At 39.2% G+C, this 72,089-nt stretch overlaps 1 protein-coding gene across 7 annotated transcripts; it reads left to right on the top strand.

The window, feature by feature from the left end:
- The first annotated feature begins 13,081 nt into the window (after window positions 1–13,081).
- On the top strand, window positions 13,082–40,654 carry Vstm2a (V-set and transmembrane domain containing 2A). Of its 7 annotated transcripts, none has more exon segments than NM_001432990.1 (5): window positions 13,082–13,442; window positions 15,236–15,402; window positions 16,661–16,711; window positions 18,157–18,493; window positions 38,153–40,654. In NM_001432990.1, coding segments are annotated over 5 exon segments (681 nt in total). In that variant the 5' UTR covers window positions 13,082–13,363; the 3' UTR covers window positions 38,200–40,654.
- The last annotated feature ends 31,435 nt before the right edge of the window (window positions 40,655–72,089 follow it).

Consider the following 72,089-nt stretch of genomic DNA (forward strand, 5'->3'; position numbering starts at 1 on the left):
CTTATGTAGAAAGGGGCTCCTGATTTCATTGAGTTAGTTTTGTATCCAGCCACTTTGCTAAAGACATTTATCAGTTGAAGGAGTTCTCTGGTGGAATGTTTGGGGCCACTTATGTATACTATCACATCATCTGCAAATAGCAGTTCTTTGACTTCTTTTCCAATTTATATCCACTTCATCTCGTTTAGTGTAGCTAGAACTTCAAATACTATATTGAAGAGATATGGGTAGAGTGGATAGACATGTCCCAGATTTTAGTGAAAATTCTTTTAAGTTTCTCTCCATTTAATTTCATGTTGGTTATTGGCTTTCTGTATATTACCTTTATTGTGTTTAGGTATCCCCCTTGTATTCCAGCTGTTTCCAAGAGTTTTATCATGAAGGGGTGTTGGATTTTGTCAAATGATTTTTTTTAGCATCTAATGAAATAGTCATGTGTTGTTTTTTTTCAGTTTATTTACATGGTGAATTATGTTGATGTATGTTGAATCACTCCTGCATCCCTGAAATGAAGCCTAGTTGATCATGGTGGATGATGTCTTTGATGTATTTTTGGATTTGGTTTTCGAGTATTTTATTGAGTCTTTTTGCATTAATGTTCATAGTGGAAACTGGTCTGTAATCCTCTTTCTTTGTTGAGACTTTGTATGATTTAGGTATCAGGGTGACTCTGGCCTCATAGAATATGTTTAGCAGAGTTCCTTCTGCATCTATTTTGTGAAACAATTTGAGGAGTATTGGCATTAGCACTTCTTTGAAAGTCTGCTTAAATTCTCCACTAAAACCATCTGGCCCAGGGTTTTTAACTTTCATTCTTTCTTTTGGGAGGTTTTTAATGACTGTATCTATTTCATTGGGATTATAGTACTATATAGATGGTTTAATGTGACCTTGATTTAGCTTTGATAATTTGTATGTGTCTATGAAATCATTCATTTTATTTAGATTTTAAAATTTTGTGTACTTTCAGCTTTTGAAGCAAAATCTAATCATTCTTTGAATTTCCTCAGTGTCCGTTGTTACATCATCATTTTCATTTCTAATTTTGTTTACTTGGGTACTGTCTTTCTCATTTTAGTTAGTTTGGCTAAGGATTTGTCTATCTTGATTTTCTCAAAGAACCAGCATTAATAGTTTCATTAATTCTTTGTCTTATTCTCTTTGTCTCTGATTGATTTCAGCACTGAGGTTATTTCCCACTGTCTACTCCTCCTTTGTGAGTTTACTTCATTTTTTCTCTTTAGCCTTCAGGTGTAGTTTTAATTCATTAGTATGAGAATTCATCAATTTATTTATGAGGGCATTTAGTGCTACGAATTTTCCTCTTAGCGCTGCTTTCATAGTGTCCCATAAGTTTAGTTATGAAGTACCCTCATTTTCATTGAATTCTAGAAAGTCTTTAATTTCCTTCTTTATTTTTTCCCTGATCCAATTGTCATTAAGTAGAGTTCTATACAGTTTCTATGAATATGTGGTCTTTCTGTTGTTTCTGTTGTTGAAGTCCATAGAGATACGATATAATGCATGGGGTTATTTCGATCTTCTTCTATCTCTTGATTTGTGGCTGATTATATGATCAATTTTGGAAAAAGATTAAAGGAGGAGCTGAGAAGGTGTAGTTGGATAAATTGTTTTATAGATATCTTAGGTCACTTGAAGCATGGCCTCTGTTAGTTTTATTATTTCTGTTTATTTCTGTATTGATGATCTATCCTGTGGTGAGAGTGGGATGTTAAGGTATATGGGGGGGGGTGATGTATTATGTAAGCATTGGTAATGTTTCTTTAATGCATGCAGGTGTCCTTGCATTTGAGGCATAGATGTCCAGAATTGAAATGTCCTATTGGTGAATTTTTCTTTGGATGAGAATGAGGTGTCCTTCCTTATCTCTTTTGATTATATTCAGTTGGAAGTCTCTTTTATTAGACATTAGAATGGCTACACCAGCTTTTTTCTTGGATCCATTTGCTTAGAAAAACCTTTTTCCAGCCCTTTATACTGAAATAATGACTGTCTTTGTTGCTAAGATGTGTTTTTCTGTATGCAGCAGAATGAAGGATTCTATTTCTACATCCATTTTCGTAGCCTGTGTCTTTTTACTGGGGAATTGAGTCTATTGATGTTGAGAGATATTAATGACCTATAATTGTTACTTCTTGTTATCTTCCTGTTATTTTGATGATGTTTATCATTGAGTGTATATGTGTGGGTGTGTATTGTGTGTGTTGGGGGGGAAGGAGGGAGGGAGGGGGGAGAGAGAGAGAAAGAGAGAGAGAGAGAGAGAGAGAGAGAGAGAGAACTTCTCTTCTACTGGTGTTAATGGTGTGAAATTATTTGTTTCTGTGTTTTCTTGGGTATAGTTAGCCTCATTGGGTTGGAGTTTCCTTTTACTATCCTCTGTAAGCCTGGGTTAGTAGAAAGGTATTGTTTGAATTTGGTTTTGTCACTGAATGCCTTGGTTTATGCATCTATACTGATTGGAAGTTTTGCTGGTATAGTAGTCTGGTAAGATATCTGTGGTCCTTTTTGTCTTTTGTAGCAAGACATCTGTCCAGGATCTTCTGGTTCTTAAAGTCTCTTTTGGGAAGTCAGGTGTAATTCTAATAGGTCTGCCTTTATATGTTACTTGGGCTTTTTTCCTTACAGATTTTAATATTATTTCTTTGTTCTGTACATTTAGAGTTTTGATTATTACACGGCAGGCGGAATTCCTTTTCTGGTACAATCCGTATGGTATTCTGAAAGCTTCTTCTATGTTTATGCTCATCTCTTTCTTTAAGTTAGGTACGTTTTCTTCTATGATTTTGTTAAAGATGTTTTCTAGCCCTCCTATGATTTTGTTAAAGATATAAAAGAACAGAATCTTCACCCTCTCCTATTCCTATTATTCTTAGGTTTGGTCATTTAATAGTTTTCCAGATTTCCTGGATGTTTTGAGTTAGGACCTTTTTACATTTGGCATTTTCTTTAGTTGATGAATCCATTTCTTCTATGCCTGAAATTCATGCTTTTGTGTTCTGTTGATGATGCTTGTGTCTGAAGTTCCTGTTCTCTTTCCTTGGTTTTACATCTCCAGAGTTGACTCCATTTGTGTTTTCTTTATTGCATCTATTTCCATTTTTAGGTCTCGGTCTGCTCTATTCATTTCCTTCACCTGTTTGATTGTATTTTCCTGTATATCTTTGTGTTGTTTGCTTCCTCTTCAAGGGCTTCTTTCCATGTGCTTTCCTGTATTTCTTCAAGAAATTATTTATATTCTCCTTAAAAGATGGTAACTTAGGTCAGAATCTTGTTCTTCAAGAATGTAGGGTATCCTGGACTTGCTGTAGAAAGGAGAACAGGGTTCTGATGGTGCCAAATTACATTGGCTTCTGTTGATTGTGTTCTTTGGCTTGCCTTCTGCCATCTGGTTTTCTCTGCTGTTGCTAGCCTGTGTGTCCTGGGTTGGAGTAAGCCTCTGGGGAGGCAGATGGAGCTGTGTGCGTCAGGTAGAACCAGCCTCTTCGGAGGCAGGCAGAGCTAAGGGATGCCATGTGCTGATCCTCAACTGCTGCTGTTATAGGTGTGGCCAGAAAGCTCACAACTGTCATATACAAATGAACAAGTATATAAGGAGATTTATTTTTTTTCTTTTTTCTTTTTTTTTCTTTTTTCTTTTTTTTGGAGCTGGGGAATAAACCCAGGGCCTTGTGCTCACTAGGCAAGTGCTCTACCACTGAGCTAAATCCCCAGCCCCCGATTTATTTTTTTAATATACTGTCACATGTACATTTGTCTTCGTGGTGATGTGATATACTAATATCTTTCTACTAAATATCCTGAATGGAATAAAAAAATGTCTACTAAACCTCATGAATTGAATTTGTGTCTGACATGATTTGAATCTGTAAGATTGCACATATACTTATATTTAGCACCTGGTCTCCAGCTTATAATGGCATATGAAGGCTGAAGCCTTTAGAAAGAGAAGAGGACTGGATGAAGTCAGCTACATAGGACAGATTCATGAAGATTATGCCATGCCTGACTCCTGCTTGAGAAGGCTCAGCTGACACCCCATTCATATATTATGAAGAAGTATCTCAAAAAAATCGATTGAGCACTATGGTAGCAGGGCTACAGTTAAACCTTGCAGGTTGTTTCTATTTTTATTAAGAGGATTGTTTGGTGACAATTCTTAACAGCAAAGGGGTAATACCAAGCCAAAAGAATGCCTAGAAAATTAAGAGAGGAGATTTTAACATACAAGGATCTCCTTTGTCATGTAGAACACCAATTACTAAGACTCTAGAAATTGAATGGATAACTATTTCTAAAAGTATCACCAGTTTACACAAGTAAAGGAAATAAACAAAACATTAGTTCCTGCATGACTCAAGGCATCACACACACCAAAACAAACATACTCTCATCTTACTCAGGTCCAATAGAACCAAAAATAGGTCCTCCATGCAAAGCGAGTCACTCTAAAGCAATTTACCCAGTGTAAGTTTGTTAGAACATACCTAAATCAAGCAAAAAACTCCAAAGTGTAGCTTTTGTCCTCCTCTCATACAAATCTCCTGAATACTGTATCAAGAACCTAGAGTAATTTTTTTTTTATTTTTGGCTTATTTTAAACATACTCTGGTTGTCTACAAGTGTTCTTTTTGCCTCCAAAACAAAAAACATTTGCAGTTGACCAGAAAGCCTTTTTATTCAAAGAATACACACACACACACACACACACACACACACACACACACACACACACACGCACACACACACACACACAAATGCTCCAACCAACTCACCATAAGGCATAGCAGAGTCACCACCATTCCTCATGGTGGAGGTGTACTGAGAGCAGTTCATAGTCAAAATTTAGATTATCCCACTTCCGTGTAGGATATAACCCTATCTTCTGTGTTAACGTCCTGGTGGGCCCATTCCCAGGGTGGTTAAGCATTCCTCACCGCTTCCCTACAGTATACTTCAAGTTATTTCTACCAAGATAAACTAGATTCTCTGCATCATTATATTCACTCCTTTGCATGCGTATGTACACATATGCACCCACCCACACTCACATGAGCACATACATGCCTATTGCATCCTTAGGACATGCATCTTTAGAACTTTTACTCATTATGGCTGCATTCTAACTTCAAAATACTGAACGTTAGAATTTCAAACTGTTCTAATGTCAAAGTATTAAATATTATATTCCTTAAGGCATGGTATGGAAGAGACCTAAGCTGAAAAACATGTTTGCTCGAAACTCATGTAATTCAGTCTCAAATAAAACAGTCTTTATTTTCAAATGGTCTTTCCGATGTTTTCGGTACTTTATCACAGAACAAAATACCCATATCTTACTATCCTCTCTTATTTACCTCAGTCTTCAGATGAGGATGATGCTTAAAATTCTGCAATTTGAGCAAACTGTAGTTTGCTTGTTGTTTGGTTGGTTCATTTGTTTTCTATCTAAAGTGATATATTTCAACTCTTGACTTCATTGTCTCGTTAGACATTCTGCCATTTCCCAAAATTATTGCACCATAGGAAAAAACTCACTTGGATACTATACCCCAACATTTTGTGTTTTAAAGCAGTTTTACTCTACCACTCAAGATATTAGTCAGTCACTCCAACCCACCTCCTATTCTTCTTTTCATGTTATTTTTGTCCCTTCTTTTCTTCCTCTCTTCCCAAATTTAGAGTCAGTGAGTTTTCACTTCAATTTATCTTACCTGTACTCCGTATGATTCTCTAGGCGTCTAAGCACATCTGTCCCAATACTTACTCAGAAACACAGAAATGTTCACCCATATTCCTCTTATCTGTGCACCGGTGATCATCTGAGGTCATCTGTTGGAAGAATACCGTGCTTCTCCATTGTCATTTCTCTATATCCTATATTTATTCCCCTCTCCCCACTTCCACATGTAAAATTGATAGTTGTAGCACAATGTACTCCCTTCCTATCCCTCTCCCTCTCCTCTTCCCTCTTCCTCTCTCTTCTCACTTTGAAGGACAAGCATAACTTTCACTGTTCGCAATCAAGCCCTCCAAACACAGAGCAGAGACACCCTCCCCCAACATTGCTCTTCATTCCACCTCCTTAGATTACAATGCTTTTATCCCAAGGTTTAGCATCTTGTAGCCACGTTTTCCTAAATCCAATGTGCTTTTGCTCCTTCTTTGCAATTATGAAGACTAATTGATGATTCAGCTCACACATCCACAGCTACGCCCACATGGCCTAGGGGGCTCTCCCAAAGAGAAGGTGAACTGACTCCTATTGTCTAAAAACAGAATAGGCTTACTGGGATCAAACTTTTCTTTCATCCAACCTCAAATAGCCTCACAGTACTGAATCCTGACCTCTTAAAGCAGTCTTATATTATCTTTTAGCTTGGACCTTGCAAGTTTCCCAGTCATGATCCTTAATTCATCTAGGCCCTCCCATTCCACTTTAACTAGCAAAGTTATACTATTTTCATCAAAAACAGACTACACTCTGAAGCAAAGGTGACACTTCAATGTCTACGCAGGGGCAATTGCCACAAACCAGGACTGTTCCACTGGATTTATAAGATTTTAATCAACCCAAGATTGCAATGATACTCACCTAAGTCAGACTTTTGGGAGTTCCAGCAGTCAAAGTTTTTTGAAGTGTAGACCCCTTATCTGAGTCACTTTCTTCCCCTTTTATGACTCTATTAACTTTAATAAAGTGCAGTATCAAACAGAATCACTTAAGGGTTATTTAATATATTTCTGGCTTGGCTTACCTGGGATTGGGAGTAGGTCTTCTGACATTTATACTAAAGTCACTCTAGCACCCCGTTCTCAATATAATTCTAGTTCTGAATATGACTAAGTTAAACATACAACTTAAGGATCCTTTTTCACCTGTCTCATGAATACGATCTCAAGTTCCTACCATTTTTGATTTAGTCTACTTTTTGAGCTAATGTCTGGGGCTTTTTCTTCATATTATGAAAATTCTTAATTACTCCGGAACCAATAGAATATAATTTTTCCAATGTGCTTCTGGAGTATTTCAGTTTATGCCTATAAAATGCTTATAAAGGAACTACTCTATAGTACACTGAGATTTATTTTGAATGAGTTTAATAAAACTTTAGTCATGAGTATTTACCAAATAACTGACATATTGTTTTAATTTTTAAAATTAGAATATAATGTATTAGCTGTCATTTAATTATCTTTGAACCAAGTGTGTTTTATTAGAACCATCTCCTTCTGCTAAAAGACCTTAATTTGAAAACTTAAATGCTAACACCACTAGAGAAAAAGATGAGACATGAATGTTAAGATATAAGTTTAGGCAAGAACATTCTGACCAGTATGCCAATACCTCAGAAACTAGCTTAGCTTCAAGGATGAACAAATGGAGAAAAAACTATGAGCAGAACAAGCAAATAACACATAAAATGCTAGGAAACTTTACCAGCTATACCTCAGATGGGGTACTAGTAACCAGAATTTATTAAACACTGCAAAACACACACACACACACACACACACACACACACACATACATACACATACACACTCTCACATATATACACATACATACACAAACATATACACACATACACACACTCACACACATACATGCACAAACATATACACACACATACACACACTCACACACACATACACAAACATATACACGCAGACGCACACAGACACACACAGACACACACACATACGTATACAAGCATATACAGACAGACACATACATATACACATACACACACAAACATATCCACACAGATACACACAGACACACACACATACAAAGACACATACACACACACATACACACACAGACTCACACAGACACACACAGACACACACAGACATACACACATACGTATACATATATAAACACATACACACACACAAATATACACATACACACATGCATAAACATACACATACACAAACACACATGCATACACATAAACACACACACACACACACCCAAAACTGTCATTCAACAAATGTGTGAATAAAATGAACAAATAATTCTCAAAAGCGGACATATAGATGGCCAAGGGTTGTTGTTAAAGTGAACAATATAGTTATTGGCTAACCACAATTAAAAGTACCCTAAGTGCCATCTCACCATGGCTTGAATGCAAATCATCAGGAAATCTAGCATTGTAGATTATAATAATCCCTATCATACTCTGTTCTACTGTGTCAGCACAAGGTCTGACGCAGGGATCTTTATTTGCAGGGAAATTGAATAAGGTCGAAGGGATTTTAAATACTGCTAAGGTTATAGAGTAATACATAATAGGAAGAAGCTGATGCCAGGGCTCTGATACTCCAAATACACATTTAGTTAGATGACACACATACTCAGAATGTTAGACCAGTTAAATGTCTACAAATTGCTTTGTTTCTTAAAAAACAAATCAAAAGCATAATTAAAAGTTACTCAAAAATAGGTGTATATTCTGGCTACTTGTGTCTAATCAAACCATCTGGATTTGAAATGAAAAAAAAAAAGGTTGGAGCTAGTAGAAGTATCAGCTAGTAGTAATATCAGGTAGAAGTTCTGAGCTTTAACTGAAGCATAATTCAGAAGCAGGAACTCTCTAGAGAGAGTAGCTTCAGAGTCAAAATCCTCAGCTTTGGTAGGTAAAGGAGCTTTGAAGAGATGTTAATTCTCTGCTACTGAAACTAACAAGCATAGCATATATTCATATAAGACTATTGTAAGGGAAAGAGAAAGAAATAGGAAAGGCTATAAATTTTGTTCACAGCAGCTAAGATTTTGATATTAACTTTTAAAGAAAATGTGACTCAGGTCTTTGCTTCTTTTTCCAGAGGTCGCCTGTAGGCCAGACATTACAGTTCTAAAATGACATAAGATGGCCTTATGAATAATTTGTATTCTAACTGTATGAACTGCAATTGCAAAGTTACACAAAATTTTCCAGCATAAAAGGCAAATCCAAGTGATTTACATTTTTGTCGTGTACAAGAGGAAACGATAAAGGGGTGTGTGTTATGTGGGGGATTTAAATGAACAGTAGCTGTACAGTGGGCAGCTGACATCTTGGAGCTATCTGTGCCCCGCCTAGTCTCTTTCAGAGTGCCCCAGTTAGTCTTGCTGCATAAACTGTTTACTTTACAAAGCACAGTCCACAGGCAACATGAAGTCTGTTAAAGAAAACTGTCACAGACTTGAATGACAAGTGACTTAACCAGTGCCTCAGAAAGAATCATGGTGCTTAAATGGGTCTTTTCTCAAATGACTTTCAGAGTCAAACCCGTTTTAGATCTTAGCATCTTGGGGAAAACAAAGTATGAGTTTGCTTTCATTAACAGCCGTGTGCTATCAATGGTCCAGCATGAACATTGAAATCCGGAAACGTTCAGAAGTGGACTCAGTTTCTAATGATGTGAGCCGCACGTGTGCAAAAGGACACAGTTACATTTCTTCTCACATTACCGTCCATTCTTAACTCTATCATCTCTTTCTCTTTCAACATGCCAAGAAGTCTTAAATGTCATATCCCTTGGCTTGCACAGTTCCGTAGAAAACAAAGTTTTAAAGCCCATTTTTGGTAACTCTAAGTTGCAACTTTCCTGTTCACTCTTACTTTCTTCAGTTACAAAAATTTCTCTGTAGATTTTTTTAATAGCACTGCAACACTGAAGCTTTGTAATACTCCCTTTTATTTTCCCAAGTAAGAAATAAATTAATCCAGGCGTGAGATTGTGAGTGAAAATGTTTCTCAATACCCGGGAATATCCTTTCTTAGGCAGTTTCCATTATCTCCAAAGAAGGTGTTCAAGAACACCATAGCGAACACACCCTGGGGTGCAGATGGGAAAGCATCTGAACTCAGCTCAACTAAGTCAGGAGATGCCAGCAAAGCCTGCAAAGGAAGGAGGCTTATCTTCTTGCATCCATGGGGATTAACCTTTGGTTCTACACACAGCTATTTTAAATGTTTTAAAGGCTGTTCCGGAAGAAAATGTCTATTTTTATGTCTTTAAATGATTCTGAACTTTTTTTCTTTTTTACCAAATTTCATTTGATGCACAGAACTCAGTTTTTAAAAACTGACAGTGGAGGATTGAGAGTAAACTCATTCTGTGCATGTGAGAGCAGAGCATAAGGAATCCTTTCAAGTTCACTATGGAAAAGCACCTTCTGCATGCCTCTTAGGGTAAAGAGATTACATGGTCCCTAGCCAGAGGGCTCTTAGCCCTTCCTCTCCCTTTGACTCAGTGATCAATAACTCTGAAAGCTTACCCAAAAGCCTGCAAAAACCTGTTTGAAAGACAAAGTTAAGCAACTTTGAATCTGCAAAACCTGCATAAATGCAAATGCAACCCAACAGAAGCCGAATGGAAAACAATGGAAAGGCTCACAGGAACTGGAAGACGTTTGAGGAGGAGGACGTTCAGGTAATCCTCTCTAGCTGGAGCTTAGGAGAAAGGAACGGTAGAAGCACAATGCTTACATTTTTAGAAAGCAAAATGGCAAATATTAAGGGACCTTAAGGTGAAATTTACAGTCATTTCTCGAAGACTACACATTACCTATCTTTTGGGAGACAAAGAATGGGAAGGAAATGTTCGTTGCACATCTCCATGCAGAAAATTGGCCTTTCCAATCTCCTCATCTCTAGTCTTGGAGATCACACCACACCACTACTGGGACTGTTTTAGGAAACTTCTCAGTTGGAATGGTTACCATATATTTTGCCTTCAGTAAGGTAAAGGTTTCTTTTTTTTTTTGGTTCTTTTTTTTTTTTTCCGAGGCTGGGGACCGAACCCAGGGCCTTGTGCTTCCTAGGTAAGCGCTCTACCACTGAGCTAAATCCCCATCCCCAAGGTAAAGGTTTCTTATAGAATGATGTGAAGGCGTTTGCCAGCACTGATTATCCTCTTTACAAAGTAGGGATGGATATTTAAGAAAAAGCATTGGTTTACACTGGAAAAACTAAAAATAAAGTAACTATGAGACTTTTTTTTAGAAGAATTAACTGCTTTTCCAGTTTTTCTTTCCTTCCTCACTTCCTCTTTACCTCATTCCCTCTTTCTGTAATTTGGATGCTATCACTTCCTGTTTATGACTTTCGATAGTGTGCTAATAATTGTTCTTTCCTTCCCTCTTTGCCCTTTCAAACTTGTACCAATCAACTTTTCCAGCTCCAGGATTCAGTTTCCCCATCTAATGCCATCTGCCTTGCCAACCTGACTTAGTCAGACCTCTTGTTCATGACAGGAGCTCTGGAAACTATTTGGACAGCCGATAAACTTGAAGTCAGGCCATTCTCAAGACACATTAAGCTGGTGTTTATGCTGAATGCTCTAAAGAAAGCCAAAAACCATGTAATCACTCCCCACAGGTCAAGTCAGGCATACACTTAAATTGGAAGATGACCTGAGAGATGAGCATTTAATGCCTGCAATGTGTTGTTTGTTTTTGAGGAAGTATTGTTCGGAATGGAGTGTTCACCTGCAGTGTGTTTCTATGCACTGAACAGCTTCTCCAGGACAAAATGTTAGAACGGAAGAAATACTTTTTTTTAAAAGTATGACAAAATTTAAAATCCTTTTCCCACATTGATCAGAGGAAGACGCAGAATATGCTTAGCTTAAACACATACAGATGCAAACTATCTCCCCATGTCTGTCTGTAACGGGAGTAACTATATTTTCACAAAATACAGTGCATTGCCATGAAGCTCATGAGCCTACATTTTGTGATATTTTACGTTCCTGCTGCATTCAGTTGTAGGAGACAAGTACTTTAAAATCCTACGGGCAGGTTAGGGTTAAGTTTTTGTGTCAGGAAATCCATCAGCCAAGCTCACCCTCTTAATTTCAAAGATGGAAATATATAAGCTTCATTGTTTTCTGGTAGCATTGTTGAGACTAATGCATATTTCCAATTATTACTGAAGAATATATGTATATCTACGTAGAAAATACTTTAAATTATTCTGTGCCTTTTGATGAAAAATAAAATTTAAAATGCAAGCTCATTGACGAGTGGTTGGATTGAACAAGAGCTGACAAGAGTTTCTGGGTGTGTGTGTTCGTTTAAGATTCTTAATTTTAAAAATTCAGTATAAATTCTCAAGCTTTTCCAAAGGAAAGGACTAGGCTTGTTCCAAGTCCTGAAACTTACTGGACGAGTGTGTGTGTGTGTGTGTGTGTGTGTATGTGTGTGTGTGTGTGTGTGTGTGTGTGTGTGTGTGTGTGTGTTAGCGAGGAAGCCTGCTGAAATAATATTGTCTATTCACATAATCCTAAAGACTATTATGTAATTAATGTTATGCAAAAGAAACTGAACAAAACAAAAATAAATCTTGTAAAGAGGACCTTAATGATTTGCAAAACTCCTCCCCCACCCGGAATACTGTGGGAGGGAGGCAAAGCAGGCAATGAGTATAAGAATGAAAAAGATAATACGCATAGCATGATGGACTTTTCCTTCTGGAGCATTCTCTAATACACGACTTCTGTACTTTTTGTGCCTTCCATTCGCCAGCTGGAGTGATCTGGTGCCTGCATGAATGGCCTCTCCTGAGCTGTAAGCTGCTCACAATACATTCTGGTGAAATAATAGCATAGGATCATTTTAGCAAGGGCAGTTAATAACTGGTTAAGCGCCTTTTTCCTCCGTGGGCTGTTTCCATCGCCCCAAAGCAGTCACTCCCAACCCATCCCATTCCTCCTCATCTCTAACAATGCCTCAACTTCCTCCTGAAATCCCTAACCCCTACTCCAGAGCAAATGCCAAGACCCTAAATCTGTCCTGCTCTCTTTGCACAAAGCCGTCTCATCCAGCTAAGCCCGAGCTGACTGATGGGGGTAAAGGCGGACTGGAGAGCAGAGATCTGCCAGGGCCCTGCACCCCACCCCAGGCCGGCAGGTGCGCAGTCCCGGCGCCCAGAGAGTTAAAGGCATCATCGCAGCCATTAGAGGCAAAGTTGGGCGCCGCGCGAGCCCAGTCCGCGCCGCCCCGCGCCCGCTCCACTCGCCGCGGGCTCGCTGGGCGTGGGGAGGGCGGCGAGCACGCAAGCCGAGCGACTGACGTGGGACGAGCTGCCAGGTAGCGGAAGCAGCCAGCCGCCGGAGGAGACACTTCACGGCGTGGCAGCCCTGGTCTGCGCCTGAAGCCTCCGGATCGCAGCCAGCTCGGTCCAACCCTCGCCAGTCGCAATCCCCTGTGCCCAAGCCACTCTTTGCTGCGAGTGGCAGCATGCATGCAGTATCGCGCCCTGGGCTCTGAGAGCAGCCCGCGGAACGCTTGCCTGCCTGTCTAGGTTTTGGGGCTCTGGGCTACACGGATGTGCCCTATTCCCTTGGCATGATGGGGATCTTTTTGGCGTCTGTTGGATTTATGTTCTTTTCCGTGTTATATGTACAACAAGGGCTTTCTTCTCAAGGTAAGTCGGTTGCTTGTAATGTGCTTGTGGTGATGCGTGTGTGTGCTGAACCAACTCGAAGAATGGACAGACAGCTGGAGAGTGGCTCAAACCAAGCCAATAGTGGGTTTCGGTAGTATGAATAGTGTTCATCTGGGCTTTCCCCCCAAAGTTTATTAATTGCAAGCAAGCCAGGTTTCCGAGAAAAATCTAGTAGATGCCAGTCTGGCGATGGGTGAGTTCCTCAGTGAGCACATACACAGGTGTGTGTGTGTGTGTGTGTGTGTGTGTGTGTGTGTGTGTGTGTGTGTGTGTGTGTGTTTTCACTGTGCATGAGCAAGGCAACCGCTCAGGAATACAGAGCTGGTGTTTGGAAGGGGCTTCTCCCTGCCAGTACTCCCTGGAGGCAGAAAGCTTTAGTCCCCTTCTCCTCCGGCACTGTGACTTCTTCCCCATGTGTTTACCAGCGGACCCACAAGGATCTATGAATTGCATCATAAGCAGCGCAGCAGCCTGCTGGGCCCAGTAGTTCGGGACTTTGCAGGCTGCAGTGGTCGCTTTGGCACCATGAGCAAATCACAGTTTTTGCCTCCTGAAGACTGCATCACTTCTGCAAACAGAGATGCCCCAGTCCACTAGCCAATGTAAGCAGAAAACCCTTTCCAGACAGTCTGCCACTTCCTTGAGACATAAAATGTCCCCTTTAATTATTGCTCAATTTGGGATTTCATGAAACAGTGACAAGAGACACCCAGATTCACTATCTATAAGAAAAGAGGAGAAAGTGGCTGCAATCATTCCTGCCAGCCTTTCAACCGTCCTCCTTCCATATGTGTGCCTGCGGTTGTCCCCTTCTCTCAGCCACTAATAAAAGGCTCCTTCTAGACAGCCATCAGCTCTTTGCAAAGTGTCTCTGAGATAAAGCTAAGAACAATCATCTTCTTAACAAGAAAAAAAAAATCATCCCATGTTCAAGAAACCCCTCTAGCGAGGAAGGGGATTTTATTTTGTCACTTTCACATGGATCTATTAATCTTACAAGCTTGGGCAGTGTCAAGGTTAGTTGCAAAGGGGCTAGACAGAGTCTCTGTGGTAGCTTTCAAATAATCTTTGATCTGAACTAAACACGGATGTGTGATTTTTATATCCCCTGACATATTGCGATTTACAATGGCTTGAAGGGAACAATCGTGAAGGTTAACTTGTGGAGACGAAGCATATGCCTCTTAGATAGTGTGCAACTTGTTTCACTACTGTGGGCTCCAGAACAAAATTGCCAACCACTATTTTGATAGGTTAAGAATGGGCATTTTGACATATACTTATGACCCACTTCTAACAGGAAACATCCCAGTTAGTCATAGGCTGTAGAGAAACTTAAGAATCTAGAGGCTTCCTCATAGATCAACTTGACAGATGGTCTAAATTGCACCTCCCTGGGTCTCTCAGTAAGTTTTAGAGAATGCTGCAATCTGACAAACGATGTTTGGATCTAACTCTGGGCAGCTTGGCTACAGAAGAGAGCCCTTGGCAAGCTCATTAACCTTTCCATTATCTGGACTTGATCAACAACAAAGTGATTGAGGCACGATACCAAGAACAGAACACGCCACACGCTGATGCACAGCGACTGGGATGGGGAGCCCCACGGGGATGTCATAAGGGCTTGTTATTGCTGTTTTTATTTTCTTCTTTCAAGGCGCACGAGAAAGAAAGGCCAAACAAACACAAACTTGTGTCGAGTTCTCCAGGAAAGAGGCATTGGCAAGGCTGGTGTGTAGATACACCAAAAACGATGCATTTCTGTTTTGCAGCAAAATTTACCGAGTTTCCTCGAAACGTGACTGCGACCGAAGGGCAAAATGTGGAGATGTCCTGCGCTTTCCAAAGCGGCTCTGCTTCGGTGTACCTGGAGATCCAGTGGTGGTTCCTTCGGGGACCAGAGGACCTGGAGCAAGGGACAGAGGCGGCAGGCTCGCAGGTAGCCATAGCTCAAAGCCCACAGAGCCCCGGCCTGTCAGGTTCTTAGTTCTGTGCAGGTCTAACCAGCAGCCAGGGCCCAAGGTACTGCCTATGCGTTCCAGGGAACCTTCCTTGCTCTGTAAGAGTGAGCAAGGCTGAATTTGTCCTAGTGACAGTAAGTGAAAAACACCTGGAAGTCGCAGGAGCTGGGAGAGACTTTCTCCATTGAGACTGGAATTAACCAGCCCTTAGTAACCGGTGTTACAGAGCTGTTCAAGCCCCCCCTCCCTCCGTCCCTCCCCACCTCCCTCCCTCCCTCTCTCTCTCTGAGCAGAGAGGGGAAAGCGGAGGTGGGGTAGGGGAGGAGATAGAGGAGGGGAGGAAGAGATGGGGGTAGGCATCAGAAAATCAGGGAGAGCCCTGGACTGGAGAGGAGAGTAGAGACAGTAAAGGAGGAGGGAGAATGGAAGAAGAGGAGGAAGGAAAATGTAAAGAGAAGCTAAAAAGAATCGTGGTAAGAGCGGGAACCGGGAGGCCCAAGAAGCTAAAGGGACTCGGACATGAGTCCTAGAGGACCAGAAAGTCTGTAGACGAGAGCGAGCACTGGTCAGCACCGAGGGCAGGGATTCAGAAATTGGTCTGAAAAACTTCTACCCACACTCCTGTCCTCGCCTGAGTTCTTGGAACCCGCAGGTCAGGCAAACTGAACTGCGAGGGATAAAACCTAACAGGTCTATGACAGGAGCACTCGGCTAGCCAAGGGGAGCACAGCCTGCAGGGCTGCGGGGGAGCACAGGGGCTCTCCAGAGCGTCCCTAGCGTAGAGGAAACCGCGGGGGCCTCCGTTATGCTCGGTGAGCACGGTAACCGCGACGACCGTGGGAATGCTTGGGGAGGACAGGAACTCTCCAAGGCGTCGCTAAGACAGAGGGTGCCACGGAGACCTTAGAGATTCTTGGGGAGAGCCGAGGTCGCAGTGATGCCCAGGGAAGACATGGGGACCCCCGGGGACTGCTTGAGATCTGGCGTGGAGACAGGGAAATTCAGGGATTGATCCAGGGAGGGACGAGCGAGCGAGGGAGTCCAGCGGCTATCCTGGCCTCGGAACTGAGTGCGGTTGGGACCTGGGTTGCTCTTCCGTTTCTTAAATTGCTTTGTCTGAAGCGTTCCAAGAACGGAAGGCGGGGATCTCTTCTAGCTGTTGCGGCGCTGCGGTATTGTGGTGCCTGAGACTGAAGAACTCAGGCGAGGTTGAGCATTTGCACCCTTGTCCTACAGGTGGAGCTCTTACCCGACAGAGACCCGGACAACGACGGGACCAAGATTAGTGTGAGTGTCACAGGGACCAGGGACAGGGGGCATGTCCTTTAGTAAAGTGCCAAGCAGGCCCAAGATGGACATGAACAGAAAACAGATTTTACATTGAAAACCTTTTAATTCACTGATATTGAAGAGGTGATTTTTACAAATTCAGAACGAGAGGCAGTTGTCTCTTTTTTTCACCTCATTAAAGCCCTAAATATGAGCCGAATTTAGAATCCATAAATAAAATTGCACGTATTAACAAAGTAAATAATTACAAATTGCATAGAGTATTATTTTGCTAGCTAATAGGATAATTATAGTGTTTTTTTCTTCGCTTCCACATTCACCTAAACGTAACAGTGAAGATCTGCACTACTTCAACACTAATAATTTTAATGATTCAAAGCAATACCAGTACCTGCTCTTTATATAAAATAAAAATCTCAAGAAAACAAAAATAAAACCAACCACTAGTATTATGAAATGCAATGAACTCAATTTGAATATCATTCATAATTCATGTAAAGTATTTCTAAATATAGTATTCAAATAAATCACAAAAATATGAAGCCAAATATATAAGTGTACACCTGTTATTAGCCCATACTGATCTGCTGATAATATGAAGATGTGGATTATTTGTAATAATTACAATAATTCCATAGCAAGAATATTCTTTATTTCTGTGTTTATAAAAATCAATCAAATCCTTAAACCTGACATATGTAATTTTTGAGCCTGTCAATCATTGGTTGACATATAATATATATATATATCAAATTTAACTGCTGTGATATATGTATATATATATATATATGAAATACATGGTATATATTTAATATTAGACATGTGATCTTATTGTTAGTATGAGATAAAATTATTGTAGTAAATAGGTTGACTTCAGTTTTGAAAATCAAATAATGTTCAGTTAATAGCATCAAAAGCTTATATAATTACCGGAGCATATGAGTGAGCCTTGATTTCACATCCTTTTTTCTGTAGCCTGAGCCCTGCTACCCTGTTAGTAGACAATTGAGAAGAAAAATATTACTAAGTCTATTAGTAGTGTCTTCAATAAAGTGCACCCTCTATTAAACTATTATGACCAATACTTCCCCACCTCTTGCCCCATATTTGAGGGAATTATCATGTAGCTGTACAGAAAACAAATCTGTGCAAAGATGGACTCCTTAGTCTTTCAATCAGCTGAGCCAACCAGGCAGAGACCAGTCCCATGTTATGATAGTCTGGGAAGGGAGCACAGTAGGGCCACTATAGCACTGCTAAGATTGAGCTTATGACCTCTCATGTCTGTGAATGGGATTGCTCATAGGACAGGATGAATATGACCTTCAGGTTTGTGCTGGGAAGCCAATAAGACCCTTAAGTGTCCTGGCATGAGCAAACTTAAAGAGCGGGAGTAAAAATCCTTTGATGTGAAACTTTGTCTCTCACCTGCAATTTTTCAGACAGTGAAAGTCCAAGGCAATGACATCTCCCACAAGCTTCAGATTTCCAAAGTGAGAAAAAAGGACGAAGGTTTATATGAGTGCAGGGTGACTGATGCTAACTACGGGGAGCTTCAGGAACACAAGGCCCAGGCCTACCTGAAAGTCAATGCCAACAGCCATGCTCGGCGGATGCAGGCCTTTGAAGCCTCGCCTATGTGGCTACAAGATACGAAGCCTCGAAAGAATGCATCCTCAGTGGTTCCCAGCAGCGTCCACAGCTCTGCCAACCAACGAATGCACTCCACCTCCAGCCCTCAAGCGGTAGCCAAAATCCCCAAGCAAAGTCCACAATCAGGTATGAAACCCCATTTTGAGCCTTTCATTTTATCACTCACAAACCTGCCACCGGAAAGCTCAGCTCAGGAGCACAGAGAGATTAATACTAGATGGCTTTTCAAATAGGAGACTGAGTTCAATTGAAATAAGGAGACATGAGCTATTGAGAGCAGGAGGCTGGGCGTTCAGGATGAGTTTGCTCCATTAATCCCTGGCACTGTTTCATATCCAAGGATCTGAGAGCTGGACCCTTTTATTCTCCCTCTTCTTTCTGTATTTACACACTATAAGAACAATAAATCATGTAATGTTGGCTACATTATAAATGCATGTTCATTTTCTCTACAGATTTATGTATCAATAATGACCCAAATTAAGAGGCTTTCACTTAATCAAAATGGAAATGAAAAGGACTCACCATAATCAGCCATATATTTAGTGACCTCTGGCTTTAAGCACAGCCATTCTCCAAGGGCTTTTGGTTTTGAAGGAGAAACTTCGGCCGCCTGAGATGAAATTGATGGTGATAATGGCAGGAAGTGAGGAGGGGAGACAAGGAAGCCGTGCGAAGATAGGGCAGCACCTACAAATGTGCCTTCCATGTCAATTTGGAAGCTTAGTCACACATCTCTCGAGTCAGCTGTGCAAGTTAAAGTAATTCTGAATGGCGTTAACTTTATGCAATCATTCCACCAATGGAAATGCACTCTACTTCTAACCTTGATGTGGGATAAAGGCTGACTGGACTGAGCAGGCTTGTACAAGACCCCTGGCTGTCCTATTTTCTCAAATGCTTTGCCTTACATGTCCAAGCACATACCTGATAGACAAGGAATCACTTGTTGTGATGATTAATTGCTTTTATTTCCACTTGCAATTTTTCAGAAAGCGAAATAATAATATTCACCAAAAGCTTCAGAGTTCTATAAGAGGCCTTCTAGAAGTGCACGATGACTGATGGCAGCTCTAGGGAGTTACAGCAGCACAGGCCCAGGCCTACCTGAAAGCCATCAGGAATAGCCAATGCACACCTCTAAGTCCTAGCTTGTTAATATGTTTAAGAAATATAGATGTCAGGTCTGGCGTAGAGCTCAGTTATACAGCACTTTATTAATTTGTGTAAATCCCTGGATTCAATCTCCAGCATCATAGGAAAAAAATCAATCCATCAATAAAAACTAATAAAATTATGTATGCCAACATGCATCTCTTCTTTACGCTTTTTATTTGGACAGACGTGATGTAGATCCATTAGGGTGCTCAGACGGGGTCATGTGCATTCTCATTGCTTTAGACGCTGATGAGACTCCTGTTAGGTTTTAATCACATTAGCATAGCCATCTGCTGAATGATGGCTAAGCCTTTCTGGAAACCAGTTGTTCTGGCTTTGCTAATTTTTCTTGGGATCTCTCTTGTTTCCCAAATTCAACACCAAAGCCTGGAGAGCTAGCTGGTAAAGCTTTCAGTGTGTGAGTACACAAATGCCTGTATCTCAACTACAACTTTCAACCATTATTTCCAGCGATGAAGTTGTGATCCTTTCATCTTCTTTTATATTAGAACCCCAAGAGACCAAACTCTACCTGTAGAATTACAGCAGGCCTTGGCAGTCAATTTACAATAAAAATCAGTGAGAGCTCTAAACCCTAAAGAGAAGTTATTAGCATATATATAATATTCCAAGCTAGATACGATAAATCTGTGTGCTCAAGTCCAATGGAGAATTAGTCCACGTGAGAGACTAAAAAGAATGAAGTGTTCTCTTTCTAAAGTATCCTATTCACTTTATGACATAAAATAATAAACACTAAAAATGTCTACTTTATTTTGCTATCTCTCCTTAGAGCTGTGATGGGAACTAAATTGTGAACTGAATATCCTCAAACAATTTTTAAGTAAAATTACTGCTCCTTTTGCATCTGCCCATCAGCCCCATCCTTAATACAAAATTGTTTTTCCTGAAGGTTAAAGGAGAGAAAGATGATCTCTCCTGGAAACCTCTATCCAGTAAAAGGTTTATGCCACTCCCTCCCTGACTGTAGCAAAGACAAACCTAAAATCTCTCAAAACATTCTGCATCCTTCTTCTACCAGTGGATATAGGAAGATCTCCCATGCACTTTTATCCACAGTCGCTAAACGTCTCGTTCAGAAGCCAAGGCTTTCCAACCACTCTGGTGTGTTGTCTATGTTTCATGCCTGTAAGGTCGTCTCACACAATACAGTCATTGAGATGGGCATTTACATATTATATATATTACATTGTACATGCGACCCTCCTGTCCCCGTTAATGATTTTGCTTTGCAACTTTCACCGTAGACTCAAATACAACTTAACGCAGTACCTCATTGACTTACTCACTTACTTTCTGTGTCAGGGAGGCAGGACAAGCACAGGAACATAAACATAAAAGCCACACTTCTTTCCTCCACAGGCTTTCTATCTTTTCCCATTAAAAATTGGGGTATCTGTAGACTCAATATAGTGTGCAGTTTTTATGGTGAAGACATAAGAGTGAAAATCTTCCTGTGAGTGGCAAAGGTCTATGCTAGCCTTGTATAGTTTATCAACTGAAACAAGGAGGCTTATGTCATCTACGGCATTCATTCTCAGCCTTCCTAACAGTGCAGTCATTTAATACTGACCCTCCTATTGTGATGATGCCCAACCATAAATGATTTTGGTGCTACTTCCTAACTAAATTTTGCTACTCTCATGAATTGTAATGTAAATATCTAATATGTAGGATATCTGATATGTGACCTCTGTACAAAGGTATTTTAACTACTGGAGGAGACACGACCCACGGGTTGAGAATTACTTTTCTATAGAATAGATAGCATTGTCACATTAACCTGTGCCATAATAAACTGGCTTATTTGGCTCCTTGTTTTCATTACACTCTTTGGCTTGACCATTTAGATTCACATGCTTAACACTAAATTCATACAATTTTCCTGTCACGTAATTCCTGTATCCTTATGAAGGAAACAGTAGCTGAAAATAACTTTAGATAAAATCTTCAAAAAAGTTTTTAAAACTTAACTCTAAAGCAAAATGAGGATGAAAAGGAAGAGGGAAAAGCTACCTTGTGACCTATTAAATAGCCCAATAATATAGTCCTGGTTTCTTTTCCCAACAATTTCATCAAAGCTAGTAACTATACACTGTCCTTTCTTTCTTGCAATTATTTTCTTTCTCTTTATAAATTCTTTCATGACAGATAATTATAAATTCTTAACTTTTAAAAATACTTAAAGTTTATTTTTTATAACCAGAGCTAAAACTAAAATAACAAAGAAAATATAACGCAAGCAAACAGACAAAACTTTCTTATACGTTTTTTAATCTTCAGTTCTTTAAAGCTCACTCCAGTTCTATGTACCTGGGACAGAATTTGTTCATATCAAACCATCATGTTTTTATTCTGTTATGTTTTATTTTTGTAGTACACAAAGCTTGAAGACAAAAAAAATGCCACTAGATTTAATGCATGAGACAATCAGGGCATGAAAATAGAAGTTAAAGAAATGTTCTAATGATGTTCCGGAGGAAGATATGTCTTCCTTCCTGTCTGATTCAAGAAAGTCTCTTGAGAAACAGGGGTTAAAAAACAGGAGGGCAGTTTACATCTTTCCGGCAAAAACAGTGAAATAAGACTTCTCTGATAGGAAAATGGGGAGACCATGATGTTGCAAAATCCAGGATGCCTATCAAGGTGGAACCCCATAGCTAACTTTGCAGAAAGTCGAAGATATCCTGTAGCTCCCTCTTACCTCCCCCATATCCCAGAATAATCAAGCCAGCCTGTCTTTGCTATTACTTCCTGTCTCCTCCAACCCTCACCCTCAATCCTTCAGAGGCTAAATTTCACCTACACTGGTCAAGTCAGATGTCTCCTTTCTTTTCTTCCCTTCTCTTTCACTGATCATTCTAACCCACCTGAAAAATAAGCAAATAAAACCCAAAGGAAGCCTCTCTACTCTCACTGGGCAGAGCCATATCTCAGTGAGTGTTTGCCTAGCTAAAGCCACTTCCTCCTGGAAGGGCAGTATTATGTTCTGTCCTCCTCTTCAGAGTCCCACAGGGTACTGCTCACTTCTTAATAATATTTGTGATGCGTCTCTCATGTCCCTGATGCTTCCTGCATGTTCTCTTATTCCTTATCCTTCCCAACATATAGGCAACACTGGCTTCCTTTTCTCCCACTTCTGACATTCTGCCCTCTGTTGCATGTGAAGGCTGGCTCCCTGTTCTTGGCCTCTCTATATTTTATTTCCTCCTTGACTTCAGTTTCTTCTATGATGCCATTCTTCTGTCATTCGTAACTTCTTGACTTTATCCTGTGGTTTTGACTGCTAATTTCCTTAGAAAATGTTTCTATTCACATTATCGTCTAGTTTCCTTCAAGAGATCCAGACTAGGGTTCATAATTGTCCTTTTAAACATCTCTGAATGTGGAAACTCAAAGCCTTGTGGCAAATGAAAGACAGGAGCACATTTGTTGCTCCAGCACTGAAAAGTAGAGTATGTTTTCCTTCAGCTGGAGTTTTAGTTGGCCTGAGGCCATATGACTCATAAAGGTTGGGAAAGTTATGTGATTCCAATTTCAGGCCTTACAAGAACTCAAAGGCATCATTACCTCTTGGGGGCCAAGGACCATAAGGACGCCATCTTGAACACCCATCATTCCAAGCTTGCATCTAACCTCACCCCCAATTCTATCTCCTACAAGCAATCCTAGCTTAAATCAGGCATCATTAAGAACAGTGATAGATGATAATGAACTTCCACTTTTCAAGGATTGAGTAAGCAGCACTTCCACAGCAGTAGATACCCAAATGTTCAGAACTCTATGTTTTTACCTGAGTTTTCTCACTAAAAATAACAACAACAACAACAACAAAAATACCCTTTCTCCTGTTTCTAGGCATCCAACAGTATCACCATAAAGACAGCTCTGGTGAAAACTTTGGAAATGTCTCATCTCTCCCTCTCTCAGTTGCCAACTAAACTGGTCATTTTGTTCAGCAATATTTTTCCTCTGAAAACTGCATTTTTAATACTCTGCACACATTAATATTATTCTGAACATAAGCACCCCTCACTTTACTTATTGTAAGTCTCTTAACAGCCTCTGTGTTTCAATACCAACATCAGGTATGTATCACAACAGCCCTGTCTGATTTCTAAAAGCCATCATTTCGCCACAAAAAAAGGAAGGAAGGAAGGAAGGAAGGAAGGAAAGAAGGAAGGAAGGAAGAAAGGAAAGAAAGAAAGAAAGAAAGAAAGAAAGAAAGAAAGAAAGAAAGAGAGAGAGAAAAAGAAAACATTATGTCTAAAGTGCCCACCATTAATTTTATAATCTCTTTTAATTAATTCATAATCCTGACCTTTTTTTTCCTGCTTAGTATTTCTTGAGTGTTTTCATATACTATCTTACTTCTATAGCCCTGTAAATGTTTTTTCCTCTGAGGGTCTTCCTGTGATTGTGAATTTCTATACATGTCACCCTTTTAAACTGCTCTCTCCTGTCCTCTGTTCAGGAAATCAAATCCATTCTTTCATTAGCCAGATCTCCTCCATCAGTTCGATCTTACCTGCTCTGAAGCCAGTGTTATACCTTGTGTTGTGAAAAATGCCTCTTTTAGCTCTGCAAACCTCATGTTCAGGCCGACTAGAACAGGTGCTGCACTATGCTAACTCTTTCTTGGTAACTGAAAATGAGTATGGCAAGAATTTAAATGGGCTCTACATGCCTAAAAGAAGTTAATATTTATGCCACAATCTCCAGAATGATGTAAACTACTGACAGCTATTCTTGAAGTGAATCCTGCACTCGTTCTTTGCAAGATCCCACAAGAGAGCATGTGTCAGTCACTTTCCTATGCTAATATCCCATCCAGCATCTACTCAGTTATAGCCTCTGAGGACAGAACGAAAAAAGGGACGTCTGTATGCTTGTAAACTATGAGAATGACTAGTTTTCAAAAGTCATTTGGAACAAGAAAAGAATTAGAAGTCCATTGGCGAGGGGGCCAGCACTTCGAAATACTCATAGAGACTTTTCTGTGTCTACTGTGGTTTTCTGGTGTTGAGAAAGACTTGCAAACCCTTTGTACCTCACTCCAGGGATGAACAGCTGGGAGTGAGGAAAGCTGGCAGTGGTTAAGGTTGTCTTTAGTATCGTTACTACATCTAGTCACTCAGTGGGAATGCTGGCTCCCTGAACTCTGAAACATGATTTTTTTTTGTTTGTCTACTGTGATATTATTATCCTTAGAGCTGAGAGTCAGCTGCTGCTAAAGCTGCCAGAAGCCCAGGGCTCACTGGAGCTCCTCGGCTGCTGATGAACATGGCAACTCTCCAAGAGTGGCTAGGTACAAACGTACTTAAATCAGAATATCCGAGTAATTGGGGAAGTAGTTTGAGGAGTTGAGGGCCTTTCATGGAGAGTGATGTGGCCTTTGAGTAACGGCTGTTCCACACTGAGGTACAGAGCCATGACGCAACTTAGATGTTAACGTTGATATTTAGAATAAGTTATTTTGATCATTGTCATTCCATCAACTAACAGGCAGCTGTGTAAATGGATAATCAGTTAATAAAGAGAGAAACGGATGAGAGGCAGTCATTTGGATGACACAGGCCACAGAATCTACCAGAGCCTGTTAGAACAGGAATTATGTAGATCAGGAGTCCAGACTGGTTCACTTTTCCAGAAACCATTAGCAAAATTTACTCACTGAAGGAAGCTAGCCATCTTCTTCCTGAATAGGTTCCTCAGCTCACGATGAAGGTTCACTTGTGGTGTTTAAGGCACACATCGCAGGAAGCATAATCTGTCAGGACTCTAAACTGTGTCTCACATAGTGTGTCTGGTGAGAGGCCTTGGAACTGCAGCAAGCTGCTGCTGGCTTATGAGTCTCTTGCTGGGTAGATGAAAGGGTTAGGAAGCCAGACATACTTTACCCAATAGGTCAAAAGAACACACATCTTGAACGAGAGATGAAAGGCAGCATTCATACTCCAAGAAATACTGCTGGCACGGAGAGGAAGATAAGCTATACCGAGTACATGTCTCAGCGGAGAAGCCCAGGGGCCTGGACTCCTTGCCCTGCCTCTGAGGCCAGCAGAGGAATAGAGTCCAACAGTAAAGAAGAGGGAGCCATGTACAGCTCTGTGTTTCTGCTTCTCCATCCTCTGACAGGGAACTAAAGCACGATCCTCAGACTTCTGAGAATTGTGTACTAAAGACTGGGCTCTCAATAACATCTCACTAGTAAATGGTAACCAATTACAGTAAGCACAGCTCTCGTTGCACATGCTTGCAGGTTATTACCAGCACAAAGTTACGAGAGCACACTTGTCCGTCCTAATCTATAGGGGATGCATGTCAGGACCCATGAAGTTTTAGGTAACGTGAACCCTACAGATGTCACTCTCTGCTTTGTGTATATGTTGATAAAGCCAGTTTAAACTATAAATAAGGCATAGGAAAAGATTAGCTAAAAAGAATCACAAACTCAGAAGAACTATTTAAAAGCCAAGGCAATGTGGTCTCTTTAGGAAGAATGAAGAAAAAATATATTTTAGTATTTTTCATTTCTTTTTATTTTGTATAATGGGTATTTTGACTGCATATATGTCTGCGTAACACATGAATGCCGTGTCTGCAGAGGCTATACAGGGGCATTGGATCCCCTAGGACTGGAGTTTCAGATTTATGTGAGCTGCTGTGTGGGTGCTGGAAATCAAACCCTGGAAGGGCAGCCAATGGTTTGAATGACTAAGCAGTCTCTCCAGACACGAAGACAAATAGCATTTTTGGAGAGCAGTTGACCTTAGATAACTGAGACAGCGAAAGAGAAAACGGTCAGTTAGGAGGAAGGCTGTAAATGGCTGGGTCCACCTGTTGTAGGAGACAGATATTCCCCTTTGGAGGCACGTGATAAGTTAAAATCGTCTTGCTTTGCCTCTTGTAATGTGAAAGCTTTCTTCCCCCTCTGTCACCTACCCTGAACAAGTGGTAGGTTTCCGTCTACAGAAGCACATCGTATTGGCCAGCGGCTCTTTTGCTCAAGATGCGATTAGATCCTCAATGCAAAGTGCAATAAAATTTGAGAGAATTTTAAGAAATCGACCCAAATGAGTAGCAAGGCTTTGAAAGCTGTGTGCATACAAATCCGCTGCTGTCTAAATCAGAGTTCAAGCCTTCAAAACAGTCTTCGAAAAAATTTAAATGATTAGAGATACAGATGAAATACACAGGAATGAAAATATTTCAAAAAGCCTTAACAGTGAAAGAAAAAGATTAAGTAGGAAAAGAGGAAAAGTAGAGCCAATGATGAAAGTCTGGTTTGTAATCCCAGGTGGATACAGACTGACTCTTCTACTCTCTGTCTACCAGCCTTTTACTGTGGATGAACGTTCCTCAGAGTCACTCTGAACTTTAGAAATGCTTTTGTTATAGGAACTGATGTGGCAATGCTCATGTCCCAGGTCATTTCTCAGCTTTGAATAAAATCATAGACCGTAAACTTCTAAAAAGTAAACCTAGCATGTAGGTGAGGTCAGTACTCCCCATCCTCACCCTCTTTCCCAAAAGTCTCAATCAAACAGCCATCTTTTAAACCTCCAGAGACCCCAGGGAGCAGGGATGTCTGGTAGAGTAGGGTGCAGTAATCAGACTGCATGGATGGGGGAGGGGATGTGGAACAAAGTGCTGACCAGGAGGAGGATAAAGACTGGACTATAAAAAAAATGATTAAAGAATAAAAAAAAGGGCTGGAGAGATGGTTCAGCGGTTAAGAGCACTGACCGCTCTCCCAGAGGTCCTGAGTTCAAATCCCAGCAACCACATGGTGGCTCGCAACTATCTGTAATGGGATTTGATGCCCTCTTCTGGTGTGTCTGAGGACAGCTACAGTGTACTTATATATAATAAATAAAGAAATCAATCTTTAATAAAAAAGAATAAAAAAACAATAAGATAAAATATAAAAGAAGAAATTAAAGGAACGCAAATGAGAGTAGGGGGAACAAAGATTGGAAAATTCTGAAACCGTGTGAAACGATGTAAGTTAGAAAAAAAATAGAGGAAAAATTAAAAGAAGCAAAAAGGAAACATTTTGCCACAACCTAGGATCTATTTCCAAATGGAAAGAAAATCAAAAGTTGAAAGGTCAAATCAGAAATCTGAGGCTATGGAATAGTCAGCAGATGGAAATGACATTTTACTGTAAGCAATTTAAATGTTTAATTAAGTTCAGTGGAAACTCGAAACAATGCCCAAGGTTGTATTTTTGTATAACCCTTAGGGAATGAGGTGAGCGTGACAACAGTAAAATGTGCCGTGATTATGTGAGCTACTCAGCAGTGGAATCACGTGGTATGGATAAAAACTCAACGAATACACAAACTCAATTCAATCCTGTATCCAAGTACAATACCTAGGGAGGAAAACGTCAGAACGTGATGCAGAATGCTCAATTGTGTGCAAAAGGAAAATATTTTTTAAAAAGTCATTTTTGAAAAAGGTAATAAATCATAACAGGTTACATAAATGGGAACGGAGTGAGTTACTGGGATAACTTAAAGCTGAATAAACAATCACTCTGTGCATTCAGATCGCTACACGCAGTACCGCCATTGTCAGACTCTGCAGTCAGCCACACGTTTAACGAAGTGAAAATCCTAAGTAATTTTACTAAAACCTGACAGGCATGATCGTGGCATATGCTGCCTAGGGTCATGAGATCGTCAAGGTCCCAGTGAATTCGGTGTCCTACCACTCTGTGCTGGGACAGAACAACCCTTCCCAGGAACAATTTGATTTGACAGAAAAGGTCAAATGTGGGGCTTTTGACTCCTGTTCTCCAATATTGTACTTGTGAGAAGTAAGTTCTAGACCAGTCGTGAATCAGATGCCAACTTCTGACCGTCATTCATACTCATGGCAGGTTTTCTTATAACATAAAATGCACAGTGACGAAAACCAGAGAAGTCAACTGATGACTGTGTGAAAGCATATATTAAATATTATGAAGCTTCTAAAACTATATTTTATAGGAAGAATACTGGCAATAGAAAGATTCGTTATATCATATAACATGAGAAACTACAGAGTACAAAAACCATTAAGTGAAGCCATTTCACAGGTAAAACCTTAAATCAATCTGATCTATCTGTTAACATTTCTTCTAGGCTCTACCCAACAGCCAGGTAGGAGACTGGCTTGCTATAAAAGGATTGTTTGTCCTCTCTCACACTCTCTCTCTTTCTGAGCTCCCCTCTGGCCTCCTCCTCCCCTCCCCTTCTCCTCCCTGTGTTCTTGGCCAGCCTCTTCTTTCTCTCTGTACTTCCCTGTCCCCTCTCTTTCTCTGCCTCTACTCCCTTCTCAGCCCCCTTTCCAACCCCCAAAATAAGCTTCACTTCACATTACAGCTGTCTTGTGGCTGGTGCCTCAGGGGAGGCAGGGAGTGCCTCATTATGGATCCACTAAGGCAGCCCCCACACACCTTATCAAACCACATTCTACAAAACATCACTATGTTTATAGAAAACTAATAAAAATGATACATGAAAATGTACACTAAAATGTCAAGATGTGGGCTGGAGAGATGGCTCAGTGGCTAAGAGCACTGACTGCTCTTCCAGAGATCCTGAATTCAAATCCCAGCAGCCACATGGTGGCTCACAACCATCTGAAATGGAATCTGATGTCCTTTTCTGATGTGTCTAAGACAGCTACAATGTACTCATATACATTAAATAAATAAATACATAAATCTTCTTTAAAAAGTCAAGATGTTAACATTTGATGTTCGTATTTATATTATCAGTAAAATAACTTAATACTTTGCTGTAATTAAAAAAAATTAATGATTAAACTGTGCCTGGTGGAAAAATAAAAGCAGGCATCTCATGACAGTGCCATCAGAGAAGTAAAATAATACAGCTATGTGACAAAATTAAAATAGATGCATGTTATACACATTCACATGTTTATAGTGAAGACCTGTCATGAAAGTATTATACTTAGAATTTCATGTAGGATATAAAACTAGGCATCTTATATCCACATACACATATGCAACACCATACTTTCTGGACACGGAATGGAAAATTTCTCTATCAAAATCATTGTTTCTAAGCAGAAAAATTTGAGCCTGGTGAATTTGTAAGTCAAGCACGCATAATGGCCATAAATAAAATATGCAATCTTTTGCCCTCTCAATGAAGTGGTTTAGCCTCACAATTCAAAGAAATATTAAGAGGATGTGTGATGTGTCAGCACTCGGAATGTCAAATGAATCCATACCCAGAAAGATTTATAAACAAGCGGCATCAGCATTTCACCTGACTATTTCACAGTCTCTGTATATTTTCAAGACCTGGTTCCATTAAGCAGACAATTATAGAACTATTGGGAAAATAAAGACAGAAGATGAAATTAAAGGAAGCAATTTTATCTTCAAAATCATAATAAACATTTTGGTGAGCATTAAATAATTTAGTCAGATACTCTATGTAAAGGTATAATTAAAGCTGTGACAAAATCTATGGTAATATCAGTTCATTTCTTGTATCATTTCAATGCCTTATGAGCAAATATACAAAAGCATCTTTTGTAGCCAGTTGTAAAATATTTCAGTTATAACTTTTCTGACCTCACAAGCTCATGTGGTTTGAAGGGAACTTTCCCATTCTAGCTTTAATTAATGTAGAAAGATGCTGATTAAAAAAGATCCAATACAATTACAACTCCTAAATACAGTTTAAAAACAACTTACTCTCTTTCAAACCATCTAAAATATTGAAGATTTAGGGCTATGAATTACATCTCTGTGCTTTTAATATTATTGTAGTACCTCAGGTTTAGCTAATATAATTAGGGTAAAAAGAATGTTTAGATTTGAAGATTTAGGTTTTAATTTATCTCAGTAAAAACCACCAGGATACATTATTGTTAAAAAAAGATCGGTACAGTTTTATAAAAGTTAGTTAATATTTAAGAAAATAGCTTCAAGCCACTTATGTAATAATGGCAAGAGAAAACCAGAAAGTAGCACTGGGACCCCTCTTCATTAAACCATACTGGTATTTCAAGTGATACTTACTCACAAGTTGTATTTAGAAGGTTAGGGGAACATTCTCTGTTACCAAGTTTGGTTGATCAATTGTTTTCATGTTTTGACAAGGAGACAAGTTTAAAAAGTATTCATATTAGAATATCTAATTATTTAATGCTGATGGCTAGGAAGATAATCTCAGTTATGCAAATACCTTATAAAATATCTTAATGCAGAAACATTTAAAGCAGCTAGATTTGTAAAATGGGCAAAAACCATAGCACTAAGCTAATTAAAGCTCCTAGAGAGTCTTTTTTTTTGAGATTTTTTTTTTATTAACTTGAGTATTTCTTATATACATTTCAAGTGTTATTCCCTTTCCCGGTTTCCGGGCAAACATCCCCCTCCCCCCTCCCCTTTCTTATCGGTGTTCCCCTCCCCATCCTCCCCCCCTTGCCGCCCTCCCCCCAACAATCTAGTTCACTGGGGGTTCAGTCTTAGCAGGACCCTGGGCTTCCCCTTCCACTGGTGCTCTTACTAGGATATTCATTGCTACCTATGAGGTCAGAGTCCAGGGTCAGTCCATGTATAGTCTTTAGGTAGTGGCTTAGTCCCTGGAAGCTCTGGTTGCTTGGCATTGTTGTACATATGGGGTCTCGAGCCCCTTCAAGCTCTTCCAGTTCTTTCTCTGATTCCTTCAACGGGAGTCCTATTCTCAATTCAGTGGTTTGCTGCTGGCATTCGCCTCTGTGTTTGCTGTATTCTGGCTGTCTCTCTCAGGAGATCTACATCCGGCTCCTGTCAGTCTGCACTTCTTTACTTCATCCATCTTGTCTAGTTGGATGGCTGTATATGTATGGGCCACATGTGGGGCAGGCTCTGAATGGGTGTTCCTTCTGTGTCTGTTTTAATCTTTGCCTCTCTATTCCCTGCCAGCTCTTAGAGAGTCTTACCCCTTTGCTTTGTGTTGAAGAGCTGCATTGTTAAGGACACGACACTGATGGCTTCCTTGTTTTGTTCATATTCGTTGCTCCAATCATTGCCTCCTCAAAAATAAAAATGTCCTGAACAGCGAAAGCTAAGTTTTAAATTGTGTGAAATTATCATTTTCCATGTCATGGTGACATCATCTCAATTTATTTAAGAAGCCTCAGGAATGTGAAGTTGTGTCTTGACCCCTGCTGGTCTCCTTCCTTTCACTCCTTCCTCCACTGTCTTTTGGTTCTTAACGTGAGATGTTTTCCTTCTTTGATAAAGAATTTGCCTTGATGTCCTTGATGATCGAGGTCTGTGCAGACGCGGGAAATGAAGGAGACACTCTTTGTTTTACTAGTTAGTGAGTAATTACCTAAGTATTTATGCTGACGTCTACTTCATCAGTGCGGGTATCATTACAGCACATTTCTCTGAGGGCTACACTTAGCATTCAACAATTCTAGCTGTGGTGCTCTTTGTATTGGCTTCCTCCTTCAAGGTCAGCCATCTTGCTGCTCTTGGGTAGGTGAACCATGTGCAAAGCTCCTGTCACCATACTCCAGTGCCATTGTCCTCCCATTGTCACCTTCATTGCCCACTTACATAATACCATAGTTAAACTTAGAGCTATTCAATATTATCAGTGTAAGAAAACCACATGTGTAGAATTTCAATATTCAGAGTCTGAATTGATACCTACCTTTACTTTATAGGAAGGTTTGCTAACTAATAATAAACACATACCTGCAGAAAGCATAAACTCTATGAGTAACTAGTTTTAGCCACACTAGCAGCATTTACTTATATCCCAGGATATTTAGGATTAATTATACATAGTTCTTACTTAGACGTTAGAATTCTTATTAAAGCATGATATTCAAAGGTCCTTCTTTGGAACCTTCTATTTATCTACCAAATCTTGTTCTTCTTGCTTCTATTTTGTGAAATCCACTCAGATTCCCTTCTATTTTTAGCAGTCAGGATTGGCAAAGGTTAGATTTGTGGGAGCATGAAGATGAAAATATGGAGTGCATTAACTGGTAATCATCTGAGTTCTACAGTTAACATAATCTGCATTTGGAAAGTCAATGACGGTGACTACCAGATAAGTAAACCAGAACAAATTGTATAGACCCTACTTTTGTTTTTAAAGGGGTCTGTAGCTAGTTCACAGGATCATAACCAGAGGTAAAAGTGACGAAGAACATTAGATTGTCCTGTCATAATTCATCATGTCATGGTTACAAGATGGAAAAGATCAGATTTACTTGGACATCACTATGAACATGTATTTAAATAGGTGCTGCATGATGGCAGGCTGACGTTGGCTCAGTAAGTGAATACTTCCATTTAAGTGTAAGGAGCAGAGTTCAGGACTAGAGAATTGGCTAAGTGGAGAGAAGCACTTCCCATGCATGAAGACCATTATTTAAATCCTCAATATCCACATGAGTGTCAGGCAGAGCATGAAGGCCTCTTACAATCCCAATACATTAGAAATTGAGACACAGAAAACTTGGGTCTAAATGACAAGGTGATTGAATAATGCCCCAATCACTACAGAATGTTCCAGACTTTCTCTTTGCCTAAAATCAGTCACTTCAAAGTTTAGGTATCCACATTCTGAGGAAGACTGGATCTGTAAGAGAAATATTGCTTCCTTCCAAGATCATAGTACATCTTTTATAATGTTTATCTATGCATTCATACACAATGTATGTGAAGGCCTGAGGTTGACACTGGGCATATTCCTCAATCACTTTCCACCTTGATCACTTTCCAGACATGAGCCAACGTCTCTCAATTGAGCCTACAATGCACTGATTCATCTTGTCTTTTAGACCTGGAATGGAGGGACAATTAAACTTTCTCTTTGATCCTCAGTAGAAAGCTCTCTAATTAGAAGAGGCAGTGATTTGCCAACCAAAGGGAAGCAAGAAAAGAATTATGAAGCAGCCAACATGGCAGGACACAGCAAAGTCAGTAATATATCTATCAAGTCAAAATGATGTCCCCGTCTTCATAGAAGCTAAATTTCTCAAAGAAATTGTCACTGGACCCTTAGGATTTTTAATAAAAAGCTATCATCCTTAAAAATATTCTAGGATAAAATCTATTATTTGAGCTTTCCCCTTGGTAATGATTTATTACAAGTGAACTGGAATAAAATTTTCTTCAAAAGTTAGATCAATTTTTCCCACAGTCACTTTCACTTCTTAAAGCTGACGTTTGTAATAAAGTAAAGTATGTCAAAGGGACCTGTCTTCTCTGGGTCTATAAGGGCATAGAAGCATGGACTTCTTCTCAGACAACAAAATATCAGTCTATGGCTGCATTTATCTTGGAGGAGTTCTAGTCGTATGATGAGTAGTTCATTCTTGCAAAATAAATACTCTACGTTCTGACTAGTGGAGCTACACAGGCAGAGAATATCCTGCTCCATTTTTTCTTGTTGCCGTTTATGATACTAGGTGGTCAGGGAAAAGAAGACAAGGAGATTCTCGGGCAGCACACATGGAGTGTACAACACTTTCAGTAGAGAGACTTCTATTCTAGTTTTATGTGCATAGGAAAGTAATGCATAAAAATTATTCTAAGTCAAAAGACAGTGGATATTTAAATAATCTTTGCCTGAGTTAAAGTTTGAAGCTCTTCTTTTCACTTCCCACTTGGTCATTTGTTATTTGCTCCTGCTGGTAATTCTTCCAAGCCATGAGCTTTGCTATTCCTTCCATTCCCATAGCTAACTAATAATGGAATATTCAACGCCTAACTAATCCCTTTTTTTTTCTCTTGGGTCAAAATCTTGAAAAAAGAAATTCTTAGCCAAAACCATGTCCGAATAAGGGTGAACCCACATCTCACTCAAACACTTAAGAAGCTTTGAGGAAACTTTAAACTCTGAAAGTCTATGATTTGAAAAGTTCAAAACACGGTGTTATATGCTATCTGAAACATTATAAATCCTTAGTTAAAGTTCTCTTGGACATGGGGATATATCCATATCTAACATGTATCAAGTCATAGCAGAAAAAAACGTATGTGACAGAGGTTTATCTCTCGAGCACACTCTTCAAATGATGTGCAAACAAAGGCGAGGCTCTTGAAGCACTGTCATGGTCCCAGAGCTCAGTCCAGAGCTTGCCAGGGCTCTTAGCTGACTCTACCTAGGATTCTTGCCTGTGCTTTTGCCCTATTCTGTTCTCTGTGTATCTCAGACTGGGTGATGTTGGTGTTCTTAATTTGTGCACTAAGCATCTGGTATTGCTATTAGGAATAAAACTCTGTCTATAAATGTTTACTGTATTGATCTATACTAGCTCCCTCATATGTCTTAGCTATTTTGTAGACCATAAACATACCTTGTATAGTTCAAATGAATGCTAAATTGACAGTATAGTGTGGGACAGGGGAGCAAGATTCTTCTACCTGGTAGGGTGTCAGGGCAAGGGGTAAGAGGAAAGAAACAATTTGTCTGCTGGCACGGATTTAACAAGTAAGGGGAAGATAGAGTATGAGCCTCTTTAAAATGCGATCTCTGTTGATGACTTGGGACAGAGGATAATAGTAGGACCAGATAATGTCAGAAGGCTGGGTAATACATACCATTTCTGGCTCAGTTAGGAAGTTGCCAAGTCTTGACTATTGAGCTTGGGTCAATTTTGAATTTTTTAAAAAATAAACAAGTGAACTTCTGTTATATTGTATAACAATAATGGTGATGGTGGTGGTGGTGCTAATGATGTTGATGATGACAATGATGAAATTGCTAAGATTTTTTTTTCATTTCTCTTTGGTAAGACTCATTTCTCACACTCCAGAGGATTGCAGGCTTGTCTGCAACTTTGGAGGCAATGCAAAAACCATGAGGCCTCAAAGAAATGGGAGCTAGGCTTCTGCATTTCACAGACTTTTAAGACTTCTTGAATAGTTCTTTTCTACTTACAATAGAAAAAATACCTCCACCATCTTGCACAGACATGGGGCTAGCACCCAAAAGTGCCCTACGAACATGATTAAGGATCGTGGAGGGTGGGGCAGGTACAATTATTGGCTAGCTACAAGCTAAGGGACATAACTTATGAACCATGGAAGAAAAGGCTCTTTGTCAGATCTGACCTCTCTCAGCCCAGATATACTATCTGAATATTTTCTTCCAACAATTATATAATAACATTTCCCCTCTTCACAGAGTATTTTATATTAGAGATGAAAGTTTGAAACCTGTAAATTTATATATATATATATATATGAACAGCATGTTTACAGCAAATTTACCAACTGTTTAAATGAATTCAGTTCTTTGCTTTTAATGAATCACTCTTCTATCAATGAGATAATGTAAAAAGAAAATTAATTGCAAACAATGTTAACTATGTGAAAAGACAAGAGAAGCAGAATCAAAATACTTGCAAAGTTCAGAAGAGAGAATGCCCCATCCTCTGGAGAAAAAATAATACAGAGTACAACAGGGCATCTGAGGGCAATGATTGCTTAAATGTATAATAATTTATGGCAAGTAATAGGTTCCATGGTTGACCTGGGAATAGAGGAAAGGACACTAAATGAAACAAAGCAGGCCAATCTATTCTAAGTCAGATCAGGCTTAATAATGTGAAAAGAGTCAAAATATTATAATATATGCACAGTTAGGGTAATTTTATAAGACATATAATAAGTAAGTGCCTCATTGGAAATCTCAGAGGTGAACAAAAGAAGTTGGAACTCAGGACTTCTGACTGTACCTTGGCTTATTATCCCAGAAAAGTGAAATATTTCTGTATGGGAAAATGAGAAGAGTACCTGAGGTGTTGCTGGTTTTTTTCTCGACAAAAAAACAAAACAAAAAAAAATATATAAAAAAAAACAAAAAAAACCAATACTTTTAATGTTTCTATGTAACAAACAAGAGTATATTGGATGACAATATTGTGTTCTGAAAACAGTATGAATCTTAATAAAAACAGTGACGTTGGTAACATACATAAGACAGATTACAGCAGTTTAGAGCTTCAAACTTCACTGAGGAGTCCATCTCCACTCAAGACACAAAACGAAGTGAAAAACCACTCCGTGATGTGATGAAACAGGATGTAGAACTTACTAGAGAGAACAAAGTCTTAGGATTGTGCAGCAGAAATAAATTCGACTAATGTGCAAGTGAACGCATGCAACTAGAGTGGATGAAGGGTTCCAACCTGGACAAAGAGAAAGGTCTGTGTTCCAATGGTGGATTGTATGTCAGAAGGCGATTCAAATTCCAGTGGCCTTTTCCAACCATGTGTGACTGGCTTATTTATTTCCCTTTAAACCATTCATGTAAATTACGCTTTAACTTGCACACGCTAGACATAGGACAGGAAATGCTGAGTCAAAAGGAAGCAGCTGCTCTTTTATCAAATGTGTTAGAAGGATCATGGGTCTGGGATGTTCTAGAAAGGGTAGATCTAAGAAAGGAGCATCAGAAAACAGCAATTTCAGGTAGAACCCAACATCTTAACACTCACCCTGGGAAAGGACCTGCTATTGCACAAAATAATTCCTGGAGTGAATCCTTTTTCCAAGACGTGGTACTTTTATCATTTTACAAACTTCTCTTGGTCACATATATATTTGTGTCCAATCAACTGCAATCAGGTATTTAGTGAACTGTTAGTAATTTGCCGTTTTCTTTCTGTCAGATATCATTCTTCAAAAATCAAACATAAGTACACGCTTAGTTGCAAACAGTGGATTAGAATACATGTTCTTTTTTTCTTGCATGATTTCTGTACTTAGAGCCACACAGGGAATGAGAGTAACTTTTGGGTCTCTGAACTTTTCACACAAGTTGGATTCAGAGCACTTACAGAACATCCAGTTCTTAGGTTGATGGAAGGAGATACAAGGGGCCATACACAGGCCACCGTCTAGACAAGCAAATTAGAGTCAGCACAGAGAAGCCTGACAAAAATCACAGAAATGTGAGTCTTTCAGTGGGCCATTTCAAAGTCCCACATATTTACTCGAATGCACCAATTTCTACCATTGCAATTAAAGAGCTGACGTGTTTTCACTGAAATGTTGAAAAATTTGAGTTCTTACCCTTTCCAATTCCTTATAACCATTCTCCAACTAAACAAACAAAGAAGGAAGCATGTGTTTGTCCCTTGTCACTCTAAGAGTTATGCATACGTCATTAAGGCTAGAAGTTGACTGGATAATAAAGGAAGAATTGTGACAACACACATTGATTCCCTCCCTACCATACCCAACTAGTTTCAGAGCTTCTTCATTACTGACATCCCTAGACTTGAGGGATAAAGCTTGAGAAAGGTCATATTCTGAAAGTTGTCACTAAGAGGCCGTGGCCTCCACCACAGTCCTCAGCACTTACCAGCACGTCGCTCGTAAGCTTTGGATTTCTCCTCCACTTTTCACACTAACACACTAGTGAAATAGGGAGTGTGCTCTCAGGCACGTGGGTAGAAATGACCGAATGACCCCCAAGAAGTGGTCCTCACACAATTTCTTAAGGGAAAAGTGGATTCCTTCGTTCTCAGAGTTCCCAGCCGCGGGATGGCATTGTTTGAAATCAGACACCACCAGTTCTTGGGACTGAAATGTTTTGTATGTGTTGTTGTTTGCAGTGCATGCCAAGACATTCATGAGCACCAGAGCCAAGCTGGCGAGCTAATTAAATATATATGTGTATATGTTTAAAACAGCCTAATAAGGAGCATTGGAAATCTTCAAGATGAGCGAATATCTTATAACTTCTTCCGCAGGTGCGAGGATAGCTACAAGCCATGGACTTTCTGTCCTGCTTCTTGTTTGTGGCTTTGTGAAGGGTGCTTTGCTTTAATCTAAAGTGCTGACTTTTTTCCAATATCACTTTCTCTTCTTAAAGCAAAGAGCAAATCGCCTGTAAAATCTACGGAGCGGACAGCAAAGTTGACCCTAAACTCCAAGCACCATTCTGCACCCCTGTACTCTAGTTATCTACACAAGGAGCATCAGCTTCCGGAAGCATAAGTGAAGACATTATCACACGCTTTATTGATAATAATTTTCTTTGGGAAAGTGGCTCATCTTTTGTTTCAAGAGAATTGATGTGAAGTGATAGGACATTTTCTAATTGCGAGATCGATTTTTTTTTCTCTTTTATTTCAACAAATAAAACCTGAATTTCACTGACTGCTCAGGAGTTGGCCTGGACGACATGAGTATCCCAAATATCTCCATGGATTCCACCAATTTCCTACCAAGGGACACATAATCTGCAAGAAACAAAGATGGAAATCCTGAGAAACGAAAACTGCTTTCAAACAGCACCCCAGCTGGGAACAAAACAAAAAGCAAAAGACTGAACACGTCAAATCAACAGCAGACAACTTGATTTTATACATGGAATAATCAAAGAAAGTCCTCTCTCACTTCCTCTTTGCCCCGTGGAATTTTTCTTGGAGTTTCCCTTCTCCTTGTTTGCCGTTTTTTGTTCAATGGTAGCAAGTGCCAATTACGGCCAATCCCTGTCAATCCTGGGAGGTTTATATTCATACATAGTGTGGTATATTTCAATGTATTTTAATTCATTTTGCAATTTCTGTATATGCAAACCTGGCAAATTCTGTAAATTGCTTATAGTACGTGTGATGTGACTTCAAGGTAGATAGGCTATGATGCTCATGCTAGCTGACTTTCTTCATCCTATATACAAATATATACATGAGCATATATTAGGCTACCAACTTCTTTTCCCAAAGCCTTTGTTTTTTCATTTGTAACTCATGTATTGTGTGAATTTTGTAGCGTATTTCTCTGTCCCACTGATTTGACAGCTACAGTTTGTCTCCGTTGTCCTTCCTTCTGGAAATATTTAAAATTGTGTATGTCTCTGATAAATGAGTTAATTTTTGCTCTGTGTATGCTATGTTGGAATTTGCTGTGTTCTTTTACACATGTATTTATTAAGGTCTAGGGATCTTGAGTCTGAGGAATGCACACCTAGTTTTTGACAGATCCCCTCGTGTTATCAATATTCTATCTCAGAGAAAAAGAAAGGCCAAGTGTGAGAGCTAAGAAGACATTTTGACTCCCCAAGATCCTGGAAGAGCACTTCACGCTCTGACTAAATAATGCTGCTTCCTTTGTTCTTCAAGACTTTTTTTCATAGCTTTGTCATTCTGTTATTTGCTGCTAATTATATTTTAATGTCTACTAATTAAAAATTAAAATGTGATTGTTGGCTGAATACAATATGCAAATGACTGCAAAGCCCATACTGAAGAAGATAGGTGTTTAATCTTCACTCAATAATTATAATTTTAAATATTCCATCGTTATTTTTTGACTTTATGATATTTTGTTTAGGCCTGTTCTAATTACATCTTTCTCTGGCAAAGAAAGATAGAACAATCAATGAATTCCCTCTTAGTATGGAAGGGTTGTGGCTTAAGAAAGAACACATCCAGATAGTCTTCCAGAGATAATAATTTATTTTCATTATAAAACCAGAAACCATATATGTAGGAATGGTCCACTCCCAATGTAAGGCCCTAAATTGTAGCTTGAAGGAAATGAATTTATTTGCTTTTTTATGGTAAACGACTGGACTCTGCCATGCACTTATAAGCAATGTGAATATTTTCATAAAGTTCTTGACATTCTCCTTTAAGAAATATTGTTTTATGCTAAATCTTTCCTTGCCATTTTTCTTGTTTCATTTGATTCATTGTTTCATTCTAATAAAGAAAATAAAGGTTTAATTATACTTTATTAACATACAAATGTATTTTCATTCTAAAGATATTTAGATATTTCTAAATATCTGAAAGTTGTATAAAATGATGATGGATAAATATTATCTGTTCAGTCTCTTTAAGCTTTAAAAATCCCATACATTACAGTATATATTAGTATACTGATTTAAAGTCAATCAAACTGGGAAAACACATCTTGTATTATACTTTTACTCAATGTCCAGGTAATGGTATCAGCTAATTTTACAGCAAGTCAAACTTGTACCCTTATCATAAATGTTCACCATGCTTGTAATAAAAGGACATATGCTAGTTTGGGAAGAATGCTCACTAGATTCATTGTATCAGTGTCCAAAATAATAAAGACCTGTTTATCACTGTGTGACCAAAGTCCACCCTACCCTCCACTTTGTTAAAAGAATATAGCAAACTATCTGTTTGCTCCAAACTCCAAAAGAGTATGGAACTTTAAATATCAGAGCAGAAAATACAGCAGATCAATGAGATATTCTAAACATTTGTATACTATACTCTATTCCTTTGGGAATATAACTTTGTGTGTATCCATGAGTATGGAAAAGAATAGAAAATACAAACAAAAAGTATCTGGCTTTTGCAACCTTGTTTCCAAGTTTATATAGTATCTTTTATAAGAGAGACTTATAAAAAGCTGGAATTGCTTTCTTTGTTTCTTAAAGACTTGTAGACAGTTTAAAAGACAAAGGAGGCAAATAAAAATGCTCCTGAACAAAGTAAGGTGGTAGAATTCTTGAAAATAGAAGCTATGATTTGTTAGACTTCATGAAGTCTAGGAAACTGTCCTGTTTGCAGTCAGCCCTACATGTCCTTAACCAGCAAACACATTGTAACAACTGCCCATGTGGTGTTTGTGCTATATTAAATCACTGGAGATAATTTAAAGTAAGGATGCTGTGAATATCATATTCTAATACTAGGTCGTTTTATCTAAGAGACTTGAGCACCCACACAGTTTGAAAGCCAATGACTGGCTTATACAGTCATGTATCTACAGATGCTAGGGTAAGAGCTATACATGTATATTCCAATGTTCCTTTTGTAGAGAGGATCCTTGGCAGGCACAATTATGAGAACTAATTTAATTAGGCTCTCCCCTGATAAAGAAATATATATAAATGATTTTGAGAATCTAAGAAGTTCTTATTACTATTTGGTTCAAGTTCTTTAACTTAAAAGTTCTCAGAAGCAAGATGTATTCAGATAACTATATTAGTACCCACACACATATTCGGCAAATAAAACATATTTTTAGGCCTAGAAAAAAAAGGTAAATTTATTATACGTGGGATAATAGAGTAATAATAGAGTAATATTTGTTGACTTTTTACAGCAGATGCTAATTTTTAAAAAGGCATGGTGCACATCCCCATAATCACAGTACTCAGAAGACTGGAACAAGAAATTCATGAGTGCAAGTTCAACCTGTCCACATGTTAAACAATGACTCTTTAAAAAAAAAAGAAAATGTGCTAGATAATTAATAAAATGTGTTAATTTTTGCAAAGAGCACACAGATATTATTTCTGTATCCATCCTACCTAGAAAACAAGATATTGAGTGTACTGTCAACTTGTATAAAGAATATTCACAAAAGGTAAATGCAATCTTTCTTGGAGTAATGCACGTACTGATGATTGTATTGTAGAATTAAGACTATGAAGCTAAAACATCATGAGTCCACTAAGTTTCAAGTATTTATACCAAAAGAATTTATTTTTAGAACTGTTCATTAGCAAAGGGAGCACTCTGCCTGCCATTCAAGAAATGTAAAAAGTGGAGCACGTCAGCCATGAAGTACATAAGGTTCTTCCCTGTACACAGTGAGAGACAACAGGAAGTATTCAAAAGCAATAAAATATTTGATGCCAATAAATTTGATGAAAACCAAATAGGAGGATATAAGGAGAGTAACTGGGAGGTCAGAGGCGGTTGCCCTGGAGATGCAGGCATGCCATTCTACCTGGTAGAAAGCACAGTATTTAAAGGGGAACCAGCAATGCCAATCTCCTGGAGAAAAGGTCAGGTAGAGTTGTCTAACACCTAGGCTGTGAACAAGGGCATACAAGAAAGGGGAGGAACATGAGAGAGAGCACGTGACAGGACTAGAAAAGGGCTCTTCAGCGGGTACTGAGACCAGGCATAAAGCAATGCTGGAGTTTGCAAAGACCTGTTAGAATTCTGATTCTTTCCCCAGGAGACAGGCTTTTTGTGCCATCCTGAAACTTGGTTGCAGTTTATTCTTTGAGCAACCCTCTGGTTACAACACTGCAGTTTGCAAACTAGTTGGTGTGTGTATGTGTGTGTGTGTGGGTGGATGGGTGGGTGTGGGTGTGGTGTGGTGTGTTTGTGTATGTGTGAGCATGTGCATCTTTGTGTGTCTTTGTGTGTGTGTATGTTTCTGTATGTGTGTGTTGTATGTGTGTTTTTGTGAGTGTGTGTGAGAGATGTATAGGTGTGTGTGTTAGATGTATAGGTGTGTGTGTTGTGTGTTCATGCATGCATGTTGAGGACAGCGGAGGATGTCAGGTGTCCTGCTCTCTCCTTCTCCATCTTATCCCCTTGAACCAGGCTAGAAGACAACAGACCCAAGAATCCCCCATCTCCTATGTTTGCTTGATTCTCAGCCTTGCCTACACTGTGTAGTACATGATTTTACCCACTGAATCATCTCCCTAGACCCAAACCACTCATACTTTTATACTGATCCTGTGGGGATGCAGAAGATGTGGGACATTAACAGGTTTTAATGCTGATATACAGTTGAAACTCTTCAGGGGCAAAACAGGAGATTGAAAGACATTTGGGACTGTTTGAAATGTGGTAATGAACTAGTTACTATAACTGCATATGTGATTTAAAATAAAAACACGGGTCCATTGGTTCCCTTTGTAGTTCAAGTTACCTGCTGTTAAACATTGCTTGAAAATAGTAAATGGAAAACTCAAGTGTATGTTATGCTCAGTAGTGTAATAAAATGCACATCACCCTGTGAATCAATCTTTTATTAAAGAAATACATGCTATATCCCCATTATGCACTTAATGCCTATCTTAGTTAGCAGGTACATTGTAATGGTATTCTGGGTCTTATCTTCAACTAAGTATTGTCACAAGAGAAGTGATGGTAGCAATTCAGCTATAACAAAGAGAAGCTGTAAAATGCTTCCTTTAAGTAAATGGCTGAATGTTCGGAACTACATTGAAGTTGAGTATATATAGAAAAAATACAGTATATAGAATATTCTGTACCACCTGTGAAATCTGGCACCTACTGGGGATCTTGGAACACACCCCCTTCTGCAATGAGTAAGAGGGGAGGAACTTTTTGATTCAAATGGAAAGGAAGGACAAATTGGAAGAACAGACACTCATTCTTAGACATATACTGGAAAAGACTTTTAAAGGCAGAGAACTGATTCTACTACATGCCCATGAATACATACAAGTTTATTTTTAAAAATCAGAAACTAAGATCATGGCCCTCTCCACAATAATATCACAGTAGATGAAACAGGTAATTTGAGCCCTTGCCAGGTGTGTCCTTACACACCTGTAGGCTGAGGCAAGAAGGGCCAGCCTAGACTTGAGAATGAGAGCTTCGTCTGAACAAATGAAACAAAAGCTTACAGTGTTTTCAGGGGAAATCTTGTTTTCAAATCATCTTAAATTTTGTTATATTTTCACTGATAAAACAATAAAAGCATCCTGAAATAGACAAGGTTCTGTGAAAAATAAAGTATTTTGCCTCTAGATTTTTTTAAACTCTGTTAATATATGCGTGTGTGCATGTGAGTGAAGATGCCTATGAAGGGCAGTAAGAGGCCTTTGTATCCTCTAGAGCTCCAGTTATGGGTGACTGTCAGCTGCTCTACAAGGGTACTGAGCCCCAAACTCAAATCCTCTGCATACCACCAACAATTGTGGGTGGTGGTGGTGGTGATGGTGGTGGTGGTACTGGTTTGGTTTTTTGTTTGTTCTTTTTTGTTTTGAGTTCTTATGCCTTTATTGTCTTTTTAAAAATAATTTTATTCACTTACATTTCAAATGATACCCCTCTTCCCGGTTATTCCTTGACAACCCCTCGATCCCCTTTGCTTCTACGAGGGTGTTCTTCCACCCACTCACCAACTCCCGCCTGACCACTCCAGCATCTCCCTTCACTGAGGCTTCAATCCTCTATAGAACCAAGTGTCTCCACTCCCATCCATGTCAGATAAGGCCATTCTCTGTTATATTTGTATCTGGAGCCATGGATCCCTCCATGAATACTCTTTAGTTGATGGTTTGGTCCCTGGGAGCTCTGGGCGGTTGAAATTGTTGATATTGTTCTTCCCATAGGGTTGCAATCCCCTTCAGCTCCTTCAGTCCTTCCCCTAGCTCTTCCATTGGGGTCCCTGGGCTCAATCCAATGGTTGACTGTGATGCTTGACATCAGCAATAGTGTTGGGGTTTGGTGTCTGCAGGTGGGATGGATCCCTAGGTAGTACGGTCTCCTGATGGACTTTTCTTCTGTCTCTGCTCCATTCTCCCCCATGTTTCCTTTGGACAGGAACATTTCTGGGTTAACAATTCTGAGATGGGTGGATAGCCCCATCCCTTAACTGAGGGCTGTGCCTATCTACTGGAGGTGGTCTCTATAGGTTCTATCTCTCCTTTGATGCATATTTCAGCTAAAGTCCTCTCTGTTCTCAGAGCCTCTTGCTTCTCTGGTGTCTGGGACTTTCTAGTGGCTACCCCTAGTTCCCCATCCCCCACTGCTACATATTTCTATTTGATTTCCTGACCTACTGTCCCTTCCATTCTTAACTATTGAGTCATCTCACCAGACTCAGATATGGGGACATCTATAAGCAATGCTTCCCTATGTGCCCCTATTACAGCTATAATTAAACATGATGTTACAAGTACATAGACACAATGAACTGTATACTATATGAAATTCAAAATTAAATTAAATATAAAGAATAATAAAGTATTTATTATATTTCACTATACATGAAAGGATTTGCAAAATTGCCCCATTATTTTGTTCATGCATTTTAGTACTTTGATTTTGTTCTTTTTCAGTCATGCTCACTATAACACACATTCGTTTGACTTTACAAATATACTTTAAAACAATAACAGGTATATTTTATTCCAAAGCACAGTTAAACACCAAGTAAATTCGCATCATGTCATTAAAAACCTGGACAGTCAAAGATGAACCAGAGACAAGGAAATAAGCTCTGTCCTCTGATGGTGACTGTGACCAGAGTTGGCATTCTTTTTCCTGCCTTCTGTTTCTGTTGCTAAGCTAAGTTTAATTGGCAACAGACATTGCTTCTATGAAGATATGAGGAGCACCTGTGTGAGCAGTACCTCAGCACTGAAGCGAGTTTCCACATCACCCCTGTTGCCCAAGGACAGGGAAAGAAACATCGTAGTCAACGACCTGGTTTGAATGGTGGATTGATTGTAGAGTCTTGAAGAAAGCAGAAGGACAACTTTCTTCAATCCTCACTTGATTTTTATGACCTAAGAAAATCCTCCATTCCTTGAAAGCAGAGGTCTAAACATTATAATAAAATGGTAGTCCGCAGCCAGTGTCCTCATAAAGTCACAGCCCACCCATCTACTACCAAAGTCATTTAATGAAACTAGAACATTATATAAAAGAAAGCACCTATGCTAAAAATATTTTGGACATCCTCGCATGAATACTTCTGTCATCCTTACTTCAAATTGAAGCCTTTTGAAAACAATAGGAGAAAAAGAGAAATATCTACATCTTACTGGATTCTCAGACTATGGCTCAGGACAACCGTTATATTCTGAGGACTCTGGGACATGTAACCAATGGGATATGAGAGCCCATATAGGCCTGAGGAGGCCACTGTGTCTACCACAAGTCACTCCCCTGGCTTGCAAGAAACAATTGAAATGTGTAGCTTTAGAAATGGAAAACAAGAGTCCACTAAGATTTTTCTGTTCTGCCAGGCAGTGACTATAAATGTACAAAGGGTCCTGAAATTTCTCCTATGTAGCAAAACAGTCAACAGAAAGCAATTTGTTTTCTCTAAGAAAATGAAGTAACTATGATACTATCAACTACAAGGATAAAGCCCATGTATCTGTCTTTGGTGATATGAAAGGCAGCTGAGTCTTGAGTAGGGATAATCATAGCATAATCATATGCTGCATACAATTATTGCTGCTGGTCCAGGTGCACCTTACATCCTGAGGGAAAATAAGTGCCATTCTTAACACCTGCCACAAAGTCAATCCTTCAGTAACCTTCCACTTTATTGTAATTAGAATTCCTTAAGACAAGATGTTTTTATGCCTGGAAGGTATACAATTACTGCCTCTTTATCATTTGTTTCATCTCAAGGTTGCATTGACTCTCTAGGTCTTAACCACACAGAATTCTGCCTTTCCAGATCCTTGGGTAATGTTCTAAAAATGTCCAGACAGCAGGAAAATAAAGCAACCTAGAGAACTGAAGACACAAAGACAGTCTACACAGTGGTAATCTATAAAAGTACAGGTAAGAGTTGGCTTCAAATTCATCTTTAAATACCCAACAAAGTATTAATTCTAGTCTTTCAAAGTGAATAAAAAATTATGGTACACTCCTGAGTTCATTTGTGAGGCTAATGGTACCTTGCTGGAAAACTTGACAATGACACGTAAAGAAATAAGAATGTACAAATCACTAGCTCATGGCAAGTGACCCAGCAAATCCAGCAAAATATAAGATATCATATGAAATGAACATGATGCATTCTAGGAAAGTAAATTGGAAAAGCCACCAATGACACTCTCAGTAGTCTTAGGAAAGAGTACTTCACAGTAGACACAAGATGAGGGCTTGTTTACAATGACTTTATTTAGCAAGTTCAGGGCCATGCCTAGAAGAAGAAGAAATACAAAGACAAATATGAATTGGCAAAGGGTATTTTTACCTCACGGGGAACAACAGATAGTATAAAATCCACCATCCCTATACAGAACACAGCAAGTCCTATGTAGCTTCCAAGACTATATGAAGTAAAATAAATCACTCATTTTGACAGCTGGAAACATGTTTGCACACAATGAACTGCTATTGTACACATGGGCCAAGACAGTTTCTGCTGTATCAAGTGTTCCCACACCCAAAGAGAACAAGCATACATAATATCTCATGGAAGGAAACAAATCACATTTGATGAAACCAAAAATATTCTCGATTAGACACTTATCCTTTATAGACAAAAATGGAAAAGTAGAAACTGACGTTCATTTCCCATATCTATGGAAAGCATTTAATGAACTCTAGATAAGAAAAACATAAAGGACAAATATAGAAAAACATATAAACCACAGGTTTCTTTACCAAAGAGAAACTGGAACAAAAGAATAAATTAGCACCTTCTACAACAATATTCATTGCAGATGAATCTTAAAGTCATCTCGACTGATTAAAACCATAAAGGAGTGTGTGTGTGTGTGTGTGTGTGTGTGTGTGTGTGTGTGTGTGTGGCTGTGTGTGCTCTATATATCTATTATATATCTATACATAATATAGATATGATCATGTGCACATACATATATACACACATATATACACTATATTCCTGTGTTGGGTTTTTTTAAAAGCAAAATAGAAATAGGACTTGTAAGATGAATCCGTTGCTAAACTGTCTACCAAGCAACACAAAGACCTGAGTTCAGATCCTCATAATCCACACTGAAAGCCAGGCAAGGTGGTGTGTACCTGTAGCTCCTGCCCTGAGAGGGCATGGCAGAGAGATAGATTCCTGAGGCTCATTGACCACACTACCTGACTGAATCCATGAGGTGAGGGTTCAAATGGTACCATTGTCTCAAAAGATAAAGAGAAAAGGAAAGCATGGGCTTCCATACATGGTCCATAAATGTGGGTGCATGCACACACACACACACACACACACACACACAGAGACACACACACACACACACACACACACACACACACACGAAGGAGGGAAGAATCATGACTCAAGCATGTCTAAAAATTTCTTTTAAAATAGGAATCACTGGCACCTTACCTGCCGCACCACTAAGAGTAGACATGTGTTTAGTGCTTCCCTTTGGATTCTGGAAGGACACATACTACCTACCTCCAGGTCAATGTTTGATTGGTTTTCTGCAGACCTGGAAACTTGCCAATTTTCACTGCAAACCAGGGGGACAGGGATCTCCAACCTGCTCCAGGAAATAATAAAAACTAGCTTGCTTTAGGGGATATGGGCCTGTTTAGACAGTTTACCTGCTTTTGATTTAACTTTGGTATGTCGTATCTGTCTAGAAAACCATCCATTTCATCTAGATTTTCCAGTTTTGTCTAGTATAGAGTTTTGTAATATGATCTGATTTTTTTAATTTCCTCCATTTCTCTTTTTCTCTTACTTTTTATCTCTGATTATGTTGATTTGGATACTGCCTCTGAGACCTTTAGTTAGTTTGACTAGGAGTTTATCTATCTTGTTGATTCTCTCAAAGAGCCAGCTTTTGGTTTTGTCTAGTCTTTGCATTATTCTCTTTGTTTCTATTTAGTTGATTTTGGCCCTGAGTTTGACTTTCCTGCCTTCTACTGCTCTTGGTTGTGCTTGCTTCTTTTTGTTCTAGAGCTCTCAGGTGTGCTGTTAAGTTGCTAGTGTAAGATCTCTCTAGTTTCTTTACCAGGGCACTTAATGCTATGAATTTTCCTCTTAGCACTGCTTTCATTGTGTTCCATAAGTTTGGGTTTGTTGTGCCATCATTTTCATAGAATTCCAGGAAGGCTTTAATTTCTTTATTTCTTCTCTGACCAATTTATTATTGAGTAAACAGGGGGAGGTTTACACCCAACCAATGAACAGAATCTGCTGACCCCTGTGGTTGAATTAGGGAAAAGCTGAAAGAAGCTGAGAGGAGAGTGAACCTGTAGGAGAACCAGCAGTCTCGATTAGCTTCAGTCCCAAAATCTCTCAGACACTGGGCCACCAACCAGGCAGCATTCACCAGCTGAGATGAGGCCCCCAACACATATACAGAAGAGGACTGCTGAGTCTGGGTTCAGTCAGAGAAGATGTACCTAACCCTCAAGAGACTGGAGGCCCCAGGGAGTGGAGAGGTCTAGTGGAGTATGGGTGGGGTGGGTAGGGGTGACATCCTAGTGGAGACTGGGGCGGAGGTGTGGGATGTGGAACAGTCAAAGGGTGGACCAGGAAGGGGATGAAATCTGGAGTGTAAAAAGATTTAATAAAATTAAAAAAAACTTAGCTCGCTTTAGCCGATATGGTAATGTAGATGCTGCGGAGTACAATCTCTCACTATCAGCAATGACAAATTATTGCAAGGCCACTGAAATCTTCATAGGGACATGGCTGTGAAGACAAGCAGACGTCTTAGCATAGTCTTGTGTTCTGAGGCAAGCTACTGACCTAACAACAGACAACAGCAACACCATAGCAACGTCATTTGTTAGGAAGTTGCCTTAGTTACGGTTTCTGTTGCTACAATAAAAACGCCATGACCAAAAAGAAAGTTGGAGATGAAAGGGTTTATTTGGCTCCCATTTCCAAGTCATAAACTCTCAGTGGAAAAAGTCAGGACAGGAACTCAGACAGGGCTAGATCCTGGAGGCGGAAGTTGACGTAGAGGGCATGGGGGAGTGCTGCTTACTGGTAGTCTTTGACATGGCTTGCTCAGCCTGCCTTCTTAGACAACCCAGAACCCCACCAGCTCAGGGACGGCACCACCCACAATGGGATTGGCTCTCCCCGCACTGATCATTAATTTAGAAAATGCCTTACAGCTGGATCTCATGGAGGCATTTCCTCAAATGAGGCTCCCTCCTCTCTGTTGCCTCTACCTTGTATCAAGTTGGCACACAAAACCAGCCAGTACAGAAGTAAATAGGAAAAGTGGGTAGGATGTACACATAGCTTCAGCAAATATGTCACGAGCCTGAGTATCTGTTTCTATCATACTGTTAGTCCTGAGAAGTCCACCCTATAGTTCCACATACACTTGCTATAAAAAAAAGTTGTAAACCTGACTTATCAGTGGATTTGCAAACAGAAAATTCTCTTGATTTAAAATATCTAGAGTACATATATAATATCACAAAATGCTAGATAGATCTTAAACAGTAGGATTTCAAGGACTAGAGAGAAAAAGAGGAAGGACCAGAGAGAATAATAAGAACATCTCAAAAGACAGATGAAAATAATTAGTAACCATGTAGTAAAGACAATTGTGAGGGAGGGACGAAAGAAAGTGAAAAGCAAGGAACAAGAGATTAGTAAGTCCTGATAGCTTACCACAACTGACACCATGTTCAGGCACCATTCTGACCTTAGAACCCGGCAGGTAGACCCAAACACATGCCAAAACATGAACAAAGGCCTAATCTATCAAAGACCTAGGTAATATTTTAATCCAGTAGAGTCCTGACATCTCTAATCTTGATTTTGCAGTTTTTGTAGTTTTTGTTTCTGGATAACTTTTCTTTCTAAATGAACTGTGAAGATACAAGTTTTGTTCAGAAAAGTACAGAGAGGCTCAAGACTCGATGGCTCAAGACATGGGCAAGTTCCCCATGCAGACGGCATTCAGAATAAAGACATTTTTTTTTTATTCTGTGAGTGTCCTACTTCTCAATAACAATGAGAAACTTAAATTTTAGATAATTTTTCAGATTTGGAAGTGAACTGAAGAGAAAACTCTTCTTCAATACATATGATGATCCAAAAATCAACATCCAGCATATTTTTAATATAACTTAAAGAAAATCACCTCAGTTATGTAAACAATGGATGATTATGATTTTTAAGACACATAAATAATCAGCATAGATAGATGAACATAAAAGTGTTCAATCTTGTGGAAACAAAAGAAACCAACTACACCTTGACTGCGGTGGTCTAGGCATTTTTTCTTCCACTTTCTAATTCCAGTACGAGATCAAGACAATGGAGCTGCATGAGTGGGCTTGGTGCCCTCTATACAGGAGACCTGCGAGAGAATGTTCTTCTTCCTCTCTAGCCCTCCATACCAGCATCGCCCACACACTGAGGTCCCAGCAAGAAGATCGTCATGTCAGAATTAGGAAGTAATCCTCCCCCAAAAATGTCATCTTTGATGCTGCTCCCTCCAAAACTATGAGACATAAACTATATGGTTAAAGTCATCCATGTAACATGTTTATCAGCCCAAATGGAGTGAGAAAGAAAGCTGTTTTCATGTAGATTGGATTTTTAGAAAAAATATATATTCTCAAGTATTTTGGTATCAAATTTAAAAAAATTCATAAGTGACATTTCTATCCAAGGAGGTTTAAAGAACCAGGTAAGTGAAACAAAATATAAGAAGAATTAAGAACAAATAGAGCCAAAAAATGTGTTACAGACAACATCAATGCATAAATATAAGAAATTTTATCAAATTAATAAAACAAATATAATTTCTAGCAATATAAGGTACTGCAGAAAAAAAGTGAGTAAAAATTAAAATGTGTGCAAATCAACAAGAAAGGAGACACAGTATCACAGAATTATGTACAAACATATCATGGTAACCTACAATAGAATCTATGGTGTGAGGAACTCAAAGGACAGATGGTGATCATAAGCCGTGATCTAGTGAGTTTTTTCACCTGATGGAGGCATATGTGTCCTGACTGGTAAGACCTGTCTCTAAGCCTACACAATTGTATGCTTTTTAAGATGAGGAAAGATGTGAAGAAAGCTAAAATAGTTTTTGTTGTAAGAACTGTATCAGTTAAGATAATGATACATTATAAAAATCAGTTTGATTAATTTTAGCTATGGTCATTTTAATCAAATGTTCCAATTCTCTTATTTTCCTTAGGAAATTAAGTTTTCCAAAATCCTTAACAATTTCCCTGATGAATATTGCTTAAAAAATACAATTAGTTCATGGAAAATAAGGAATTATAAACTATAATTGTTTTTAATTAAATGTAGATATACCTATTGTCCAAGAGAAGGTCAATGCAGCAATCCATAGACTAGATCATTTTTATGAAAATGTCACCTCTGAATTTTTAAAAAGTTGAGAAATGATTGTAATGTTAATGTACACCAGGAAGTTGCTCACAATATCACACATGTAGACTAATTTATTTTTGAGTAACACTCTGCATAGACGGTGTGCAAAAATGTATCTTGCCATAAAACACAATAACTCAGAAATTTCAAGTGATTGGAAAAATCACCAAATACACAAATATTTAATGTAAAATTATCGATTTTGTAACACAACTTGTTATCTGAAAATAAAATAAGAATGATAATATGAAAAAAAAGAAAGCTAAAATATAGTCAGCACTTTTATAGACAACACCTGGAACTTATACAGCTCAAAATTCTGCAAACACACACACGCACGCACACACACACACACACACACACACACACTTTTTAAATTTGAATTTAAAATTCATGTTCTCATCAAGGCAAAAGAAATGTGTCTTAAGCTAACATTTAAACTTTATGAATACTTTCATTTAGCTTGGAAGCCTAAGCCACACACATACAAAGAGAACATAGAAAAGTACTAGTCACTGGAAAAATTATACCATACTCCATAGTGAGTCTGTATTAAGAGTTAGACAAGGCAATTTGCAAATTCATTTTGAATAACAAAAAACCCAGGATAGAGAAAACTATTCTCAGCAATAAAAGAACTTCTGGGGAAATCACCATCACTGACCTCAAGCTGTATTACAGAACAATAGTGATAAAAACTGTATGGTATTGGTACAGAGACAGGCAGGTAGATCAATGGAATTAAAGACCCAAAAATGAACCCACACACCTATGATCACTTGATCTTTGACAAAGGAGCTAAAATCCTAAAACCATCCAGTGGATAAAAGATAGCATTTTCAACAAATGGTGCTGGTTCAACTGGAGGTCAGCATGTAGAAGAATGCAGATCAATCCATTCTTATCCCCCTGTACAAAGCTTAAGTCCAAGTGGATCAAGGACTTCCCCATAAAACCAGATACACTCGAGCTAATAGAAGAAAAAGTGGGGAAGAGCTTCAAACACATGGGCATTGGGGAAAATTTCCTGAACAAAACACCAATGGCTTATGTTCTAAGATCAAGAATCAACAAATGGAAGCTCACAAAACTGCAAAGCTTCTGTAAGGCAAAGGACACTGTCATTAGGACAAAATGGCAAACAACAGAGTGAGAAAGGAGCTCCTACATCAGCAAGAGGACTAATATCCAAAATATGCAAAGATCTCAAGAAGTAAGATTCCAGATAGTCAAATAAGTTTATTAAAAATGGGGTACAGAGCTAAACAAAGAATATCAAATGGCTGAGAAGCGCCTAAAGAAATGTTCGACATCTTTAGTCATCAGGGAAATGCAAATCAAAACAACCCTGAGATTCTAACTCACAACAGTCAGAATGGCTAAAATCAAAAACTGAGGTGACAACAAATGCTGGCGAGGATATAGAGAAACAGGAACACTCCTCCATTGTTAGTGGGTTTGCAAACTGGTACACACACTCTGGAAATTAGTTTGGAAGTTCCTCAGAAAATTAGACATTGCACTACATGGGGACTCAGCTATACCTCTCCTGAGCATATACCCAAATGATGCTCCAACATACAACATAGAGACATGCTCCACTATGTTCATAGCAGCCTTATTTATAATAGCCAGAAGCTGGAAAGAACCCAGATGCCCTTCAACAGAGGAATGGATACAGAAAATGTGGTACATCTACACAATGGAGTACTACTCAGCTATTAAAAACAATGACATTATGAAATTCATAGGTAAATGAATACAACTAGAAATATCATACTGAGGGAGGTAACCTGATCTAACTCTCTCTCTCTCTCTCTCTCTCTCTCTCTCTCTCTCTCTCTCACACACACACACACACACACACACACACTCACACACACACACACACACACACACACACACACACACACACACACACACATATGGTATGTGCTCGCTGATAAGCGGATATTAGCCCAAAACTGGAAATATCCAAGATACAATCCACAGACCACATGAAACTCAAGAAGAGGAATGACCAAAGGGCAGATGCTTCAGTCCTTCTTAAAAGGGGGAATAAAAATATTCATAGGAGGGAAAGTGGAAACAAAGTTTGGAGTAGAGAATTTGGATTCAGAGCCTGCCCTACCTGGGGATATAGCATATATATATACCAAAACTAGATAATATTGATGAAGCCAAGAAGTGCATGCTGACAGGAGCCTGTTATGACTGTCTCTTGAGAGGCTCAACCAGATCATGTCAAATACAGAGGCGAATGCTAGCAGCAAACGATTGAACTGAGAACGGGGTCCCCATTGGAGGAATTGGAGAAAGGACTGAAAAAGCTGAAGGAACTTGCAACTCCATACGAAAAGCAATGCCAACCAACCAGAGCTCCCAGGGACTAAAACACTGCTCAAAGACTACACAGGGACAGACCCATGGCTCCAGCTGCATATGTAGCAAAGGATGGCTTTTCTGGGCATCAATGGGAGGAGAAGCCCTTGACACTGCCAAGGCTGGAACCCCCTCCCCCAACCCAGTGTAGGGGAATGTAAGGGGGAAGCAGGAAAGGGGTGGTTGGGGAGGGGAACACACTTATAGAAGAACGGGAGTGGGAGGGGATAGGGGGCTTACGGACAGGAAAGGGAATAACATTTGAAATGTAAATTTAAAAATACAATTAAAAAGTTAAAAAAGTCAACAGTCCTCCCTAAAGCCACAGACTGCGAAATGTATTCTAGGTTGTTTAAGGGGAGGGTGGGGAAAGTGTTAGATATTTATACCACTCAAGTGGCAGGAAAGACTTTCCCTGGGGTGGGTTCCCTTTGTAAACTTGATGTACTTTGTAATCTCAAAGAGCTCCAGCATCCAAGCCCTTCCCACAGACCTCCCTATCCGTCATAACAGCCACAAAGCTTATCACCAGCCCCTCAAAATGTTCCTCCCCATATTGTGCTAATTTTAAATGAAAAGTCTGAACAAAAGCCACTAGTCCCTAAACAGAAAAACTCACCAATCTCTTAGCTCGCCAGAGCTCAGGACTTGAAATCATACCAATCTTCACCCTGGAAATCTCTACCCTAGAAAGTTCGATCCATCCCACAGGAACCCTCTATCAGCACTGTGCGTTATCCAATTTCCTGGTACTGCCGGCTCCCTCCCAGAAGCAGAGGCAGCCACTCCTTTCTTCTCCGTGGACTCTCCAATAAATCTCTTTTATGAGGTTTGCTGCTTAGTGCAAGTCTCATCAGAAGAAGACAAGAAGCAAAGTAGAGAAGAAAGAGAAGGAGCAGGACTGAGCCTCCTGAGCGCTTCAGCTCAGCTCAGCTGGAGCTCCCCTCCCCTGGGAACTGCATCACCTCTGCTGAGGAATCCTTTCAGAGCTGTGTGGTTCCTGGGCTTCCGTGTCATAGAATGCCTTTCCAGTGGGACACTGTCACAGAGCTCTGTGGTTCCTCCGCCCCCACGTCTTGGGGTGCCCTTCCATTGAGACACCGTCCCACCTCAGAGTTGTGTTTCCACACACTTTTTTGACTAAGCGGATTTAAGACCTACTTTATGATGGAAGACAAACCTGACACTGCTGAAGAAGCCAAGGACCTGAGACTAAATAGGTGAGGTCTACAGAAAAATGTGTTACTATAATTCTGCTAAGGTAGCAAAGTGAATCCCAGTGACACAGTGCTACACATATGTAGAGCAATGCCGCACTCAGCCATTATCGGAGAACCTGAGAACGGACACAACGCCCCAAAACTAGAAACAAGCAGAGAGTGAGAGACTTTGGAACACTGAGTCCTAAATGGTTTGTCTTTAACAAACTCCTACCCTTGAGGATCAGGGATCCATACGGAAGAGAAGGCAGAGGATTGGAAGAGGTAGAGGAGACACAGTTATGCAGTTGCAAACCAAATGGAGCTCCGGCACTGAGAGAGGGAAGTGGGCATGGCTTCTCCTCCTAACTGTGAAACTGTCTGCCACTGACACCCACTGACAAATAGAAATTATTATTCTCCATTGACATGTCGCTTAGTCTGTCAATCACTACTCCAGTGCAGGCCTCATGCTTAGTAATAGTTGCAATCTCAAATTTACTCAGTTGTGGTTTGTGGGCTTATTATTATGTTTTGACAGGTTTTAGTCAGATTGGTCTTTTGGGGGGAGCTTATTTGTTTTTTTAATTGGTTTTTTTGTGGTTGTTGTTGTTTCTTTTTTTTTTTTTCTAAGAATGAGATGAGAAGAAAACAAAGTTGCATACAACGTGCTGGAAAACATTCAGCCCTCCCCCCTTCTCTTTAATCTTTTTCCTACATCTATTCCTCATCCCCCCAGTTCCAGATCTGGTTTATAATATCAGGATATTGTACATTTTTTATGGCAGAGAGAGAAATAAAGAACATAGAGTTCAGTAGATAGGGAGGTTGGGAGGACCTGGGTAGAGTTGGAGGAATGAAGAAACATAATCATAATATAGTGTATTAAAAATTTCATTTAAAAAAGCTAGCTAAGCATGAATCGGTGAGTGAAGCAGCAACATTCCTTCATGGTTTATGCTTTAATTTCCTATTTACTTTCTGCCCTGATTCCCCAATAATGGACTATGACCTGGGATGTAAGCCAAACAAATCCATTCCTGAAAAAAAATCTAAAATCCAGATGGGCAGATCCCATCTTGAAATCACAAAAAAGCAAGATAACTGATGTCCTCAAGTATCTGCCAACCTTATAGCAATGAACCCAAATGAAAGCAAGATAAAGAACTCAAGGAAAGTGACTTTAAATATGGCCACACAACTAAAAACAGGAATATTTCCAAGAAAACACACATAGCTGGATGAAAGAAGACGCCAATTAAAGATATGAAATTAGAATTTTAAAAAGAGATAGAAATTACTCAATAAAATCAAACAGCTAGTGCTGGGAATGCAAACCACAATGGGTAGAGTAAAATGTTCAACAGGAAAACCTTGCCAACAGAGTGGAAGCCAAAATATCAAGATACTAACCCAAAATAGAGAATTGGATCATGCAAGACACATCTTCAGACACAATTAAAATAAGAACTTATAAATTATAAGGAACAAGTTTACGCAAAAGGAATACAAAATATTTTTAATGAATCATGGACAAAAACTTCCTAAGTATAGGGAAGAAGAGCTATTCAGAACTAAGGGCATACGGGGGGCTGGGGATTTAGCTCAGTGATAGAGCGCTTGCATAGCAAGCGCAAGGCCCTGGGTTCGGTCCCCAGCTCCGAAAAAAAGAACAAAAAAAAAAGAAAAAGAAAAAGAAAAATGCCTCCAGAATTAAGGGCATACGGAACACCAAATATATGGGGCTAGAAAAGAAACCATTCACATCATAATGTCCTTAAAGCACTCAGAACAAATACATTGAAAGCTGCAAAAGAAAAAAAAAAAACTGAACCCTCATTCAAAGGCAACCCCTCAGAAGGATGCTGTCTGTCCAGTCCAAACTAGGAAAGCAAGAGGGGCTTGTAATGGATGACACACTCTGAAAGATGACCATCTCTGAAAGAAGATACTGCCCACCAGTGTAATACACAAGGTGAAACTATAACGACTGAAGGTAAAAGTGAAGCGTTACATGATCAAAGCAGGCTGGGGAATTTATGAGCACTAAGAGAAGCCTACAGAAGATACCTGAATGAATACTTATGCTTTGAGAGAAAGATAAACACAACCAAGAGACTACAGAAAACACAAATAAAAATCTATAAAATCACAAAGATGACAGGGAACATTACATACCTTTTGGTAATAACTGAATATCAATGCTCTGAATTCCCCATTTTAAAAACAAGAACAGAGTAGCAGATTGGGTTAGAAAACAAAATTCTGGGAAAGGGAGCAACATTTGAAATGTAAGCAAAGAAATATATCTAATAAAAAAAGTAAAAAAAAATACAAATAGGGTTATTCCAAAAAAAGAAAAAAGAAAAGAAAATTCCTCTTCTTACTTCCTACAAGCATTACTGCCTTAAGGTAAACAAATGAAAATGGTTAGAACTGGGGGGAAATGTATTGAGCAAGATAACCTAGAGACAGATTTTTCAAATGTTCTCTCTCTCTCTCTCTCTCTCTCTCTCTCTCTCTCTCTCTCTCCCTCCCTCCCTCCCTCCCTCCCTCCCCTCCCCTCCCCTCCCCTCCCCCTCTCTCTCTCTGGGATCTGAGTGTCAAATCTTTAAATATGTTTAACCTGAAGAAACTAGAATGTGGCCATAGGAAGATGGAAGAAAAATTTTTAAGGAGGGCGTTAGAACACAGGTAACATAAAGGGAGAAAGGAGAAAAGTTGTGGGAACTCTAAGCAGAGATGGAAACAGAAAAGTACAGAGAAGGAGAAAGAGAGAGAGAGAGTAAGAGGGAGGGAGAGAGGGAGAGAGGAATGCCTATACTAAGAATGTTTGAAAAGGCAATCTGGTAACCCACTATATTACAAGCTTCCTAAGAACGTATATATGTTATTAAAAAAAAAAAGGTTTAACGAGAGTTACCCTATGTGGGGGTTAATGGTCCTCTCAAGAACCATGGGTTACAAATAAAAATCCCAGTATCAGACACAGGAAATGTTCCCTTAAGTTGTTGGTCAGATTTTGAGGGTCCCAGAACCCTCCCACAGCAACATGGTCTAAAGGTCTATTGTCATTGTTCTTGGTTACACACCAGAACTCAATGGTAAGGTATCACATACTTTTATTGCCAGACATGGAGGAAGCAAGCTGGTACCAACATAAAAACTTCCTCTGTGCTGGTGAGTCTTCATAGTACCAAAGGTATTGGAGAAAAACATTAAAAAGTGATTTGCGTGTGTGTGTGTGTGTGTGTGTGTGTGTGTGTGTGCGGCCACTGGTTTGCAACTATACTCTGGAGCCTTATGAGCCCACCATGGTATATACCCGAAAATAAGACCTATGTCTCTAGCACCCATCTGTAGCAGTGGTTTGCAGGGAACAGTAGTGACCTCATGATCTCTTCTCTGATGCATAATTAGCTGTTGACAGGTTCAGGCTTGTGCAGGCATAGTGTAGGCAAACATAGCTGCTTTCAGAGTAGGTTTGCAATGACTGTCATTCCACAAAACAGAATTTGGCATCTCTTCTATCTTTCAGCTTTTGTATTCTTTAGGCTCCCTCTTCCAAAATGGCCCCTTAGAGAGTTGGTATGAATGTCCTGTTTAGGACCGAACACTCAACTATAATTTATTCTAAGCATCTTGAGAAGCAGCCATGAGTGGCTACCAGTCTTAAAGCATGATAGAAAAGAATTCAATGAAATGTCTCTAAAAATAAAATACTAATTTTGGTGTGTAAAAACTAGAAAAGACAAAGGTTCTGTCCTCCCCCATTCAAGTCACAGAAAAATGAGCCTCTGAAGTGAATCCTGGCACAGTCTAGTATGTTTTGGGCCCAGTGTTCTCCCTAGAATGCATGGCGGAGAATGCTACACTGAGAGTTTTCATAAATAGCCACAGCACATTTATTTTAATCAACATCCTTACAATAAACCTCAAGTAAATTAAATGTAGCAATGTATAGTGATGTACGGTTGACCTTATAGAAAGAGTTTAAATTTTAAAGTGATGTCATCTTTTTTTCTAGTTGTAAGAATGTGCCTATATCTAGCAAATGTAGAATATGATTCTGGTTAATATTGCAATCCTCCCCATTTCTTTAGACCATAAATTATGTAAGCAAGTGATTGGAATTCTTTAAGCCCTGGGCTCAGCCTATCATCTCAGATCCTTCCAACACTGACTTTACAAAACATCCCCTAGGTCCATAGAACCCTATTCATCACATCCCAAAGCCCAGCACGTTGTCATTAACAACATACAACCCAGTAACCCATCACTCAAGCCCGAGGCTGTTCAGATCAAGCTATTTTTAACATGTATTTTCCTGCTGCTTGTTCAATTTGTCAGAAAAAAAAAAAAGGAAAAGGAAAAAGAAAAGGGATAATGTCCTACACAATAAACCCCACATGGCCCATTAAATGCTCGGGTAGATTATACATACAGATAAATGCTTCAACAAAGAAAGCAAAGGCAAGTCCTGATGGCAATTCCCTTTTACCCTGGCTAGCCCATTCTCCCTTACCTACTCTCTGCCTCCTCGCTCTTTATCTGTATCTTTAAGTGAGCCTGCTTTGCACTTAATGACTTAGACTCCAGGGAACTCAAACAGCCTTGCCAAGACAGTACAGACTATGGAGATGACAAGACTCCAGGCGCTGTCTCCTAAGCAGGTACCCTCCCCAGTCTACAATGACACCTTCCACCAAAGAAGTAGTGTGGTGGTAATGAGCCACTTAACCCCCTTGGCCCTCAATCTCTTCCTCTGTCAGAGGAAGTAATGAGTTCTGCCCTGCCTGTTTCACATGGCAGCTACAAGAAGCAAATAAGACAATGTATGTGAAGAAATTTCTGAAATGCTAATAAAAGATTAAAAGTGTCATTTTATTATCTTGACACAGAAGACAGCTAAAGAGCCCTGGGATTAGATGCAGTGGATTTAACCTCTTACCAGCTGTGGTGCTGGGGAAAATGATGGAAGTTGCATAACAGAATATTTTCCGATGAAGGAAAGGAAAACCCTAAAAACAATGGACACGAAGTCCCTGCTAGGAACCCAATCAAGACTGCATTAAACTTCAGCTGAGTCACAACTTCCCAAAATCCAGCTGGAATTGTCTTTAGACGTTAAAGAAAGAGCACATTTTCAACAGTTTAGTATTTAGGGGTTCTTAGAAAAATTCTCCCCGGAATTACAGTTCCTTCTGGTTTTGAGGGGGAAGAAAGATAGTGTGTAGATTAAACTGAAGCCTCACTTAAAAATTCTGAAATCGTGCCGATGCGGAATGATGGAAACTCACTCTGTCTGCAGAAGCTAAGGCAGAGAGCTAGTGTTTTGCCAGTTTGCAGGGATATTATGCTAATTACACTGCCAATGAATCTGGATTTCAAACTGCTCTCAGCAGTCTCAGTCTGTGATTCTCAGAACAGAGCAAGCCTCCCTGTCTATACCCACAGATTACACAGTGGCTATACCCCAGAGGAAAGAGCAGCTATAACTCCACTTAACTGTGACTGATGGTGATGCGGCAGAGAAATACACACCCCAACAAGTAGTCCAGGTCAAAGAGAAGTGAGAAGAGGTCTGATGTTCAAGCAGATAGGAAATTGTGGCTTTTCATCTATCCCAGCACATCTCCACAGTTAATGAGTAAAACAGGCACATTGAAGAATAATCTTAATTCAAGCCAGCAGAACCACACTAGATGAATTCCTGGATGTTTACCTGACCTTTGGGTTGTTCAGCAGCTGCGGATTAGAATGGAATTTCACAATGGGCCAAGTTGATGGACAGGTATGGTATCATGGAGGACGCAGAGGCATCGGGATTCCTAAAAGTTCAAGGGCAGCATGGACCACGTAGGGCATCCCATGTTAGACAAATGTATGTAGTGAAACTAGGTCTCAAAAAAAAAAGAGTCATCAGAAGATCAGAGTTCCATACATATATCCACAGAACAAACAGGTTAAGCTTGATACACTTCTTTTATTCAGATTTTACAGAAGGAACTTAGAGGGAAGTAAATTGAAAATTCCAAAGTAGTAGAACTTAACAGAGTTGAAAAGGATCCCAGTATGAGTTAGCTGTGATATTAATAATTTGCAGTTAGCCCATTGTCAACTCTAACACCAATAACAACATAGTATATCAAATGATGTTTTGATGGGTAAAAGGACTATTTATAGCATAATTGAAAAATTGAGTATATTATATATGCGCTACTGTGTAAAATATGTAGGTAAGCATTTGTTCACCTAATACACACAGTGCGCCAGTCACATTTCCATGTTATGTCCATCAAGCCCTTTCATATTCATGCATTTGAAGGAGACACCATTCTTTTTCAAGGCTTTTGCCATCAATTCTTTCTTTTCTCCCTCCCTCGTGTCAGGAATTGTTTCTAATGCTTTGTCTTAATTTGGACCCCAAAATCATATAAAAATCTACATGTGCAGATGCTGAAGGCCTCTGTCCTCAGTTGGTTTTTGATTGACCAACTGTAGCCAGGGGCCAATGACTTGGCAGGGCTACAGAAGAGGGACTTTTAGGATACCCGGGCAAGAAACACACAAGGGAGAAGGACGTGATAATGTCATGAGAGGGGCAGAGGATGGACCACTCAGAGAAAGATTTGCCATGATGGGGAAGCAGAGAGATCAAACCTCCAACATGTAGGAATCAGGGAAGTGGTCCTAGAGGCCACCCCACTCTGGGGTAGCAGAGATGAAATATCAATTTAGCAATATTAATTCAGGAATACCGAAGGGGAGTCATAGGGTTGAAAGCATCCAGCTGTCGAGCAGGTTAGGAATACTAAAATATAAAGGTGGCATGCGTGCGCGTGCGCGTGCGCGTGCCTGGGTCTTTCATTTGTAACCCAGATCCCTCTCCTCGGACAGATGCAGAGTCATTTACTCACCTGCAGGAAGCTCAGAGCTGATTAACAATTCACTGCTACACACCCTCCCTTTCTTCCTTGCTGATTTCTTCCTTTTGTTTTCATTGGCATACAGTGACTATATATAATAATTGGCTAGTTGGGATATTTTCAGTTTTTTTCTTTTTTTCTCATTTATTTTATTTATGTATTTATGTAATTATTTATTTGTTTGTTTATTTTCACACTTCGGATTTTATTCCCCTCCCAGTCCACCCTCCAACTGTTCCATATCCCATGCCTCCTCCCCGTTCCCCTTCTTCACGAGGATGTCCCCATCCCACCAGACCTCTAAACTTCCTGGGGCCCCAATCTCTCGAAGGTTAGGTGCATCTTCTCTGACTGAACCCAGACCCGGCCGTCCTCTGCTGTATATGTGTTGGGGATCTCATATCAGCTGGTGTATGCTGCCTGGTTGGTGATCCAGTGTCTGAGAGATCTGGGGATCCAGGTTAATTGAAATTGCTGGTCCTCCTACTGGGTCACCCTCCTCAGCTTCTTCCAGTTTTTCCTACTTCAATCCTTCTCCCCCTTGTAGTTGCTTTCTTCTCCCTCTGAAGTGGGACTGAGGCGTCCCCACTTGGGCTCTTCAACTTCTTGAAAACTTGAGTTCTGTGGACTGTACTTATGTATTCTGGGATTTTTGTTGTTGTGATGGTGGTGGTGGTGGTGGTGGTGGTGGTGGTGGTGGTGGTGGTGGTGGTGGTGGTATTTTGTTTGTTTTGTTTTGTTTGTTTTTTATTTTTTGGATTTTTTTTTGGCTATTATATCCACTTATTAGTGAATACATACCATGCATGTCCTTTTGGGTCTGAGTTACCTCACTAAAGATGATATTTTCTAGTTCTATCCATTTGCCTGCAAGACTCAGAATGTCCTCTTTTTTAATAGCTGAGTAGCATTCCATGGTGTAAATGAACCACATTTTCTGTGTCCATTCTTCTGTTGTGGACATCTGGGTTGTTTCCAGCTTCTGGCTATCACAAATAAGGCTGCTATGAACATAGTGGAGCACATGCCCCTGTGGCATGGTGGAGCATCTTTAGGGTAAAGTCCCAAGAGTGGTATTTCTGGGCCTTTAGATAGGTCTATTTCCAATTTTCTGAGGAACTTCCAGACTGATTTCCAGAGTGGTTGTAACAGCTTGCAATCCCACCAGCAATGGAGGAGTGTTCTTCTTTCTCCACATCCACACCAATATGTGTTGTTACCTGAGGTTTTGATCTTAGCCATTCTGACTGGTGTACAATCTCAGGGTTGTTTTGATTTGCATTTCTCTGATCACTAAGGATTTTGAACATTTCTTTAGGGGCTTCTTATTCATTCAAGACTCCTCTGTTGTGAATTCTCAGTTTAGTTCTATTGCCCATTTTTTTTGATTGGGTTGTTTGGGTTTATTTTATTTATTTATTTATTTATTTATTTATTTATTTATTTATTTATTTATTTATTTATTTTTGGGGTTAGCTTCATGAGTTCTTTATATATTTTGGATATTAGCCCTCTATTGGATGTGGGGTTTGAAGATTTTTTTTTCCAATCTGCAGGTAGCTGATTTGTCTTATTGACTATGTCCTTTTCCTTACAGAAGCTTTCCAGTTTCCATTGGAGTTCTGTTTAGGAAATTTCCCCCTGTGCCATGACTTCAAGGCTCTTTCCCACTTTCTCTTCTATTAGATTCAGAGTATCTGGTTTTATGTTGAGGTCCTTGATCCACTTGGACTTGAGCTTTATGCATGGTAATAAAGATGGGTCTATTTTCATTTTTCTACATACAGACATCCAGTTAGACCAGCACCATTTATTGAAAATGCTTTCTTTTTTCCATTATATATTTTTGGCTTCTTTGTCAAAGATCAAGTGTGTGAAGGATGTAGTTTTATTTCCGGGTCTTCAGTTCTATTCCAGTGATCAACCTGTCTGTCTCTGTACCAATACCATGAAGTTTTTATCACTATTGCACTGTAATAAAGCTTGAAGTTAGGAATGGTGATTTCCCCACCCTTTCTCTTACTGTTAAGAATGGTTTTTGCTATTCTGGGTTTTTTGTCTTTCCAGATGAATTTGAGAATTGCTCTTTCCATGTCTTTGAAGAATTGTGTTGGAATTTTGAAGGGTATTGCATTGAATTGCCTTTGGTAGGATGGTCATTTTTACTATATTAATTCTGCCAATCCATAAGCATGGACGATATCTCCATTTTCTGAGATCTTCTTCTATTTCTTTCTTATCAAATAGATCTTTCACTCATTTGGTTAGAGTTACCCCAAGATATTTTATATTATCCATGGCTGTTGTTAAGAGTGTTGTTTCACTAATTTCTTTCTCAGCTTGTTTATAATTTGTATAAAAGGAGGCTACTGATTTATTTGACTTAATTTTATATCCTGCCACTTTGCTGAAGTTGTTTATCAGCTGGAGAAGTTCTCTGGTAGAGTTTTTGAGGTCACTTATGTATACTATCATATCATCTGTTAATAGTGATACCTTTAATTCTTCTTTGCCAATTTGTATTCCTTTGATCTCTTTTTTGATGTCTTATTGTTCTAGCTAGCACTTCAAATATTGAATAGATATGGGGAGATTGGGCATCCTTGTCTTGTCTCCAATTTTAGAGGGATTACTTCAAGTGTCTCTACATTTAATTCGATATTGGCTGTTGGCTTGCAGTAAATTTCTTTTATTATGTTTAGGTTTGATCCTTGAATTCCTGATCTCTTCAATACTTTTAACATGAAAGGCTGTTGTATTTTGTCAAATGCTTTTTCTGCATTTAAGGAGATGATCGTGTAAATTTTTTTGTGTTTGTTTATCTGGTGGATTATGTTAATGGATTTTCGTATATTGAAACAACCTTTCATCCCTGGGATGAAACCTACTTGATCATGGTGAATGCTCAGGGATGAAGCTTACTTGATCATGGTGAATGCTGGGTTTGTTGTGTTCTTGAATTTGGTTTGCAAGAATTTTATTGAGCATTTTTGCATCAATATTCATAAAAAAGATTGATCTGAAATTCTATTTTTTGGTAGAGTCCTTGCGTGGTTTAGGTATCAGAGTAATTGCGGCTTCATAGAATGAAGTACATAGTGCTCCTTATGTTCCTATCTTATGGAATAGTTCAAGAAATATTGTTCTCAGGTCTTCTTTGAAGGTCTGGTAGAATTCTAAACCAAATCCATCTGGTCTTGGGCTTTTTTTGTTTGGGAGGTTTTTAATGACTTCTATTTCCTTATGGGATATGGGCCTGTTTAGAAAGTTTACCTGCTCTTTATTTTAACTTTGGTTATATGGTATCTGTCTAGAAATCCATCCATTTCATCTAGACTTTCCAGTTTTACTGAGTATATGCTTTTGTAGTCAGATCCGATTTATTTTTTAATTCCCTCCATTTCTGTTGTCATGTCTCCCTTTCCATTTCAGATTTTGTTAATTTTGATGCTGCCTCTGGGCCCTTAGGTTAGTTTAGTATGGGTTTATCTATCTCATTGATTCTTTCAAAGAACCAGCTTTTGGTTTTGCTGACTCTTTGTATTGTTCTCTTTGTTTCTATTTGGTTGATTTCAGCCCTGAGTTTGACTATTTTCTGCTGTCTACTCCTCTTAGGTGAATTTGCTTCTTTTTGTTGCAGAGCTCTCAGGTGTGCTGTTAAGTCGCTAGTGTAAGATCTTTCCAGTTTCTTTACCAGGGCACCGAGTGCTATGAATTTTCCTCTCAGCACTGCTTTCATTGTGTTCCATAACTTTGGATATGATGTTTCAACATTTTCATTACATTCCAAGAAGTCTTTAATTTCTTTATTTCATCCCTGATCAAATTATCACTGAATAGATATTTCTTCAGTTTCCACATGTGTGTGGGTCGTCTGTTGCTTTTACTGTTATGGAAGACCAGCTTTATGCCACTGTGGTCTGATTGGATGCATAGGATTATTTCAATCTTCTTGTATAGGTTGAGGGTTGTTTTGTGACCAATTATTTTGTCAATGTTGGAGAAGGTACCAGGAGATCCTAAAAAGAAGGTGTATTTTTTGTTTTAGGGTGAAATGCTCTGTAGATATATGCTAAATCCATTTGGTTCATAACCTCTATTATTTTCACTGTGTCTCTGTTTAGTTTCTGTTTCAATGACCTGTCCATTGGTAGGAATGGGGTGCTAAAGTCCCCCACTACTATTGTGTGGGATTCAATGTGTGGTTTGAGCTTTAGTAACGTTTCTTTTATGAATGTGGGTGCCTTTGCATTGGGGCATAGATGTTCAGAATTGAGACTTTCTTTTGGTAGATTTTCTGTTTTATGAATGTGACGTGCCCTTCCTCATCATTCTTGATAACGTTTAGTTGAAAGTCTATTTTATTGAATATTAGGATGGCAACTCCAGCTTGTTTCTTGGGACCGTTTTCTTGGAAGACCTTTTTCCATCCTTTCTCTCTGAGATAGTGTCTGTCTTTGTTATTAAAGTATGTTTCTTGTTATATAGCAAAATGCTGGATCTTGTTTGTGTATCCAATCTGTTAGCTTATGTCTTTTTATAGGGGAGTTGAGTCTATTAATATTGAGAGATATTAAAGACAGATGACTGTTGGTTCCTGTTATATTTGTTTTTGTAGATAGCTTTATGGACTTGTGGTTCTCTTTTATTGGCTTTGTTGTAAAATTCTTAATATCTTGTCTTTTCTTTATTGTAAGTATATTGGAGTTTTTCTCCTAGGATCCGAAGTAGGGCCATATTGGTAGATAGATACTATTTGAATTTAGTTTTGTCCTGGAATATTTCAGTTTCTCCATCTACGTTGAGTCAGAGTTTTGCTGGCTATGGTAGCCTGGGCTGGCATTTGTGTTCTCTTAGAGTCTACATGACCTCTGACCAGGCTCTTCTGGCTTTCATGGTCTGTTGAGGAGTCTGACAAAATTCTGATAGGTCTGCCTTTGTATGTTACTTGGTCCTTTCCCCTTACACCTTCTTATATTTTTTCTTTGTTCTGTGTGTGTAGTGATTTGATTATCATGTGTTGAGAGGATTTTCTCTTCTGGTCCCATTTGTTTGGTGTTTTATAGGTTTCTTGTACCTTTATGGCCATCTTCTTCTTTAGGTTGGGGAAGTTTTCTTCTTTGATTTTTTTGAAGACATTTTAGGTACTTTGAGCTGGGAATCTTTGTTCTCTTCTATTCCAATTATTCTTAGATTTTGTCTTTCTATTGGGGCCTGAATTTCCTGGATGGTTTGGGTTAAGAGATTTTTATGTTTTGAATTTTCTTTGATCTTTGTGTCAATCTCTTCTACATTATCTTCTATACCTGAGTTTCTCTCTTCTATTTCTTGTACTCTGTTGGTGATGCTTACACATCTGTAATTCCTGACCACTTTTCTAGTTTTTCCATTTCCAGGTTTGCTTCCATTTGTGTTTTCTTTATTGTTGTTCTTCCACTTTTAAGTCTTAGACTACTTTATGCAATTCCTTCACCTGTTTGACTGTGTTTTCCTGTATCTCTTTAAGGGATTTATTTGTTTCCTCTTTAAGGGCTTCTACATCTTTACCTGTGTTTTCCTGTATTTCTTTCAGTGAGTTATTTATATCCTCCTTAAAGGACTCTTTTATCTTCATGAGGTAGAATTTAAGTCAGCTTCCTGATTTTCTGGTGTGTTGGTACATTCAGGGTTTGCTGTGGTAGGAAAACTGAGTTCTGATGATGCCCACATATATTGGCTTCTCTTGCTTCTGGTCTTGCATTTGCCTTACCCAGCACTGATCTTTTCATCTTCCCTCCTATTCCCTTTTGTGTGTCTTTTGAGGAGGGTTAGACTTACTGAGCTATATTGTGATTACCTGCAGAAGCAAGGAAATGGAATTGATAGGATTATGGGCACCTTACCAATGGCCATACCACTGAAGAAAATATCTCTTCTTCCCCAGGAATAATTCACTAACTATTTAGAGAGTCTCTATTACCACAACAGGTGGTGAACCAAAGTGTTGGTCAAGAGTCCACTAGAAAGTTAAGATTATCAGCAGAAAAGTTAGAGAGAAAGTTTTAATTTTTAAGTAAGAGGGGGCCAGCGCCATGTTGAGTCATGTGATGTCTCAAGCACAGGAACCTTAAACAAAAGAAACATAGAAGCATCCTAGGCTTGCAGGATGTAGGTCCCCTACTGTGATAAGACTGGCAGCTCAGAGAGTTAGAGATTAGAAACTGCTTGCTTCTTCAACAAAAGATATTTGGAAAATGATTTAATATTGGTTTGATTTAATTACTTTAAAGAGAGTAGAAAGAATTAATACTCTATTAAGTCTTACAAGATTCTCATACTCTTTATAACGTGGGCTCCATGGAAATTTTGGGTTAAAATCCTAGTTAGACAAGCTGCCTGCTTCTTAATGACAAGTATTAATGGAATTGTGATTAAGTTTGGTTTCTTTATACTTAGAAGAAGAGAGTACAGAATGACATGGGGATTTTCACCCGTTATTCAGAACTAAGATAAGGAAAATTAGTCAGGGACTCCAAGTAGAGAGTGGTGATATTTACAAGTTAATAAGGTTATTAAAAATAGAAGTCTGTACACCAGGCAGAGTGAATATAGACATATATTATAGAAGTTATTAATAAATAAAATTCTGATGCTCCGGGTAGAGAACTTGACAGATTGATGTATTTTGGGCTAAAGTCCTGGTTTGATAAGTTGCTTACTTCTTATTGATGTTTAATTTGTTTTATGAATTGCTCCAATAAAGGCCATATGGCTTGATGATGCCAGCGAGCCAGGGTTTGTGATATTTTTGATATTTAGCACAACAAGAACCTCAGGTTCTTTTAACGTGGTCTCCATGGGAATTTTGAGTTAATTTCCTGATATGACAGATTAGAAAAGCCTAAATAGACCCATACACTATTGTTTTGCTTACTTCTTTTTTTAAACTATTTTAATTTTCATAATGGGTATGATTTTGAGTCTTGTTATACTATTTCTCTAGGAGAGAGTACATGATACTATTTTTTTCTGGTTACAGACATTCAGATTACAGTATTTTAGGAGAAAGGTTTTGGATTTGGATTTGTAAAACGAGTGATTAGGCTCTGGACACCTTCCAGAGTTGTATGGATCAGATTTGAAAGTGGGAGACTGCCTGAAAAACTAGACTCAAGAGAATCAAACAAAAAGCGATTTTGCTGATGCTAAAACTTGTCTTGAGAATTATATACTGCAGAATGTACCTGCTTGAATTCCTGATATCATGGACTTTCAGCTGGGTCCAGTCAAGAGAGACACATCAGGCTACAGCATTCATTCATTTTCCCTAACCCCTAGCCACAAGGATATCTCAATGCCCACATATGGCTTGAAGAAGCTATTGAAGAGCCATGCCCTGATTCCCTGGACTTTGAGAGACTGTAGGTGGTTATTCTAAGGTAATTTTTAGGAGGAATTTAGAAATGACAATAATTTAACAGGGAGAAATTATCTAGATTGATTTGTACAGCCATAATCTCATTTGGTAAGTCATATCTTTACTTTGGTGTAGAACTTGTTACAAAATTTTAAAAGTACAGGATTTGGGCCCAGTCTTTCTATTGATGCCATTACAAACTTCTGAGTTGAGTAAACATAGGAATTAAGTTTCAAATAATAAATTCATGACTCCTAGTTCACCATTAAGGTGTTTTTAAAATATTCTCAACAGAAATAGCTGAAAACATTTAAGCAAGAACAGTCCAGATTACCTTAAATATAGATAGATGATTTTCAAAAATGTCAGAAATCCACAAAATATAACATTTAAAGTTATTTATCTTTTGTTGAAACATATCTGCTCTTAACAGTTCTCCTTTGGTGAATTTAAAAAATAAATTGAACATCTCTACCTCCTAGAGAGGTAATACTTTGTGGCTTGGCAGCTATTTGGCAGAAACTGCCTATTTCACCTACGAACTAATACTGTCCAAAAAGGGACACATTATGCAGAATAGTTGACTGATAATCTTTGCTGTGCCAGAATTATTAGGCTGTTAAGATTTCTGCATTTAAAGGGTCTGTCAGTTGACCCTGGGCCAGAATGCTGAAGACTTGCCCTCACATGTTGCTAACAGGGGACTCTGCTAGTAGAAATTTGTCTCTACAACATATGTTAGTTCTGGAAGCTGTGTTAGGCTTCCTATATTTAAAGATATTTGGTCATTCTCAGGTTTCTGATGGAGTTGAAGACACAATTTAGTCTCATAGCCTACTCAAGCTAATTAACTTTGAGAAAACATAGTCATCTAGATGATTTTCTAATGGTAATAGTTGTACACAGCTTATATTTGGTGAAAAAAGGTATTTTTTAATTAAACATAAAGGGCAATGTATAGGATGACGTCATTATGCAGGAAGGTGGGTCCAGGATAAGGCGTAGCCTATCATTGGATGAGAAGGAAGGGTTGGCAGGGAAAAATCTAGAAAAGAGAAGGAATCAAGATGGAGATGACTAAGGAAGATGATTCTGATCCAGGTGGTCTGGGTCAATATTATCTTGTGTAGGTGGGCAGTTTTTAACTTGATTAATTGGCAGTGAATTTATTCTGCGGATGTATTGTGGATTGAGTATTTAACATTTAAATCTGATTGTTGGGTTACAATGGGTTGAGACTTGATTTTACCAGCTGGGTGGCTGGAACCAGAGAGTTCCCAGCTGGCCACGGCTGGCCAGGGTGACTAGCAATGTGAGTGGAGGGATGCTGGGGCTAGAAGATAGCTAGGCTAACGTGATGTGGTGCCACACTGAAACCAGCCACCACCGAGATCAATTAATGTTAGTGTTATATGGCCCTATGGTGCCAGAACTCAAGCCAGGGAGCGACTGCCGGAGTCCTAGAGTCCCAGTGACCCAGCATGGAACCATGATGATGCACAGGAACTGGTCACACCATTTGTTTTTTTATTATTATTACTGCAACAAGTCTCAGAGAGAGGTTGGATCCCATCAACCAATTCTGTTGCCTATAATTAATGTAGGTAGACTTGGGGCTTCTTCCTCCCCCACCCAAGCCAGATCTTGACAAGAACCATCTTGTGGAGATAATCACAGCTGTTATGATTTCAAGAGGGTAAAAGCCGTGCCATGTCCACTATCTGTGGACACTGATTCTCAGAACTCCAAGGCCCTTGCTCTGGTTCTTATATTCTTTCTGATCCCTCTTCCATAATGTTCTCTGGGCCTTGAAGTAGGT

Source organism: Rattus norvegicus, chromosome 14, assembly GCF_021556685.1.
Source record: "Rattus norvegicus strain SHRSP/BbbUtx chromosome 14, alternate assembly SHRSP_T2T, whole genome shotgun sequence".
Classification (NCBI taxonomy): domain Eukaryota; kingdom Metazoa; phylum Chordata; class Mammalia; order Rodentia; family Muridae; genus Rattus; species Rattus norvegicus.

Excerpts from the sequence above, each read along its gene's own strand:
- Vstm2a (NM_001432991.1), top strand. The coding sequence starts at position 13,364 with ATGATGGGGATCTTTTTGGCGTCTGTTGGATTTATGTTCTTTTCCGTG. Across the intron at positions 13,443-15,235 it reads ACAAGGGCTTTCTTCTCAAG|CAAAATTTACCGAGTTTCCT; the intron begins GTAAGTCGGTTG and ends TCTGTTTTGCAG. Across the intron at positions 16,712-18,156 it reads ACGACGGGACCAAGATTAGT|ACAGTGAAAGTCCAAGGCAA; the intron begins GTGAGTGTCACA and ends GCAATTTTTCAG.